Genomic DNA, 71750 nt, shown 5'->3' on the forward strand with positions numbered 1-71750 from the left:
GCATCCAATCAATATTGAGTGTTGTACAGACCAAACCTAATTCTCTATAGATCGAGGCCCAAAGTCTTTACCTATTAATAAAGCATCCAATGCTTCTGTCGTCCATCTAGAAAAATACCCTCAAAGTTGCTACAAATTACCAGCCATGCCACCCGTAACTCAAGCCAACGGTTCATTTTTCCAAAGTCGCGTCGTGCTAAGTTATTTTATACCGCAATACTAATGAAAACCAAAGATGTATGAGTAGTAGAGTGGCTAACGCCTAGCCCTTTCACCCTAGAGACCAGGGATTGAATCCCGGATGCTACTATTTTTCTTCCTTTTCTCCAGCACCCCCTACCCCACACACATATGCGTTAATGGGCCGGCCCATGTGCGGGGCTTAACTCCTCTATTTTTCATTTGATTTTTTTTCTTTCCTTTTCTCATTATGTTTTCTTTCCTTCTTTCAACCAATTCAGGATTTTAAATCTTAAAAAGTTGCGATTTTCAAAACCATGTTTAAGAACTCATAAAATGTATATGAATTCAAAAAATGTTAAGGAAAATCATAATTTTTTTGTGGATTATAAAAATGTTGGTAGTTTTGCAAAATTGTTCACCAGTTATAAAAAAATATTCAGGAAATAAAAGCATGTTCATGATTTTGAAAAATGATAGTGTATTGAAAATATATTAAGAATTCCGAAAACAAATGTCCATGAAATTTTAGAAAATGTTCACATAAATTAAAAAACACAAAATTTAACAAAAAATAAGTTTTTTTTGAAAAAAAAAGATCAATTCAAAAGAATTCAAAATTTTAAAACAGTGTTTGTCTATTAAAAAAAGCGTTCACCGATTAAAAAAATATGTCTAGGATTTGATTTTGAAAGTTTTATTTGTCTAGGAATTGGGAGTGATTCATGGTCGATGAGATTTTCTTGAACAATATAATGAAAAGTGCAGCGTCCAGTGGCAAGCCCATAGCCTTGGGATTTACCATGTCAAATGCACTATGATTACGTAGACATCACACCATCATCAACAAGGGTGAAAGGAAAAAAATAAGTGGCAACATGGTGAGCCACTTTGTAAAAATAGAAGATATTCATATGTCACGATATTGAGTTATACTTATTTGACTAGCGCATAGTTTATTTGTCTCCCGTTGCAACGCACGAGCATATTTTGCTAGTATATTCAAAGAAAAGAAGAAGAAAAAAACGCCCAAAGTTGGGCATAGAGTGTGCATGGCCGCGAGCTGAGCTGCAGGCACATAAGATCCGGCCAGCTTCGACACCAGTGCAACGTGGCGGAGCCGATGCACGGCCTACCGTTGGATCTGAACGGAAGGGACAGGATGCAGCCAAGGCCCAACACCGCATCCCCAGCCCGTCTCTCTCGCCACTTCTCCAGGCGGCGGCGGCGGCGGCGGCGGCGGCTCGTTTGTGCTTCCCTCCTTCCACGGCCGGTGGCCTCGCGCTCCTCGTTGGTCTCTGTTAGCATGGCGAGCAGCGCGGCGGTGCGGCGACGGAGCTGACGCGGAAGGGGGTCACGCTGCTGCTCCTCGACGTGCCCCAGCACACCGTCCTCGGCGTCGACACCCAGGTACGCCAGCCCTCTCCAAACCCCCCTACTGGCGTCTGGCGGCTACAACTTCCGTTCTGAGATTGGTTTTCCATGCTGCTTCAGGTGTTATCGGTCAGCCCCAGGTTCAGAGGGATCAAGCTGGTGCCCACAGGCCCGCATTTCCTCCACTACTGCTCCCCGAGAAGGTAGAAAACATGCTTGAGTAATACAGCTAATCCTCTTCTTTTTCGAGTGGCGATCTGATGCATAAATAAATAAATAGACGCTCCTAGTATCCGAGGAATTTTTAACTGGTGGGGAAGTATTTGTGATTTTTGGTGTGAGTGCGCTAGAATCTACTCCCTCCGTTCCTAAATATTTGTCTTTTTAGAAATTTCACTACGGTCTACATACGGATGTATATAGGCATAATTTAGAGTGTAATTTCACTCATTTTGCTCCGTATGTAGTCCGTAGTTGAATCTTTAAAAAGACAAATATCTAGGAACGGAGGGAGTAGGTAAGAAGCGAAACTACCCTGTTGACATATTTATGTGACAGTGGATCCAAACTTGCTTTATCTAGTAGTACCATATCACCAACATCATGCTGCCTTGCCATTTTCCTCTTCTGTTTGATTCCTTGTCCTGTTTCTGTGATACCGTGAAAACTGTTGTGACTCGGCTGAACTGTCAAATTTTCGTGCGCATGATTTGTTCATTTTTCTCACATTCCCAGAATTTTCTAACTCGATTAGCGTCTGATGCCGTTGTTTCATGTACTATGGTTTCCTGTACCGATCTTTTCTCCGCTATCTACAATCCTTCCAGGCACGGGAATGAGTTCGCATCGACAGTCAGATTCTTTCTTGCTACTCACCTGTCTGAGGACTCATCCCTGTTCCGAAGCAAGTTCGTCACATTTGAAGTGCTGAATCAGCGCATACAATTTTTTGAGTTCTTGACACTTCTTGTATTGGGACCTGTTCGGTAACAGGAAAATATTCAGATGAACTACTATATTAACCATTAAAATTATTATTAGATCAATGGCTCAGATAGATTTTTAACCTGGTTTGGGAAAACTAAATAGAATGCCAAAGCCATGTCAAGCCTCTACTTTCTAGAGCAGCCTGTAGATCTTTGTACTATATTTGTCCGCTTCTACCGTGCGTTTTGAGAGTTCTGTCCAGAACCGGTGCTATAACTTCTTAAACTACAGTTACATGTACATCTGAGTCTGAATCAGATAACTTACAGTGCTCATGCGTATTTATGTATCAATCTTCACATTGTCCTGCCCCTAGAATGGTGGGTGAAAAATAGTTAGGAAAACAATGCACTTGGAACATGTACTATACTTGGAAAAGAGAAGAACCAAACAAAGATAGAGTGGTTGGATATTTTAGCCGTCAGAATTCTAATAATTTACACAATTGCTTGCTTACAAGTACTCATCCCCTGCCTGTTCCAGGTGGTCGTTCGAAGGTAACATGTTTGATATTAGAATCTTTTTTATATTGTAGCCTACTTTGTTGCTTTATTTCCCATATCTTTATAATATATAGTTCTCTTGCCTTCTTACACATAGTAAATCACTTGAGACTGTACTGGTACTAGATGAGACATCAACTAGTGTCAAATGGCAATCCTGTGTTTGGATAAGTATATTTCATTTTGCAAAATAGCATGGCAGCTTCAGCTCCCTCAGTTGTTGTAAATCTTGTATCTGCGCCATGTACTGAACTGTAGAACTCTAGTTATCAATACTCAATATGCCTTGAGGTATTCAGGCATGGAACTTTACAAATAACTAATTCAGTGATAATAAATCAGAGGATGCATTGGTTCATTTGTATTACTATGTAATCTACTAGATCTGCACCAGATGATAATTTAATATGACAGACTACAAATGCACCTAAGTTATGTCTAACTTGTTTTCCTTGCAGCTGGTTTATAAATATGGTAATCATAACTGGTGAATGTCAGCTGGCAGGGCGATGGCAAACAAACGCTTTTTTTGTCTGGCAAATTTACCCGGTAAGAGGTGGCAAATCCTGCCTTTTTTTGCCGCAAAATTATCTTCTTCCCACTTCCCAGAAATTGCCATGCATTTCTGAAGAAAGTGACAACCCCATACAATTAAAATTGCCATCTAAAACATTCGCAAATGCCAACCCATCCTAGCGAACGTTCGTCAGCTATCGCGGTCATATTCCTATAAATAATTTTGAAATATGGACTACAAAATCTGTGTCTGTCCGGTGTCTCAGAATTGTAACATATTTGACATAATTAACTCAAGTTATTGACTATGTCATATAACATAATAAAACCGTAAACTAGGGATGCATGTGCTTGATTTTTCTTGGGCTAGAATACTAGAGTTTGTTTTCTGGTAGGAAACCAGATACTCTGAAGCAGTAAAAAGGTTTGATGATTAGCTTGGACCATACAATTTGGATTCTTTTGGAGACTGGAAACCACTTTCAAGCTAGTTGTCACGGAGTGTCATTGAATGCCTTGGTAAGCCTGATGCATTTTTTTCTCGTACCTTCAATAGATGCGGAGCAGCCCATATTTATGACGTTTTTGATAGAATAACCTAATGAACTAGTGATTATGTGTGTTTCATTTGTACAGAGCCAATTGGTGAGAAATTACAATGGCATTGGAGACATAAATGGATGGATAGGGCTCCCCAAGAAGATATGGAGACACGATTGGTGGAACAACTTAGAGAAGACAAATTTGCAAAGAAAGCTCCGGCACAGCCTGAGCGGAGAGGATGCTACTACACTACTATCCCTGCTTCGGTTAAGCACATGAACATTTTTGCAGATGAGCTGATTTTGCTAAATTTGGACAGAGTAATGTTCTTATTATGTTATTATATTCATGGCCAATATTATGAGTGTGTACCTGGTTCTTTATGTCTTCTTTTCCCACAATCAATTTCCTTGAGCAATAGTTTGTCTCATGTGTACACCTTCTTATTACAGTTTGAACACTGAAATGTTTGGATAGCGCTACATGTGGATACAACAATTTGAATTTAAATAGTACATGCTACAATTCTAGTTAGCACAGTGACAAGCAGCCTTGGGAAAACATTAGTTTGCTGCCTCTTGTCCATTTCAATTACAATGCCATCAATCATATAATCTACAAATAAGTATCATAGCTTGCTACTACTCTTTGCTCGAATTAATTCCTCTTATAGGTTCCCATGTTTAGAAATTCTTGTTTGTAGAAAACACTGAGTTGACAAGCTATACCAATGTCTGTTGATGAGTATGTTCTACTTCTCATCTCAGTCAAGCTTGCTGGAGACTGTCCTGACTAAAGAAGATCTACAATTCTCTTTCATAGTGTTTATGGTACTGCAGGCAAAACTAAACAATTGTTTTGAAGGCAGCCAGTGGGACAGTCACTGGAGGCGTTTATGTAGTGGAAAGCATTAGTTAGTCTTCTTTTGAGATGTAGTGTACTAATATTTGTTATCTCGTGTAGCATCGTTACTCTTGCTCCTTAAATATTGATGGTTAAATTACATATATCCACCCCCTCTGTATTATTATTATTCAGGGTTTGGAAAATCATATCGAACCAACTGGTTACTCAAATGACCCTGGCTCAGTTTTCAGAACCTTGGTTCATTTCAACCCCCAAATGACCCCTTGTTTTTCAAGGAATTTTAATACGAATTCCTTTGATCCAAAGAAGGTTGGAAGCCGATGAAAAAATTTCAAACTTGAGAAATTAAACCAAGTTTCTGGGTAAAATTGGAACTGACCAGGTTCTTGTATGCAGCCCCATAACATTCTGTGAAACTAATCTTACCTGAGTATATTCACAGTTGAACTGCTAAACACAATTGCAACCTTATTTTGTTGGGTCTAGATATGCTACGCACAATGCATCTCACGGCATATACTGATTAAGCTTCTTGTTGAGTATCTACATAGTTTGAACTACCATCTCAGGGCATATATGGATTAAGCTTCTTCTATATGTGATTCAACCAAATTTCTTGAATGTGTTGTGTTCTAAGTTATAATAGCACAATGCTAATAGTATAAAGTATAATGTACATGGCATTTTGATATAGAGAGTGAGGAAATGGAAGGAAAGATATCAAGAGATGCACTGCACTTGATATTTGTTGTGCTCATCTTGAAAATGTATTGCCCATCCGCACTATGTAATACATGCCATTATATTCTGTTTAGTACTATTTCTGTCCAAAAGCCTAATTCATTCTTTTGTCTCTTTCTCCTTAACAGCCACTTCATACAAGGACGCAAAAGTTTGTAAAGGTATTATGTGACCGTATTTGTTGTTTACTTTTCTACCTGAGGCATTCTTTGTTGAATTTATCAGGGCAATGCAGTTGAACCATGAGGTCCATAACGAGCTCTGTATGCCACTTTTTGTTGCGTGCAGTTTATTAGAGTTATTTACTCCAGTTCAGGCAGTGCTTTCAACGTACACATGATTCCAGAAGTAGTGAGGAACAAGGGCAACTCTTTGTTTTTGGATGAAGCGTGGTTTTCAAGAGACATAGTTCTTTGTTGTCCCTCCAAGGTAAATTGTTGTTGTCACGATATACTTAGAAATCCCATCTGAAACACCCCAAGGCAGGCCAAGTTGAAATGGGTTGGCATTCTCTAGATCGCAATAACGTGTTGTACATGCTAGTACAAAAATGATTATTTATCATCAAGGTAATGTTATTATTACTTCGAAATAGTATGATTCCATTTTTTGAGGTTATTATGAACAAGAAACAAATGACTCACAAAGGATGACATGTGTTGTCATTTGCATACTGCAAGATAAGAATAATACATGCGTTTGGCCTCAATTAGGAGCAATTGAGATTTAGCGCCACAATATACTAAAGAAACCCTATGCTTAATCATGTAGAGTTACTAGCATTCTCTAGATGGCAATAATATCGTGCTAAACATGTGGATATGAAGATGACCATTATCGACGGGGTACCCAGTAAGCTACTATTTGCACAATACTAAGTTATGATGTTATTATGGACAACTAGGAATGAACCACATGTATGGCTATTGGTAAGTAGTAATGGGATAAGAATGACACATAAGATGCATGCAAGCCTCGTACATATCCTCGGTATGGTTCACTGCCAAATGTGGCAACCAATAATTTGGAGTTATGAGTAGCTAAAATAATGCGTATATAACTCATCAAGGGAAAAACAATAAAATAATGAACATTTATTTGACGACAGATTAGGTTGAGTGGATATCGCCGTTAATTGTTTAGTATACTAGTAAAGAAACATGTGAAATTTGCAATGGTCAAGAAAGGTTATTGCGCCGCTTAATCGCATTTAAGCGCTGAGTGATGGCCTAAAGCCTTTCTTCGGCCATAATCGCATTTTTTAGTGCTGAGCGGAATTAAATGCACTTGAGCGGCCAATTTAGCACTAAGCGTTGGCTGAGCGTGCGCCGCGTGCTTAAGCGAGGGGAAAGCGCTGGGATTGGTTGGGCAGGAGGTGAAAACGAGTGGGTGGGAGGGGAAAGGAGTAGTATAAAGGGCCGGGCGAGAATTGGCCTGTTTCGCTAGGGTTAGGAGGGGACGGAAACTTAGAAAGGAGAGGGTGTTGCGGCGGCGGCGGCTGCTCCTCTCGGATTCCAGTGGCGACTCCTGGCCGCAAGGCTCCCGGGTCCTCCTCGACGCATATTTCAGTCAGTTCAAGTGAGTGATTGATTCCTTCTCTCCTCTCCCCCCTTTTGTTCTCCAGTTCTTCCTCTACTCCTCTTTTGTTCTAAAATGTTTAATCACGGTTAAGCTGCACTTAAGCACCCATTGCTGTAAGTTGTGGCCTTCCGCTTCGCTTACGCTTACCGCTTTTTGATCATTGAAAATTTGCTTGATGCGACTATTTAAATTCATTCGCTATTGCATTCACTCTTATAGAAATGTTCATGATTATTTTACTTTGTTTTTTGTTTGTCATACAGCTTCACACTCCCTTACTGAATTCAATGCCGAGTAGCGAGGTTCCTGCTTCGGATGACCCAATTCTTTTGGAGCGTCTTCTTCTTGATTTGCTAGATCCGGAGCTCAAGGGGCATGCTCTTTTGGAGCTGCGTAAGGTATTTTACACCATTTGTCCTCTCAACAGCCTATTACCTCATCTCCTATTTAATTTGAAGTATTATTTAAAGTGCAATTTGCTCTTAAGTCTTCAAACTTGAACTTATGACAACAATAATTTAGCTTGATACCATGTTTAAGCGAGGTTTATCATCTGTGACATTAAATAAATCATGATGCGGTGATACACCATTCTTGTGACTGAAAAGTTTGTGAGTTGCATGGTTTTAAGAATAATTGTCCTTATCCTTAATAAATTTACCTAGTACTAAGCACGTGGAAAAATAAGATGTAAATATACATGCATACTCCCTCTAGTTCTCTATAAGTTGTAATTTTACTGTTTGATATAAGGAAAGTCTTAACTTTTAGATCTTTTTATTGGATAAATATGGCTGTTGGTTGAAGGTTTAGTTTGTGGACCATGTAGATGTTCTAAGATGACAACTGTTATGGAACCGGAGGGAGTACATGCTTGAATGAATTACGAAAACAGATGCACAAGTTCTTCTCTTTCCGCGATGTTATCTTCTCACAATCATTAACATTGATTTATACACCAAGGATACATTATAACTATTTTATAAATGCCATTTTATTAGTAACATGCAAGCATCTTTCATTTCTATTTTATCTTAAAATTTTGAATTTTGTGGTAGTTCTTCCTAATATAAATTCATGATTTTTTCCTGAAATTGTTGGATTAGTTTAGATTGCTTATTATAGGAAAAGAGTTATGGTCCACAACTGCTTATGACCTATTTGTTGATAACAATGTAAATTCAATGTTATTCATTCTCATTATGTGCTTTGCATTATATTTATCACTAGCGTTTAGGGATAAACCTACCGGAGACCTGCTCTTCATTGTGTGTCCATTCAACATAGCATAAAAGAGGAAAGTAAAATTATTATAGCTATTCACCTCATGTCAACACACTCTGTATAATTTTGAGAAATCTTAGCACATATTAGCATCAAACAACAATGTAGACTATACATTGTTGCCTAAAATAACATATCTGAACCACTCTAAAATGGATGTACTTGCAAAAAATGGGGGGAAATGCACTTTGGTTCCTTGTTGTATATGCACCCTATATGGGGAATGTTTTTTAACAATTAAATAAAAAGTCAAAATAGTTCTGAAGTATTTTTAATTAAACTTGACTTTATTTTGCACTAGTATATAAATTTTCACGAAAAAAGCCAACATTGACTTGTGGGCAAAAAAGACAAAATTTATTTGCTATTATAGGTCACTATTCACACTATTTTTACCGAAAAATTGTCTTTTTTGAAAAGAAGTCAAAGTGTAATTTTCTTTTTGTGGATTTTTTTCTCACAAGTACAATGGAAGGTCAAGTTTATTTCGAAAATAGTTTTAGAATTTATTGACTTTTTGTTGAATTGCTTATTTTTTTACATCTAGGGTGTATATACACCCAGGTTCCAAAAGTTCCCATGGCCCCTATTTACTATAGTAAAGACAAGCTACCTAATTAAAGCACCACATCAACCAGGATGCCAAAACTTACTGAATACATGATGCCCCAAAGCAGAAGCAGAAGATAATCAGAAGACTACATTTACAAGGGCCTATGTTTTTGTTAAAGGGACATGATTGCATTCCATTATATGTCACACCTGGACAAATCTCCAGCTACAAGATCATTTACAAAATCTGGGAACTGGCCAACAGGCCAAGTCAAGTCTCACATGTGTCAGCTTCCTAGAACCATACGCTGCTAAATAGTGTGCAACTATATTGCAAGATCTGGGATATGATACAATAGAAACATCACGCAGCTGGAATTTGATGTCTTTGAAAATAGTTCCCAGAGTTGACATATCATATTCTTCAGTGCATACCACATTCTTCAGTTGCACAGTCAGTTTCCATCGTTGCTCAATTACAGCCCATTTGGATGTTTGTGTTTATGGCATAAAGCATAGCAAAAGCTTCTGAATGAAGCGTATCCGAGACTCGCTTCAGATTACCCGCATCTGAGACTTGCAAAATGTCACGGTCTCATTACATATATGTATCACCACCACCAACAACAAAGGCTTTAGTCCCAAACAAGTTAGGATAGGCTTGAGCTGAAACCCATAAGATCTCGCAACTAACTCATGGTTCTGGCACATGGATAGCAAGCTTCCACGCACCCGTGTCCATAGCTAGTTCCGATGATACTCCAATCATGAAGATCTCTCTTTACAGACTCCTTCCATGTCAAGTTTGGTCAACTCCGGCCTCTCTTGACATTATCAGCACACTTTAGTCATCTGCTATGCACTAGAGATTTTAGAGGCCTGTGTTGAATATGCCCAAACCATATCAGATGATGTTGGACAAGCTTCTCTTCAATCAGCGCTACCCCAACTCTATCTTGTATATCATTATTCTGGATCCAGTCCTTGTGTGGTCACACATCCATCTCAACATGTGCATCTCGTCACACCTAACTGTTGAACATGTTGTCATGTAGCTGGCCAACACTCGGCGCCATACAACATTGCTAGCGAAATCGCCGTCCTATAGAATCTGCCTTTTAACTTTTGTGGCACTCTTGTCAAAGAGAACGCTAGAAACATAGCGCCACTTTGTCCATCCGATTTTGATTCGATGGCTCACATCTTCATCGATATCCCCATCCTTATGCAACATTGACCCTAAATATTTAAAGATGTCCTTCTGAGGTACCACCTGCCCATCAAGGCTAACCTCCTCCTGGTGCCTAGTAGTACTGAAACTGCACCTCATGTATTCAGTTGCACTAAGTCTAAAACCTTCTGATTCCATGGTTTGTCTCCATAGCTCTAACTTCATATTAACCCCGTCCGACTATCATCGACTAACACCACATCATCCGAAAAGAGCATAAACCATGGGATATCTCCTTGTATATCCCTTTTGACCTCATCCATTACCAAAGCATAAAAGATAAGGGCTCAAACCTGACCCCTGATGTAGTCCTATTTTAACGGGAAAGTCATTAGTGTCGCCATCACTTGGTTGAACACTTGTCAACATTATTATCGTACATGTCCTTGATGAGGGTAATGTATTTGCTGGGACTTTATGTTTCTCCAAGACCCACCCCATGACATTCCACAGTATCCTATCGTAGGCCTTCTCTAAGTCAATGAACACCATATGCATGTCCTTTTGCTCCCTGTATCTCTCCATAAGTTGTCATACCAAGAAAATGGCTTCCATGGTCGACCTCCCAGGCATGAAACCAAACTGATTTTTGGTCACATTTGTCATTCTTCTTGAGCGATGCTCAATGATGCTCAATGACTCTCTCTCCCATAGCTTCATTGTATGGCTCATCAACTTAATTCCACGGTAGTCAGTACTCCCTCCATTCCCAAATATAAGTCTTTTTAGAGATTTCACTATGGACTATAGACGAACCAAAATAAGTGAATCTACACTCTAAAGTAGGACTATATACATATGTATGTAGTCCAATATGAAATCCCTAAGAAGACATATATTTAGGAATGGAGGGAGTACAACTCTGAACATCCCCCTTGTTCTTGAAGATTGGTACTAATATACTCCATCTCCATTCTTCTGGCATCTTGTTTGCCCGAAAAATGAGGTTAAAAAGTTTAGTTAGCCATACTATCGCTATGTCTTCGAGGCCTCTCCACAACTCAATGGGGTACAATTAGGGCCCATCGCCTTGCCTCCTTTCATCCTTTTTAAACCTCTTTGACCTTACACTCCTAGATTCGCCGCATAAAATGTCTGCTAGTATCATCAAAGGAGTCGTCCAGTTCAATGGTAGAGCTCTCATTCTCCCCATTGAACAACTTGTTGAAGTACTCCCGCCATCTATGCTTAATCTCCTCGTTCTTCACTAAGAGTTGCTCTGCTCCGTCCTTGATGCATTTGACTTGGTCGACATCCCGTGTCTTCCTCTCTCTAATCTTGGCCATCTTATAGATGTACATTTCGCCTTCCTTCGTGTCTAACCGTGGGTAGAGGTCCTCATGCGCCTGACCCCTTGCTTCACTCATAGCTTGCTTTGCGGCCTTCTTTGCCACCTTGTACTTCTCTATGTTGTTTATGTTAGGAAATATGCAACATGTATTCCCCGAAGGCCATAGGCTAGTATATAGACATGTAGCCTTTTGTATTTACCCCATTGTATAAGGGGTTTCTGCATATCCTACACATGTACATGTATACATACACAATGGGGTAAATATAAAAGACTACATGGCTATATACTGGTCTATGGCTATATAAATAGTACTCTTAACCCCCCCTTCAAACTCATGGTGGATTAACAACACTGAGTTTGGAGAGATAGAAGCCATGCCGCGCTCTAGTCTGTGCCTTCGTCGGGAAATCCACCAACTGTAACTCGGAAGGCACATACCGAAGTGCAATAACCTGATCTTGCACACCAGTGTGCACATAGAAAGCATCAACACCAATATGCTTGGTGAGCTCATGCTTCACAGTATCGCGCAAAATGCTAATACACTTGTACTGTCAGATAATAACAGAGTAGGTGTTGTGACGGAAAGACAGGGGTTTGACGGGAGTGATAGGTGTGTCAGGAAAAGTGAAGAAAGAGATATCCTCCACTGAAAAGGTCGAGGAAGATGGACGCGGGTAGAACGGATGAGACTCATCAAAAGTCACATCCCGAGAAATATGCAACCGAAGACCGACATGATCACACAAACAATAGCCCTTATGCTCATCACTATAGCCTAAGAAGACACACTCAACGGACTGAGCGGTCAGTTTGATGTATTCATGAGGTGCAAGAAGAACATAGCAAACACAACCAAACAAACGAAGCGTCGAATAATCAGGAGAACGATAAAAAAGATGCTCAAAAGGAACACCACCCTGTAGAGCAGCTGATGGCTGAAGATTGATAGATAGGTGGAGCTGAAGACAACATCAACCCAAAAATGAGGCAGAAGAGAGGCGACGATCATCAATGCACGAGTCGTCTTAAGGTGACGATGCTATCGCTCAACCACGCCATTCTGAGCATGAGCACCAGGACAAGAGAACTGAGAAAGAGTCCCCTGCTCAACAAGAACACCATGCAACATCTTGAAAATATACTCGCCAATAGAGTCGGTAAGAAACACACGAATGGGTGAAGGGAACTGAGTGTGAACCATGGCAGCAAAACGCTTATAGATAGACAAAACCCCACTGCGAGAAGTCATAAAATAAAGCCAAGTATGACGAGAGAAACCAAATTGTGCGTGCGACGATCTTATGTCAACTTTAAGGATGATGCGACAACCAGAATCATTAAGTTGACTAGCAGAAAACAGATTCATGGTAAGTCAAGGAACATGAGCAACATCAAGAACAGAATAAGGAGTGGTAAGATTGCCTTGACTAGCAACAAAAAGAGGAATACCATCAGCAGTGAGTACATGAACATGAAAATCAAGCAATCTAAGAGAGGACAAATTGGAAGAATGAGAAGACATATGAAAAGAAGCTCTGGAATCCAGAACCCATGGGGATGTGTCTGTTTGTGTAGAGGGTGGTTGCTCGGTGTGGGAAGCAGTACCCGTCGAAGAAGAATATGAAGCGGCAAGCATATGCCTAAGTCTCAAAATATCCTACTCAACCAAGGTGGTAGCTGAAGATGTCGAAGTAGAAGTAGAAGTCCTTGAAGATGATGTCCGCGCTCTACGCATGTGTCGCTTCTTCTGGAAGCACTGAGGCTCAACATGCCCTTCTTGGTTTCAATAGCCGCACTGAGGGCGAGAGTGGCCCTGGCCGCCAGTAGGAGTGGGCAAGAGCGACGAAGCACTTGAGCGGGAAGGAGTCGGTGCAGCATGTGGCATAGCAGGAGCTCGAGCAGCGAGCACAAAGGGAACCTCAAGTAAACCAGCACCACGTAAGCGGGTCTCCTTAGCACGAATCTCTGAAAGCGCCTCCATGAGAGAAATATGGCCACAAGCAAACAACTATGCACACCGGTGCTCAAACTCCTTACCCAGATGAGATAAGAACTCCAAATCAGCCTACACAGCCTGGCAACACTGACAACTACAACAACCAGCATTGCGGAGAGAATCAAGCTGACGGCAAATAGCAGAACTCTGTGCATAGAAATCATCAATAATGGAGTCACCCTGCTGAAGAGCATGCTCCTGGCGGACCACATACAGGTATAAGGCATCACCAGGGGATTGATAGCACTGATGAAGACGGGTCCACATCTCAAATACGATAGGCAGGCCCACGAAATTAGGCAAACTAAGGCAGAACACTAGCAATGAGAATAGCTGCAACACGACCATCATCATCAAGCCACTGAGTATTAGTAGATGTAGCCTCATGATACGTGTCAAGAGCCTCCTCATAAGTCAAAACTAGCTCATCATAAGCACGAACGACAACCTCATCAACAAACTTAGTTGCATCCTTTGCAGCCTGACTAGCATCCGCAACAAGAACCGTGGCGTCGGCAGAGTAGGGGCCATAAGAGGAACCGGACACGGCTGACAACAGACCTCGCTAGAAAGAACGCCCCATAGACAAATGCCACACATATGAATGCGCATGAAGCCAACAAAGTCGATGTAGTTAGTGCCATCAAAAATCACCGGACAACGCGAAACGACAACATAGCCTGATGATGTAGACATTTTTTTAGCAATCACCAGGCAGGTAGCAGTACAGACAGAAGGTCCTGACGGCAACTTCAGTTAGCGCTCCTGGTGACAGCAGATGGCAACAGAGAACGGGATGAGAGCCAGCAGCAGGGGCAGGATTCGGTGAGGGTGGCGGAGATCGGCAACTGGCGGCGAGGTCCGGTGAGGGGCACGAGATCCGACGAGGCAACGAAGATTACTAGCTGGCATTGAGGTCCAGCGAGGGGCAGTGGGCGACGGCTTTGATCCAGAGGAGGCCGACTTTAGCAAGTCTAGGACGTCGTCGAAGAGCACGACGTCTTCGATCCAGAGGTGGTCAACTTTGATCGAGCTCGATCCAGAGGGGCACGACTCGATCTAGAGAAGACAGACAGGCAACTCACCGCGATCGATTCAGAGGAGGCGGGCAGGCTGGGGGAGGAGAGGAGCGACCTTGGGTTGACCGGCAACAGAGTGGAGCGGACGTGGAGAACCGGTGGCAGCTTTGGGGAGAAAAGCATCGGCGACAGCCACAGAGGAGTAATAACATGAATTGTGGTGTGCGAAAAGTTGACCAGACTAATTGAAAAGGCTAGACAATCCACATATACACTTCAACACATGAATAGACTCAGAGGTATCGCTCAATAGGCCTATAGGTGTGGACAAAGAGGGGGGCATCAATATTTTTTTGGATAAATTGGGAAAGCCAGGACTTGAACTCAAGGCCTTAGCTCTGATACCATGTTAGGAAATATGCCACATGTATTCCTAGGAGGCCATAGGCCTGTATATATATATATGTACAAATGCAGGTTATGCAGAAAATCCCTTATACAATGAGGTAAATACAAAAGGCTACATAGCTATATAAATAGTACTCAACAGTTTGCACTCCTTTCCGGGTAAAGGCGTCTATAACAATCTTTCTTCTCCTTAATTGCCTTCTGGACATCATCGTTCCACCACCCTCTTTAGCTTCGCTTCTACTTCTCCTGGACACTCCAAACTCCTCTGAGGCCACCTTACGAATGCAAGTCTCCATCTTCATCCACATATTGTCTACATCATCTCCTTCCTCCCAAGGACCCTCCTTAATGACCCTCTCCTTGAATGCCTGAGCAAAATGCCCCTTGAGCTTCCACCAATTCATTCTAGCGACTTTGGCATGCTTATCCCGCCGAACACGAATCTGAAAGCGGAAGTCAGCCACCATAATCTTATGCTGAGGAACAACACTCTGCAGGTATCACCTTACAATCTAGGCAAGCACGCTTGTCTTCTCTTCTCGAGAAGATGAAATCAATCTGGCTAGAGCGTTGACCACTGCTAAAAGTCACTAGATGTGATTCTCTCTTTTTAAAGATGGTGTTAGCTACAATCATGTTGTAGGCTAGAGCAAAGCTTAAGACATCTTCGCCTTCTTGATTCCTGATGCCATAGTCAAAGGCCCCATGCACCCCTTCAAAACAGGTGTTAGATGTACCAACATGGCCATTGAGGTCTCCTCCTATGAAGAGCTTCTCACCAATAGGTACACTCCTAACCATGTCCTCCAGGCCTTCCCAGAACTCTCTGTTGGTGTTCTCATTATGGCCTACTTGCAGGACTTGCGTGCTGATAACATTGAGAGCTAAGTCCTCAACTACCATCTTGACCAGGATAATCCAGTCTCCATGCCTCTTGACGTCTACTACTCCATACTTGAGGCTCTTGTTGATCAAGATGGCTACTCCACTTCTATTTGCAGTCGTCCCTGTGTACCACAGCTTGAAGCCGGTATCCTCCACCTCCTTCGCCTTTTGTTCCCTTCATTTGGTTTCTTGGACACAAAGGATATCAACACCTCTCCTCACCAATGTATCAACTAGCTCCCGAAGCTTACCTGCCAGGGACCCTATGTTCCAGCTACCTAAGCGGATCCTCCTAGGCCTGACTAACTTCCTTACCCTTCCCACTCATTGAGTCAAATGCGAAGACCCTTGCTCATTTTCCACTACACCTGGGCGCCGATTTAGCGCGCCACTAAAGATGCGATGACCCAATCCTTGCTCACTTGCCACAGTATCTAGATCAAGACACAGTGCGCCACCAGGGGTGAGGGGCCGACCCTTGCCCATTTGACACAACACCCGGGTTTCGATATGGCAGAGGGTTACGCCCCAACTATTTTTTTGGGTTTGATCTCCATAAGAGTTGCTGAGTTTTGACGTTGGCTCGCCAAGCCTATCATAACCCTCCTTTACCCGGGCTTGGGAATAAGCAGAGTTGTAAAAAACATACACCTTCTGTGGTAAGAGACAAATTTCTTTCACAACATGACAATGATTGTTATACGAACGACAAAACCGTCATAAGCACCATTAAAATTAAGGAAAAGGTAGTGCCCAGCACCACACATTACACAAATAATTCCAAAAGCTAACGTAATTTATTACGTTACTAATAAGAAACTCTTTTCTTCTGTGACCTGTACTGGCTTTTATTGTTGTTCCTTTGTGCCATAGAAAAACATAGTGCTCCTCCATCTCCACATCCCTCCTCCTCCTCCTCCAGATCTATGTCCATGCCTTCATCTCCTTCTTTGGCGAGAGGCGGCAAAGTTGGCACCGAGGCGGTGCAAGCATCGAAGGACCAAGAGATGACATTGGTGGAGCATCTGGTGCTCAACCTTTGCGACCCTACACTACGCGAGAAATCCCTCGCCGAGCTCTCTAAGGTCCTTCTTGTGATCCTTTGATTTTCCCGATTAGCGCCCCTTTTGAAGAAAGAGTTCACCTTCCTAAATCCCTGATGTTTGTTGTGAATTCTGGCCCGGGATAGTGGAAAAATTGTGCCTTTAGGCCTTTGGATTGAATACAATTTTTTTGTTCTCTCTCATGTTTAGTTCAAAGTAAACTATCAAATATGGCCTTAGTGACGTTGTCTTAGTGACATTTTCTGGTCCAGTGGGGTTGTTTAGTTCATAGTAAACTCAATCCAAACATGGCCCGGAATGCATACCACTATACAAAATAGTTGTCAGGGATATGAATCCATTCCAATGTGGATGCTTTTTTGCTTGTAGACAATGCTGCTTTGATGAAGAGATACAACACAATAGTGACCGATCAATTCAGCAATGGTTCTGAACTGAACAATGGTCGATTCTATGTTCATTTATTAGTGTGCATAATCATCAAAGAAACCCTATTTTGTTGTATAATGTTGTTTCATCAAATTTTAGAAGAGGGAGATGTTTCCAGATCTGGCTCATTTGTTGTGGTACTCATTCGGCACAATTGCCGCGTTGGTCCAGGTATGTCATAATCATTTTATCCTTCTATATTTATGAATTTGGCATTATTAAAAAAAAGATTTGATATGGTAGTTAGTCTTTCTTGGTCATATTCAGTCTTCTTGTAGCAAGTGAGAGTACCGGTTATTGTTAAGGTTTGAATTTCCAATCTTAGTTTATCTCACTGGTCTATTTGGCTACTTGAAACATAAACAGGAGATTGTAAGAATCTACCCTGCACTTTCGCCTCCAACTTTAACGTTGGCTGCATCAACCCGAGTCTGCAATGTGCTTGCACTTTTTCAGGTATGCACATAGGAAAAAATAAAAGCACAATGGAAGAATATCTGATTTCTTGTTGCTGTCATAGCATGGTTTAATGTTCGACAGAGAAGTTTTTAATGCATATTTGTTCTTAATTACCTTGAACTTCACACAATAATTTTGTAACATATTTTTTTAACCTCTTCTATTTTTATTTGTTATTGCAGTGCATTGCATCACACCCTGAGACCAGAAGTCCTTTCATAAAAGGTAATGAGAACCACTTCACATATTAGATCTCAATGCACTGTTGGTGTGCTTTGTGAGTTATCATACGTTTTGGCTAAATATTTTTGCTAGCTACTATCTTAGTAGTTGATTTGTAATAATAGTTTTATATTGGCATAGTTCTTGAAATGATATAGAGCCACAAAAGGGTTTTCACTTCTATAAACCTTTAGTTTTTGGATCTTTTTGTCAATGATTTGTTTTTCAACCATTGGTATTTCAGCTCATATTCCATTGTACCTGTACCCATTCTTGCATACCGTCGACAAGGCCCAACCTTTCGAGTACTTGCGGCTTACCACTTTGGGTGTCATTGGTGCTCTAGTAAAGGTAACTCATACTTGGAAGGCTGGAAGTTGAAATTGCTTACATGGTCTTAAACTAGATAGGAAAGCCCAGCTTGTTTCACATAATATTCAATGCATTTGTCAATTAACTTATGTACCTCGGCATGAATTTCAAATGGATTTACCATCCTTGTTCTACATGGAATGTGGATATCTCAACCGACATGGAAGGAAAATATAGTTACATATTTTTTTATTTATAACTTGCAGAGAAGTTTTTGTTGTAATGATTCTTCTATGTTTTTGCTGAATAATTTGTTATGTTTTTAGCACAGCGCAGTGTACACATTATATCCCCTTCAAATTAGCAGATACCGATATAGATAATATGGCCAGTTTGTCACCACATAATGTAGTTCTCAGCTGTTGATAAATTTGAAATACTAACTCATCGTCATATGTTTTGGAATTTGGTTCTTAGTGAAATAAATTACATTAATAAGATTCCAAACGACATGGATTTAAAGGGTATGAGATTAGGGTCTATCATTTTTATGTGTATTGGGGAGGGGTAGCATTGATTGAGATGGGAGAGAATTAGACAAGATGAGATGTACCAAATAGAGAGGGTTTTTATTGTTTTGAATGATTAATTATGAGATATGTGGTCCATATATAATGGATGTCGGGTTCTTAGATGCCTTTTCAATTTAATGTGACGTCCAAACTCCTATAAACGTGTTGAACCTGTTGTTACCGTCCTTGTCCAACACGTCCGACTAACTCAGTGCTGCAGCTCGGGCATTTCTCCACAACATCATCACTACATTTACTCAATGTTCTCTTTTTAGTGCCTACAAAAAGGGCAAGTTAGTAATACTAATGTGTTGGTGCAGCTGGAATGCAAATTTACAGCACCATATGTTACCCAGAAGAGCTTGAAAGGATAAACTTGTTTTGTTGCATATTATCCTCAATATTCACCTTAATTTTGTTTAAATACATCATAATATTTCGAAGATCTATTTTTTGTTTTTGTTTTATCAATATGAGTTTTGCAAATGAGATTTAGTTGGTTTTCCTTGTGATATGTGCATGCAGAATGAGGATACTGAAGCTACTGTTTATTTGCTCGAATCTGAAACTATTTCTTTGTGCTTGAAGATCATGGAGATAGGCAATGAGCCTTCAAAAACCGTATGTAACTAGACACCTTTACTCTCATATAAAATATATGTTGCTTATGCTCAACACACAATTTATTAGGAAGACTTCTCCCCCGTTCTTGCCCCCACCAGGATTCCATCCCCATGGGATACAGTGGCAATCGAAAAGCAGGTTTAATATAATTTTAAAGTAATAGAACAAATTTTGTCCGATATAGCTTTGAAGCTTAAGCCCCCCTATTGTTTGGGCTACAGATTCCTGAGAATCAGTTGTGGTTTGGATCCCAGAGAATCAACTGTGGTTGCGGGTATTTTTTTTCTTCGAGAAAACGCAAAAGACTTTGCGTTTCATTGTATTGAAAAGAGGGGAAGACAACCTCCGAGGAGGCTAGTACAAAGGTGTTACAACCAGATCAGTGCACGTCCCAGGTGGGTGGCAGGGTGACCCTAAGCCCCTTGGCCCCTGCCTGCGCCCAATTCCTGGACTCGTCCTTGATCGCATCGGCGAGCTCTACTAGCGATGGGGTTACATGGTCGAATACACACGCGTTCCTATGCTTCCAGATCATCCACGGCACGAGAAGCGCAATCGAGGCCAGCGCTTTGCGGAGCGGGTGAGGCGTGGCATCGCGAGCGCGTAGCCACCAATCCTGCAGCGAGGCGTCCTGGTCGGGCACAGGTGCCGGTAGTCGCAGCCAGGACATGACCCCGTGCCAGGTTTGCTTCGCGAATGGGCAAGAGAGTAGCAGGTGCTGCATCGTCTCCGGTTCCTGGTCGCAAAGAAGGCACCGAGGGTGATGCGTTAGGTCATGCCGAGCAAGGCGCTCCGCAGTCCAACAACGGTCCTGATTGGCGAGCCAGTGGAAGAATTTGACCTTTGGAGGGGCCCAACCCTTCCAGATCAACTTCCAGGACCGGCAAGTGATCGAACCGTGGAAGGTGGCTAGATAGCCAGACCTGGCTGAGTAGCTGCCGCTTGCTGTCCACTTCCAGGAGAGCGTGTCCGGCTCTGCGGCGAGGGTGATGCGGGACACCAACTGCCAGATCTGGAGATACTGCCCAATCTCCTGGAGGCCAATGGTGCCGTGAATGTCCCTCGCCCAGGCATTGCCGGCTATGCCTGCTGCCACCGTCCTGGACTTTCTGCGATGCTTGGGGATGCACATGTATAGCGAGGGCGCGTGCTCACGTATGGAGAGGCCGAGGAGCCATCGGTCCTCCCAGAAGAGCGCAGTCGATCCGTCTCCAATCTGCATGGTGGTGGAGGCATAGAAGAGGCCATACTCCTCGGGGGTGAACTGCAGGTCCAGGCCGTGCCATGCTCGGCTAGTGTCCGTCCGTGAGAGCCATAGCCATCGGAGCCGAAGGGCCAGCCCCGTGCGCTCTAGGTCTCGGACATCCAGGCCGCCGTACTCCAGCGGCCGGCATACCCGTCGCCAGTTCACGTGGCAATGGCCACCGTGGGCCGCCTCGCGCCCGACCCAGAGAAACCCACGCTGAATTTTCTCAAGCTGCTTCAAAGTTTTCTTCGGGGGCGCTAGGGCGAGCATCTGGTGGACGGGGATGGCGCTGAGCACAGACTTGACGAGCGCCAACCGCCCGGCCTTGTTCATGAGCCATGCCTTCCAAGATGGTAGGCGGCCGGCCACCTTGTCGACTAGGGGCTGCATCTGAGCCGCGGTGGGGCGGCGCGTGGAGAGGGGGATACCCAGATACGTGATGGGCAGAGCCGCTGTCTGGCAGCCCAGAATCGCCAGTGATTCGGCGGTCGACTCATCTCCATGTAGTGCGGTGGCGGAGCTCTTGCCGTAGTTCACGTGCAGGCCGGAGGCGGAGCCGAAGATCCCTAAGATGCCCTTCACAGCGAGGACCTCGTCGGTCGAGGCGTGGCAGAACAACATCACATCATCGGCGTAAAGCGAGATAGCCGGGATGTTGCGTCGGGGGTGTAGTCTCCGGAGGATGCCGGCCTGGAGCGCCCGTTGCATGAGGCGGCTGAGCGTGTCGACGGCCAGCACGAAGAGCTGCGGGGATGTCGAGTCACCCTGCCTCAACCCGCGGCGATGCCAGATCGGGGGTCCCGGCATGCCATTGAGCAAGACGCGGGTGCTAGCCGAGGAGAGGAGGATGGCCAGCCACTCCCGGAACCTCGCTCCGAAGCCATATTGGTGCAGGGCCTCGAAGAGGAAGGGCCAAGATATGGAGTCGAAGGCCCGGGTGAGGTCGAGCTTGAGCATGATCCTCGGCGCGCCCAGTTGGTGCAGAAGCTTGAGGGATTGCCGGACTAGGACGAAGTTGTCGTGGAGTGTACGTCCGGCGATGAAGGCATTCTGATAGCGGCTCACTAGGCCGTCGAGCATCGGTGCCAAGCGTAGGGAAAGGACCTTCGCGAAGAGCTTAGCCACAGTATGTATCAGGCAGATCGGGCGGTAGTCGCCGAGCTTGTGAGCATCGGAGCGCTTTGGCAGCAAGGTAAGCAGTGCTTGGTTGAGCCTGTGGAATCCACGCCCTCTCAGCGCATAGAGCTGCTCAAAGACCTCAAGCACGTCCTGCTTAATGGTGCTCCAGCACGCTCGCAGGAACTCCGCGGTAAAGCCGTCCGGCCCCGGTGCCTTATGCGCCGGCATGCGCCGCACAGCCTCCCAAATCTCGTCGGGGCTGAACGGCGCCTCTAGGCCTGACAGATCAGCTGGCTGGATGAGGTGCTCAAAGTCCAGCGTGTGGGCGCGGTCGGCCGCTGTGCCCAGCAGCCCGTCGAAGTGGACAAAGGCCGCCTGGGCCATCTCGTCGTGGTCGCTGATCGTCTGCCCATCAACAAGCAAGCTGTACACTCTGTTTTTCTGCCGCCGATAAGTGCATTGCCTGTGGAAGAAGCTTGTGTTCGCGTCGCCGTCCGAGAGGGAGGAGATGCGAGCACGCTTTCGGGCAATAGTGCGCTCAAGCGAAGCCAAGCCCAGGTAGGAGAGCTTGGTCTGCTTGCGCAGCCAATCCTCCGGTGGGGAGAGCGTGCGGGTCTCCATGGCTTGGTCGAAGCGCATGATAAGCTCGCGAGAGATGGCAAGCTTGTCCCTTATGTTGCCCGTGGACTTGGCGCTCCAGCTCGTGAGGGCGCGGCCCGTAGCCTGCAGTCGCCGCACCAGCCGCCTGAAGGGGTCTGGGTCGGAGACCGAGCCCCAGGCCGCGACAACCGTGTCGTGGAAGCCGTCGAGGCGCATCCAGAACTCCTCGAAGTGGAAGCGCTTGTGAGCTGATGGCATGGGCGAGCAGTCTAGGAGCAGAGGGCAGTGATCGGAGACAACGGATGCCAGGCAGCGGAGGTGGCACTCGCCATGACTGTCCTCCCAGTCGGTGGTGCAGAGCACCCGGTCGAGGCGCACGAGCGTAGGAGGGGATTGCTCGTTGGACCACGTGAAACGACGCCCATTGAGGTAAACCTCCTTGAGGGCAAGGTTGTTGATGACGCGGCGGAATCTACCCATCATGCGGTGGTTCACGTTGCCCGAGCTTTTGTCCGAGGCACGACATATCAAGTTGAAGTCCCCACACAACATCCATGGGCCTGGGCTAGTATCGCGAATGTCGCGCAGCTCTTGCAGGAACAGCAATTTGTCCTGGTCGCTTTGGGGCCCATAGACCGTGGTGAGCCATCAGGGGTTGCCATTGGGCGCGCGCACCTTCGCAGTCACCGCGTGCTGCGTGAACTGAAGGTCAGAGAGCGTGGCAGCCCTAGTTTTCCAAGCCAGGAGAATGCCGCCGCGCGTGCCATCGGCCGGGAGGTAAGTGGACCCATCAAATTCAAACCCAAGCGTTTCCAGCACAACAGACGACGAGATCAAAGCCATCTTAGTTTCTTGCAGGCATACAGTGGATGCGCGGGTGGTAGAGAGTAACGATCGAATCGCGCAGCGCCTGGCGCGTGAGTTAAGGCCTCTAACATTCCATACAACAATCTGCAAGCCGTGATCCATGAACAAGGTGTCGACGCGTGGCGAGCGGCGCTGCTAACTCGCACAGGCTGCAGCGGTGCTGGGCACGGCCGTCAGACAGGCCGGGAGCTCCCTGTCGACGAGGGCCGCGATAGCCTGCATGACCGACATCTGCAGTGGCGTGGCAAATAGGTCGTCGTATACCTTCATCGCAGCAGCGGAGATGGGCTGATTGATGCCAACTATGCCAAGGGTGCGGAGGATCTGCACTTGGGCGCGCCTCTCGGCCTTTGGCGGCGTAGCCACTGCTGTGTGAGCCGAAGCCGACCGTCCCCGCCGCGGGCTGAAGTTCAGTGGTGGTCGCTGGCGTTTCCCAGGGGACAGTAGGGCAGCGTTGAGCTGCTTCGTGGCTGCAGACAAGAATTGCCCCAGCGTCCAGGAGGAAGTAACCGGGGTTAGCTGGCTGCGCGATCGACGCAGGGTGATCGGGGGCGAGGCAAACCGACGCGGCGCAGTCACGCGCGGTGCTACATCAGAGCCCTCCCGATCAGGGCGAGTGGGCCGCTGCAGGATGGTGATCGGGGCTGGGCCGGGTCGGCCTGGGGCTTCACCAGCCGCTGCAGGAGTGGGCTAGGGGGAGGGCGGCCCAGGCGGAGCTGGCTCGGGCGTGGCCTGCTCGGTGGTGGGCGTCCCTGCTGTGGGCCCAGGAGCCAGGACTGGGTGGATGGCGACAAGCGACAAGGCGCTTCCCGCGCTGGCGTGCGGCATCGGCTCCGAAGGGTTTCCCACGCGTGGTAAAGCGCTGCCCGCTCTGGCCCGCGGCGTCTGATCCGAGGCGTCAGGCGGGGCCCGCGCCACGGTGGGGATTGCGCAGCTTTGGCCCGACCGAGCGGCAGGCGAGACTGGCGCGGTCTGGGCTTCTGGCTGGGGATCCGTCGCATGGCTGGCGAGCGTGATCTCAGCCGAAGCATGTGTGGCCCCGATGGGATCTTCCAGTACGAGTGACCATCACGTGAAGTATGCAGTTAACATGTAACTAAAAGTTGTAATAACTACCTGCGCTATATTTTCATGGCAACTATCCAACTGCTTTTGTAGCAGATATACTTCCACCACGTCATCTCAACAATTATACGTAACATTGTTATTTTCCTTGCAACACCTCTTTGCTTCTAATAATCGACACAAGTTAAGTATCATGAGCTTGTCTCTTGTTGCAGGTGAAGTTAAAGTAGAAGCAAATCCTAGAAATAAGACCCATAACGAATGGACACTCATTTTGCTAATTTCTATGACCATTGCCCATTCATTTTGCAGGTGTCCACTTTCATTCTCCTAAAGCTTCTGCTAAACGATGTTGGTTTGCACCACTGTTGTAACACTCACGGTCCTTTCTATGAGATTGCTTTTGCTTTACAAGAAATGGTTTCCTCACGAGATGCCCGACCTTCGGCAAGGCTGCTGAAGTGCATTGTCCGTTGTTACCTTAGGCTATTTGACCATCCTAGGTTTGTACCTGCTGTCATTCCCATGGTTGTGATATCTTTTCACGCCTATCCTTATCAAGTAGTACCAATGTTGTTTTTGTCTTCTCTCTGATGCAGGGGTCGTGCGGTGTTTAAAACAAGGCTTCCCATCGTGCTACAAAATGGGACATTCAATGACTATCTGGTGAGTCTTGATACTTGTGCTATAATAGTACTGCTCCCAAGATTCATTTTGGTCCAGTGAAGTAGATGTCGCAAGATTGCAATGTGAAACTGACTATATTTTCTTGCTGGAAACACAGGATGATCCTTCAGTACAAGAGTGTCTGCAGCAACTGCTGGCCAAGCTGGAGGTTGGGAGTCCCAATCAGTTCGTTCCATTTCTCCGCCGCAATGACAACTCTATCGTACCATGAATCGCACAATATCATTGCGATCTCCATTTGTGACAACAAAAACAAATGAAAAAGTCTGTTGTGTTCATATGCCTTTGGCTTTCCTCTAAATAAAAGATAATAAGCCTTGGGCATTCTGTGTTTCGAACATGTAGAAACTGTAATAAATAGTAGGGGACGGAAGAAGCCCCTATACATTATCGTTCTCTTTTGGTGTATTTGCGTGTTAATTAAATAGCTTCGTTATGGTTCCGTGCGGACCATGTTGGGGCGGTTGTTATGTTACCGTTGGAATTATATATGGAACGGCAATTGAATTGAGCTGTCATGGAGACTCTTGTTTTGTTGATAGTATCCTGTGTAGTGATCTTGAACCAGATTTTACCGAGTTTCTCCCTTCATTTCGTGAACATTGGCATTCCTAGAGAATGATATATATCATTATCTTCTTGTCTGTGATTGGCGAGTCGAGTACGGCATTTTTGCGCCCAGGGGCACCGTGATTTAAAAATAAATAGCAAAAAAGAAAAAGTCTGAGTTAGAGATGCTTGAATTTTTATAGGTGCATGAGAAAAACGGAGCTCGGAAAACTCGAGCAACTTTGGATTGTTTGAAGCTTCGTGGTAGGTCGTTGAAGGCTTCTCCTGTATGTTGACACTGAAATTCCCCCCTTGGTTTGGAGGGGGGTGGCTGGCAAAATATCCAACCAAGGCTTACTAGAATGGGGCAATTTTTCTGTTTTGGCCTATAAGGCTAAAAATAATAATCCAGAATTGACCTTCCTTTAAAAAAAATCTCAATTTAACTTTTTTCATGACACCAATATCCTTGGCATCTGGTTTGCATGGAAAACGCCAAGGTCCCTGGCGTCTGGTACGGGTTGGCTTGACCGATTGCCCCGCTGAGTCTCTGACGTAGCATGGTACCATTACCAGGGACCCTGGCGTCTGGTACCAAACATCGATGGCCTTGGCGTCTCGATGACGTGGCACATATTATAAAAAAGAATTGAGTGATCTTCTAGACCAGACGTCAGGGTCCATGGCGTCTGGCCCTTTGCCACATCAGAGACTCGGCGGGTCAGCCGGTCATGCAGGCCCGTACCAGACACCAGGGACCTTGGCATCTCCATTGCAAACCAGACGTCAGGGATGTTGGCATCATGAAAGGAGGTTAGATTGGATTTTTTTTATAAAAATGAGGTCAATTCTGGATTTTCTTAGCCTCATAGGTCAAAAGAAAAAGGGAAATTCTAATCAGCAGCGTGTGCACGGCTGCCTTGGCATGCGGCGGGACACGAAGACAACCTTTATGCATGCAAACTAGTACACAAACACATTAGCAAAGATTCTTTTAATGTTGAATTTTCAAAAACTTTTATCTCTTAAACTATAAATCCAACTGACGATCCGTTTTCGCCGTTAGCTTTCTAGCAACGAGATCTTCAAAACTAGATCCCATGTCGACATGTTTCGACAACTTTTTTTTCGTCGATAGTTGCCAGATTACTATTATTTAATTGTTAGATTATGAGACACTTAATAGCCACATTTAATTAACTTTGTTGTCAACTTGACAACCGTGTGTATAGATTTTTTGCAACTACGCTTGCTTAGTACTTCCTCCGTCCCAAAATAAGTGACTCAAAAAGTAGTGTAAAATTGAGTCATTTCTAAGTCACTTATTTTGAGACGGAGGAATTACTTACTAATATGACAAGTAAGTGCAGCAAATGTGATAAGTACGAGCAAAAAAAATAAGTATGACCACGTGAGATCAACAATCTTTGCACGAAACGACATCAAAAAATATGGCAATTAAGTTATTTTTATTGGGCAAGTAAGTGGTTAATAATATCGCAACTGAGTGAAACAATGTGGCAATTACGAAAGGAAAAAAAAAGTTTGTCGAAACATGTCAACATGGAATCTAGTTTCGAAGATCTTGTCGTGACAAAGCCAACGATGAAAACAGATCATCGATTGAATTAGCGGTTTTAAAGATAAAACCTTTTGAATTTCAAAAGTTAGAGAGAATCTTTCGGTGATGCATGTGCATGCGGGCCGCCGCATGGGAGCACGAGCATGCGGCACTGCTGCATAGTTGACTCCAAGAAAAAAATTGTCCTTAGAATGCACAGTAATCTCCCAGGGCCCACGAGGGATCCCCTCCACTAGGGATTATGTACATCCGAATTTCTATACCTACTAATAAAGCACCTATTGCTTTTGTGGTACGTCATTAAATTTATCCCTAAAGTTCGTCAAAATTAAACACCAATGCCACCCGTAAGTGACAAAAACTATTCGTTATTTGAACTTCGACTCGGCTCTTTCTAAAGCACGTGCTTTCCGTATTTTATCAGAAGTACAAGGTTAGTTGAACCGGTTGGGTGCGTGCTGTCCCACCCTCGAGACCCAGGTTCGATCCCTATCGCGGCAGAAAACCCTTTTTGTTCTTCTATTTCGCATTTTTCTACTTTTTTTCTCTTTTGCCTTTATTTCGATAAACTTTGCACAAATGTTAATCATAGGTTAAAGAAATGTCAAATTTATAGACAAAAAATTTCCATATATACAAAAAAATGTACAGTGCGTGTGGACAGTAAATAATATATTTTTCTTTTATTTTGAAAAATATTAATCATGTATTTAAAAAACTTTAAATGTGCATAGAAAAATGTTTCCGTTGTATAAGAAAACATATAAAAAATATATAATGTACATGGAACAAAGTAGACATAAAAAATAGAACTTTTCAAAAATGTTAATAGTGTATTTGAATAATGTAAAACATGTATAGAAAAAATGTTCATGATGCATACAAAATATGTAAAATGTGTATTAAAAAAATTAGACATCAAAACTCAATAATGTTTCTGACGTCACACGCAAAAGAATATTTCTAACGTATAAAAAATATACAATGTTGTTTATACAAGCTTTACGTAAAAAAATGGCTTAACTTTGATTATTCATATATAGAAACTATTTCTCTAATTATTTTTTTAAGAATATCGATATTCATACGCAACCTGGAACATTTGGTATGCATGTACTTACAAATTGATTGTTTTCGATGAAGCTATCTAATATGTTTGTAACCAAATTAAGACTTTACTTAGATCACAAATGCAAACACATATATCAGCAAAATAAAAATAATATTTTTATGCATATGCTATCATTAATTAACAAAACATACTTTGTCATTTTTATCATAATTCAAATAATGTTCATGCATTTCAAAAAGTGTCCTAAAATTTTAAGAACATAATGTGATTATCACAATTAGAGATTATGAATTTTTTTCTCCCGTTGCAACGCACGGGCCTTTTTCTAGTTAATCTACAAGTGTACATCCGGATTTAACCACATGACACATGAGCACGAATCAGTTTTTTTTTTTTTTTGAGGCGCGAATGTGCTGGAAGGCCTTGCAAGGGATTTGGGCCCATCGTCTCTCTTGTCCAGGCGGCGGCTCGCTTCCTGCCTCTCTCCCCTCCCACCGCCGCCGGTGAGCAGCGAGCGACGCCGAGAGCTGGCCGCCATGGCGGCGCGGAGGATGGACCCCGAGGCGGCCACGGAGCTAGCGCGGAAGGGGGTCACCATCCTGCTCCTCGACGTGCCCCAGCACACCGTCCTCGGCGTCGACACCCAGGTACGCCACGCCCCCCATGCTCCGCTACGCTTCGATTTGATGCATCGGGTTTGACATCCATCCATGCTCTGCTTCGATTCGATTCGATTCGATTCGATTTGATGCATCGGGTTTTCCTTTCCATGCTGCTTCCTCAAGGTCTTGTCGGTCGGCCCCAGGTTCAGAGGGATCAAGATGGTGCCCCCAGGCCCGCACTTCCTCCACTACTGCTCCCCCAGCAGGTACGTACCAAGTTACAAAACATGTCTAACCACCAACCCTTTTAGGCCTTGTTCGGTTTCTTCAGATTTCAAGGGGTTTGGAGGGGATTGAGAGGGATTAAATCCCCTATAAGTCAGATTCCACCTAAATCCCCTCCAATCCCCTTCTGGAAGGGATTAACCCAACAAGGCCTTAACGATTTGATTTCATGCAAAGAAAGAAATGTTTCTACCATCTATCAAATTCTTTAGCTGCTGCTGTACAAGTATCAGCGATTCTATTCTGGTGACAATGCACTAGAGTATAGATATATATATGATGCAATGCAAGCCTGCCGTATGCCTGTATCGACAACAAGTTTCATGCCACGCTACTAGATCCAAGCTCGCTTTATGGGCTAGTTCCCCTCTTCTGTTTGATGACCCCTTAACCCGTTTCCTGAAAACTGCTGTCCACTCTTACATTTGTCAAGCAGTTTGTTCATTTTACTCACATGCTCTCATGATTGACCTTGTTCGGTTACGGATGATGCCGTTATGCCGTGGAAAGCGATATCCCCACGTACTGATCATTCATCCACTATCTTCAACCCTTTCAGGCATGGGAATGAGTTTGCACCTACTGTTGGATTCTTCCTCACCACTCACCCGTCTCAGGTACTCCTTTTATTGCACCCGTTTCAGGCAGATAGTCTCGTATTACATCTCTCTAGTTTATATGTTCCCCTTTTATTGTCTACTCCAGTTTGACAGTTTGTGGCATAACTGATGTTGTAACTTCTTAAAACTACAATTACATGTATATCTCAGTCTGAATCACATAACTCAGAGTGCCTCATGTCTATTTATGTATCAAGCTTCACATTTCCTGTCCATAGAGTGGTGGGTGAAAAATAGTTAGGAAACCAATGCACTTGGAAGGTGTACTATACTTGCGAAAGACAAGAACCAAACAAAATTTCTCATTCTGTGTTGTAATTTTTTAGCGGTTGGATATTTTAGCTGTCAGAACTCTCTAATAGTTACACATAATTGCTTGTTTACTTGCACTCATCTCTGGCCTGATTTTTCCAGGTGGTCGTTCGAAAATGGCATGCGCAAGAGGAGAGATTAGTGAAATTATCAGAAGAGGAGGTGATATCTTTGATCATATTGGAATATTTGATATATTGCAGGCCACCTTATTGCTTTATCTTCTCATATGTTTGTAACATCCATATAGTTCCCTTAGCTTCTTACACACAGTACATCACTTGAGACTATACTGGTACTGGATGGGACGGTAACCAGTGTTAAAAGGCAATAACCTTACAAATAATTAATTCAGTTGATGATAAAAACAGAGGTTGTATTGCCCCAATAGGATTAGTACTAAACCTAAATGCCTAATCTACTGGATCTGCACCATATAAAAAATGCCCCTAAATTATGTTCAACTTGTCTTCCTTGCAGCTGTTGTATAATCAGTATATGAAATATGGAATGCATAAAGTGTATCTGTCCGGTGTGTCAAAATTGCAGCATATTCGACGTAGATGACCTTGCTGTTATTGACTGGCACAACATAGCACAACTCAAACTAGAGATGCATTTGATTTATCTTCGGGCAATGATACTAAAGTTTGTTTTCTGGTAGGAAATCAGATACTCTGAAGCAGTAAAACGTTTCGAGTTTGATGATCAGCTTGGACCATACAATTTGGACTCTTTTGGTGACTGGAAACAACTTTCAAGCTACTTATCACAAAGTGTTATCGAACGCCTTGGTAAGCTCTATTTTCTCTCGTACCCTTAGTAGTTATAGCCTTATGGGGCAGCCCTTAGTTATGACATTTTTTATAGAATCGATGAAGGAATTAGTGATTATGTGTCTTGATTTGTACAGAGCCAATTGGTGGGGAAATTACAATTGCATTGGAGACATCATGGATGGATAGAGCTCCCCAAACAGAGATGGAGAGACGATTAATGGAACAACTTAGAGAGGACAAATTTGCAAAGAAAGCCCCCACACAGCCTGAGCGGAGAGGATGCTACTACACAACTATCCCTGCTTCGGTTAAACACAGGAACATTTCTGCAGATGAGCTGACTTTGCTGAATTTGGACAGAGTAATGCTCTTATTATATTGTTTGGTACAGCTAATCTTATCAGCATGTACCTGGTTTTTTATATCTTCCTTTTCCCACAATATATTTCCTGCAGCAATACCTTGTCTGATGTGAACACGTCTCTATTACAATTTGAAAATGTTTGGCGCTACATGTGAACGCAACAACCTGAATTTGAATAGTACAGGCCAGTTAGCACAGCAACTAAAAGCAATGGGAAAACATTAGTTTGCTGCCTTTTGTCCATTCAATCACAATTCCATCAATTATACTAGAATCTGCAAATAGGCATCATAGCTTGCCGCTACTGGTGTTTTGCTCAAATTAATTCCTCTTATAGGTTCCCATGCGTAGAAAACACTGAGTTAACAAGCTGTACCTATATTTGTTGACGAGTCTGTTCTACTTCTCATCTCAGACAAGCTTGCTGGAGACTGTCCTGGCCAAAAATTATCAAGGCCAAGAAGATTTACTCTTGGGGGAGCTGCAGTTCTCGTTCATAGCGTTTATGGTACTGCAAGCAAAACTAAACAATTGTTAATACGTCTTATTTATTATGTGGCTCTGTTCTCTAATGTATTTGAGTTGTGTAGATGGGACAGTCGCTGGAGGCGTTTATGCAGTGGAAAGCATTAGTCAGTCTTCTTTTGAGCTGCAGTGAAGCTGTAAGTACTAATATTTTCTATCTCATGTAGCATCATTATTCTTGCTCCTTCAGTATTGATGGTTAAAACGTATACATCCATCTCCTCTGTAGTATTTACTATTCTGGGTTTGGAAAATCATATGGAACTAGCTGGTTACCCAAATGACCCTGGCTCGCTTTTCAGAACTCTGACCCATTTCAGCCCTCAAATAACCCCTTTTGGCTCAATATTATTTATTCCTTTTGATCCCAAAGAAGGTTGGATGCTGGTGAACAAATTGCAAACCTGAGAGATTAAACCAAGTTTCAGGGTGAGAAACTGAAACTGACCAGGTTCTGGTATACAGTACAGCCCCATAACAGTTTGTGAAAATCTGGTGGTAGTCTGGTCAAGAAGCAATCTTACCTAAATATATTCACAGTTGAACTGCTAAATACCGTGACATCATTATTTGTTGGGCCTATACCAAATTTTCTTTTGGTCCCCGCCTTGGTTTGACATTTTACTATCAGTGCTTTGCTTGCAACCATGCCTTTTTTCTTCGTTCCATTTTAAAGCGAGATATGTTACGCAAGCAAATCATAGTTTGAACTCCATCTCAGAGCGTATATCGATTAAGCTGCTTCTATATGTGATTCAGTCAAATTCCTTGAATATACTGTGTTCTAAGTTTTAACAGCCCATTGTTAGTGTAGTATAAAGTAGTGTATACTTGATATGGAAAGTGTGGGGAAATGAAAAAAAAAGAGATATCGAGATGTGATCCTTTTGAAAATATATTGCACATCTGCACTATGTAGTATATGCCATTATATTCTCTCTTTTCTGATCCAAAGTGATTATATTCTTAATTAATTCTTTGTCTCTTTCTCCCTGGCAGCCACTTCATACAAGGACACAAATGTTTGTAAAGGTATCATGTGACCGTATTTGTTGTTCACTTTTTGACCCGAGGCATTTTTTCGTTGAATTCAGCAGGCAATGCAGTTGAACCTTGAGGACTAAAAGGAGTTCCGTATGTCTCGTTTTGTTGTGTGCAGTTTATAAGGGTTATTTACTATCAATTCAAGCATGGCTTTCAACGTACACATGATTCCAGAAGTAGTGACGACAAGGGCAACTCTTTGTTTCTGGATGAAGCATGGTTTTCAAGAGACATATTTCTTTACCGGCTTTCGAAGGTAATTTGTTATAATCTTCATGGACAGTGCTGTTAGTAGCGATATCTAGTTGTACACACCTCTGAAGACAGATATCCAATGTCACTTTACCGTAAGATTAGTTTCCCTGATACATCTGATTATCAGTTCCATGACTTTGTTTTCTTGTCCACTATTGATACTGTTGTGAAGGGAAAGTAATTGCTCAGTAAAGTTCCTGTCCAGTTTTTTTATTCTTATTCTATTCATATGGCAACACCTTTCGGCCCTGGCATATGTAATTATGTAAACAACAAGAACTGTTGAACTGCTGGAACTCTGGAAAGTAAACAGTAAGTTAACTTTGCTCAGATAAATGTAGCTGGGTGAACTCTTTTTTCAGCTATATCACTTTCATGGTCTACTTTGGAATGGTTGTAGTATTTCATCATATGCCATTTGTTATCCTTTTGCTCTAGCTTCTGATTGTATTTGTTCCTGTTTAATGCTTAAAACGGCTCATATACCGAGACGTATCATACACATAATAAACAAGCCAGCAGTGTTAATTTTGTTCCCCGTAGCTTGTGAAATTGTGACTCTGGAAAATCAGAGTTACTTACATATACTTCCAAAATATGTTTGATATCTTGTATTTGAATTTTCTTGTCTGCAAAATAATTTATTTCTCTCAACTGTCCTTGTCAGGATTTCTTGACAGTAATATTTGAAGCTCAAGTCGTGGATGGAGACCTTCTGTCATGGGTTAGCATTCTCGAATCCTCTCTCTCTCTCTCTCTTAACTGTTTACATGTACCCTGGCAGCATAAGCGAGGCCGTGCCCTTCCTGTTTTTCTGCTATCTCACCAGCCCATGCATGAATTGCGATTTGGTTATTTATAAGGCACTGGATTATGATGCATAAATAACGAAATATTGGATCAGTAAGTTGAAACCAATAGCAGTATAGCATGCACCAATTGAGCAGCACTAACTGTCGCCGCTGAAAAAATGTTGAGGATATATGTCATATATTACTGCTGTGCACTTTGTGGAAAAATTCTAAGAAGGTGGATATTTGTAACATCTCCCCTTTCATATCCAGGCTAGGAAACTTAAGATGCTCCTGGAGACCACGTTCGGATGGGATCTCGAGAACAATGCTGCGAACCTTATCGATGAGGACGACGAGGTAAGTCGGATCATGAACAAGCAACAATTCAAAAAAAAAAAGAACAGAAAAAAAAGAGGACAATAAGACAACGCTAGTCTCTGCTACATTTGATTTGCTTGATATTCTTCTTCTTTTCCGAATGCAGTTTGCTCCCGTGGTCGTGGAGATGGATGGCTCCTAGGGTGCGCACATTCCACCGAATCTCATGATGACGGTACGTGGCAAACTACATGGATGCTTGAGAAGCATTGTGCGGCGGCCCATTTTGCTTCTGGCACCTTGAGGATGTTGGCTAAGGTTTGTTGGCCGCTGTTTGTGCAGGGCGCGCCGTTTTAGCGAGTCACAGAGGGACATGGTGAGCTCTGAGCTGGTTGGCCGGCTACTCTTGTGAAGATGGAGATTAGTAGCAGTAGCGCATCCGTTTAAATTGAAGCGCCAAAACGTCTTGTTACATTAGGAAGGCACAGAGGATGCCTGCTTCTACTTTCAGAAAAGAAGGATGGACACTTGCTTTGCACCAGCGTTGGAGTAGCTCCTTCCCCATACGTTGGGCTGTAGATATACTAGTGAGGATCTCCAGCTTCTTCCTGGTTGCATCGGTAGGACAGTACTGAGTTTCGTGGGCTTATGAGCTTGCTCTCCAACATGGCATGGAAACGAAAAAGTTTTTCTGGATAACGCGAGACATTTCTCACACCATATTCGGTATAATCCCTGGGCATAATCGCTTGGATAATCTAATTTCGAAACGCAAAAACAAACTGGTGAGAAATAAATAAATTTAAAGTGCATTGCGAGTCAATTTGCACACATTTTTCTTTTCTTGAACCGTGTCAGTGCCATCAAAGCTACAGAGTGCATTGAGCTTCAGCGGCCGGCCGGTGTGGAGCAACAAAAATGACCCACTTGTCTGTATGAATCTTCCCTGTGCCTAAAAGCATCTTCAGTAGATGGTTCAAAATTTGACGGTCCAAAACCGATGATGTAAAATTTGGACCGTCAAAAAATGCGTTTTAGAGCTCGAAAAAAGCACAACTCCAACAGATGGTCCAAAAGAGCAACTTCAATAGTAGATGGTCCGAAATGAAGATTAAAATTTCTTAAAACGACAAACTACTAGTCCATTCAACATAGTTCAAACATCAAATTCAACATAGTTTCATACATGAACTTCAACTACTACTTGAAAGTACTAGATAAACTACTCATCGTCGGAGCTGCGGAACTGCTCCCAGAACTCCTCCTTCTTTGGGTCGTCGCACCCCTCCTCCTCCTCCTCTGAGAAGTCTGCCCAGTCCTCCTCGAAAGAGGACTCGATGGGGATCACCGTCGAGGGACCGGCCTCGTCCTCCTTCTTCTTCTGCTCCGCCTCACGCTTCCAGTAGTGCTCCAGCTCGGCCTGGACGTACTCCGGATGCTCCCGAGCAAACCTCGCCATCGCCTCCTCGTCGGTCTCGTCGGCATTGACGACAATCGACGACTTCTTCTTCGTTGTGATCTCCTTCATCTTGATGCCCGGCGGCACAAGCATCTCCGCTTCCACCCGACTCTCGACATCTGGGAAGTTGAGGTGCTCCCGAGGCCTTTCGGCACGCCACACCGCCACGTCTTAGGCACGCGTGGCCTCGTGGGCGGAGGGGTACGTGCCGATCCACCAACGCCTCCCGGCATCGGAGAACTCCACTCCCCAGTTACCGGAGGGGTACGTGTCGATCCACCAACGCCTCCCGGCATCGGAGAACTCCACTCCCCAGTTACCGGAGGGGTACGTGTCGATCCACCAACGCCTCCCGGCATCGGAGAACTCCACTCCCCAGTTACCGGAGGGGTACGTGCCGATCCACCAACGCCTCCCGGCATCGAAGAACTCCACTCCCCAGTTACCGGAGGGGTACGTGCCGATCCACCAACGCCTCCCGGCATCGGAGAACTCCACTCCCCAGTTACCGGAGGGGTACGTGCCGATCCACCAACGCCTCCCGGCATCGAAGAACTCCACTCCCCAGTTACCGGAGGGGTACGTGCCGATCCACCAACGCCTCCCGGCATCGGAGAACTCCACTCCCCAGTTACCGGAGGGGTACGTGCCGATCCACCAACGCCTCCCGGCATCGGAGAACTCCACTCCCCAGTTACCGGAGGGGTACGTGCCGATCCACCAACGCCTCCCGGCATCGGAGAACTCCACTCCCCAGTTACCGGAGGGGTACGTGCCGATCCACCAACGCCTCCCGGCATCGGAGAACTCCACTCCCCAGTTACCGGAGGGGTACGTGCCGATCCACCAACGCCTCCCGGCATCGGAGAACTCCACTCCCCAGTTACCGGAGGGGTACGTGCCGATCCACCAACGCCTCCCGGCATCGGAGAACTCCACTCCCCAGTTACCGGAGGGGTACGTGCCGATCCACCAACGCCTCTCGGCATCGAAGAACTCCACTCCCCAGTTACCGGAGGGGTACGTGCCGATCCACCAACGCCTCCCGGCATCGGAGAACTCCACTCCCCAGTTACCGGAGGGGTACGTGTCGATCCACCAACGCCTCCCGGCATCGGAGAACTCCACTCCCCAGTTACCGGAGGGGTACGTGCCGATCCACCAACGCCTCCCGGCATCGGAGAACTCCACTCCCCAGTTACCGGAGGGGTACGTGCCGATCCACCAACGCCTCCCGGCATCGGAGAACTCCACTCCCCAGTTACCGGAGGGTTACGTGCCGATCCACCAACGCCTCCCGGCATCGAAGAACTCCACTCCCCAGTTACCGGAGGGGTACGTGCCGATCCACCAACGCCTCCCGGCATCGGAGAACTCCACTCCCCAGTTACCGGAGGGGTACGTGCCGATCCACCAACGCCTCCCGGCATCGGAGAACTCCACTCCCCAGTTACCGGAGGGGTACGTGTCGATCCACCAACGCCTCCCGGCATCGGAGAACTCCACTCCCCAGTTACCGGAGGGGTACGTGCCGATCCACCAACGCCTCTCGGCATCGAAGAACTCCACTCCCCAGTTACCGGAGGGGTACGTGCCGATCCACCAACGCCTCCCGGCATCGGAGAACTCCACTCCCCAGTTACCGGAGGGTTACGTGCCGATCCACCAACGCCTCCCGGCATCGAAGAACTCCACTCCCCAGTTACCGGAGGGGTACGTGCCGATCCACCAACGCCTCCCGGCATCGGAGAACTCCACTCCCCAGTTACCGGAGGGGTACGTGCCGATCCACCAACGCCTCCCGGCATCGGAGAACTCCACTCCCCAGTTACCGGAGGGCTTCTGCCTCACGTCGAAGAAGCCCGACTTGCCCTTCGGCGTCTTCTTCGGCGCCATCGGAGAGCGGTGGAGCGGCGGAGGCGTGCGGCCGGAGCGATGGCGGACGGAGCCGGGCGGGGCGAATGGGGCGGCGACGCACGGGGCGGGTCAGAGCTACGGCGGGAGGGCCGGGGCCGGGCGGAGTTGCGGCGTACGGACGGGGCGGGGCGGACGGGGGGGGGGCGGCGTGCGCTGCGGCCGCGGCCGGATCCGCGGCGGGCGGGCGACGGGGCGGCGTGGAAACAGCGGCGGGGGGCGGGGCGGGCCCGGATCTGATGCGGGTGGTGTGCGGCGGTGGACGGGCGGGAGGTCGCAAGCGGGCGGGAAAGGAAATGAAGTGGCGATTGGGCGTTCGCGGGCAACGGATGGTTTTGGACCAGATGCATCTCGTGACGTAAATTTACACCGCAGGTGTTGCATTTTACATCACGAGGAGGCCGCGGTCTAATTTTTTTTACATATAAACCGTCTGTTGAATCTGCGTTTTTTTTTACCTCAGACGATCTAAAAATTAGTTACTTTTATATTTAGACCCTAAGCAGCGAGCAGGCCTGGTTAGCTTATTTACCTTATTACTTATTCAGTGGTAAGGGAATCTACCGCCGTCACGTGGCTGCCGCCCTCATTAACCTCGGTATGGCCGTAGTACGTAATTAATTAATGTGGAGACGTGGCCACGCACGTGATTACCAGTTTACCACCATAGTAGCACCTTTTTACCTTTACCCGACAATTTTTACTGCGGCTGGTACGAGTAGCTCTCGTGTCACATGGCCGCCTGCATCTGCACCAGTAGTAATTACCATGGCTTGCATCTGCAGCTGATGCTGGCTCTCGTGTCGTCTCACGTGATTACCACCATATTCTATTTTTGTTTTTTACCTTTACCCAACATTATTTCTCAGTGCAGCTGATCCTAGTCACGAATACTGCTGGATCTTTCTACTTCCTCAATCACATTTTGTAAGGCATGTGTGTTTAGTTCGTCAATTTAATTTATATAAAATATATTGTTTAACTAAAAACTATATCATTAGAAAATAAAACATTTAAAGTTTCTAATGATACATTCTTTGTAATGTATGCCTCTTGTTAAGTTGATCAAATTGACGACCTAAATAAACGTGTCGGACTTATAAACTGAAATGGAGGAAGTAGTTTTTATCGCTCGGCCCCAAATGTAAATTTAACCTGCGCTGGTACGGCGGTAAAAAAAAAACACACCGGAGCAAGTGGCGCTTGGATGATCCACCGAGGCGACGATATTCGCGGCCACTGCGCTGCGTTGGGATCTACAGTACCTCTGTGGATCTCCGGCGGTAATTTACCTGCTGCCAGTCGTACCATGTTTTTTTTAACAGTTTCCGGTCAGAGGAATTTTTACAGCTCGATGCGATGCGATGGGCGGCGTAGTGGTGTGTGTGTGTCGTGCATCATCCACATGCGGCCGCGTGATCCCATGAGTTTCCTTCCTTGGGGTTTTCACAGTTTGCTCTAGAGATGGAGCATGTCTTGGCATCGATTCCGTCTCCTCTTACCCTTGTTACTTACATCTGCTTGTGTAACCATAATATTCCATCAAAATATCCCATCTAGACCAGTCCCCCCCTCCCCCCGCGTCGCCTCCTCCTCTGGCGACTCGGGGGTGAACCCACTCGCACCGTCGCCGGCACCTCTCCGACCTCCTCCCCGCTATAATTATAATAATATAATTATTATTATAATTCCTATATCAAGATAATCATTTATTATCCATGCTATAATTGTGTTGAATCAAGACTTAGATACATGTGTGGATACATAGACAAAACACTGTCCCTAGCAAGCCTCTAGTTGGCTAGCCAGTTGATCAAGGATAGTCAGGGTCGTCTGACTATGTACAAGGTGTTGTTGCTTGATAACTGGATCACATCATTGGGTGAATCATGTGATGGACTAGACCCAAACTAATGGACGTAGCATGTTGATCGTGTCATTTTGTTGCTACTGTTTTCTACGTGTCAAGTATTTATTATTATGACCATAAGATCATATAACTCACTGGCACCAGAGGAATGCTTTGTGTGTATCAAACGTCACAACGTAACTGGGTGACTATAAAGATGCTCTACAGGCATCTCCGAAGGTGTCCGTTGAGTTAGTATGGATCAAGACTGGGATTTGTCACTCTGTGTAACGGAGAGGTATCTCGGGGCCCACTCGGTAATACAACATCACACACAACCCTTGCAAGCAATATGACTTAGTGTAAGTCACGGGATCTTATATTACGGAACGAGTAAAGAGAGTTGCCGGTAAACGAGATTGAAATAGGTATGCGGATACTGACGATCGAATCTCGGGCAAGTAACATACCGAAGGACAAAGGGAATGACATACGGGATTATATGAATCCTTGACACTGAGGTTCAAACGATAAGATCTTCGTAGAATATGTAGGATCTAATATGGGCATCCAGGTCCCGCTATTGGATATTGACCGAGTCCATCGGATCATGTCTACATAGTTTTCGAACCTGCAGGGTCTGCACACTTAAGGTTCGACATTGTTTTATGCGTATTTGAGTTATATGGTTGATTATCGAATGTTGTTCGGAGTCCCGCGTGAGATCACAGAGCAACAAAAATGACCCAAGATGTGTGCATGAATCTCCGGCGGTAATTTACCTGCTGCCAGTAGTACCATGTTTTTTTTTACAGTTTCCGGTCAGAGGAATTTTTACAGCTCGATGCGATGCGATGGGCGGCGTAGTGGTGTGTGTGTGTGTCGTGCATCATCCACATGCGGCCGCGTGATCCCATCAGTTTGCTTCTCCACAGTGGGGTTTGGTTTTCACAGTTTGCTCTAGAGATGGAGATGGAGCATGTCTTGTCTTTCCGTCTCCTCTTACCCATCCTTGTTTACTTGGTACTTCACCCGTCTCAGAATTTTTGTTGTCTAGAAAAAGATATCTCTAAATACTAAAAAATGTTTAGATATATGCAAGACAAGATTTTTGAGACGGAGGAAGTACCAGTTAACATAACGTATCATGATTCTACCACCTCTGCTTGTGTGGTGTGGTGTGGTGTGGTGTTGCGGCTTAATCAGCTCAGTCGTTGGGTTGATCATACAACCGTCCATATTATTCACAACACTGCTTCATAGGTATGATTCAAGAGGACAAATAAATAAATCCGTTACCTAAACTAAAATGTTTAGGCCCCCTTGGGAACGTACGGAAAATATACTACTAGGAATTTTCAAGGATATGGTTCCTACATACTAGTCAAAAATTCTTTGCTGTCGTTTGGAATGAAGGTACCGTTATCCGATACTCCTTGAAAAATTCCCATGCATGGAATTGGTCGTTTCGTAGGAATTGTTTTAGGAGTAAACCAAACATGAACGTGGTCCTACCCTACCTCATGAATGGTCTTAAGCTTTCACGTGGTTTTGGTTCATGTGGGAATCCATAGCACGTTGCATCTCACGCTCCCGCTTTCTCCCTACTCCTATATTTTGATTTCCTGTTCTTCCAAACGAGGCCTTACTAATCTCTAGAGAAAATACAAAGATTTTATGTCTATTCACATTAATGCATCGATATAACAAGAACTTGCTAGGATAAGTGCCTCGATGCGAGCTACCCCTGCTGCACCTTGTAGAGAAGGGTGGTGATGGACCACATGTTGTCAAAGATGTCGATGTTCCATTGCTTCGAAATCCATCACTCTGTCATTGAAGAGGTGCCTTTGTTCGAGAGGTGGACCGGATGGAGTGGATGGTCTCTAGTGCCACCTATCCGTGAAACCTTTTCTGCCAACCAGAGACCTAGCACGTCGATTAGAATCCCCCTCTCCCCATGTTTAGATGATATGCTTATGGCTACATAGCTCTCATGATCAAGTCTGGGATCAAGCTGACTTCAAGTTTAGTTAAACGTTGAAGGTTTATCTCTAGAAACGGTTATGGCCTATGACACATCTCTCTACCCATAAAATCCTAATATATATATCTGTTTTAAACAAAATTCAACATGCCTTTGACATGGATAAGGACTTGTCCCGTGAAGGTGAATTGGCTTGCCTCCCCTTCAAAATTCAAATAGGACATTTATAAAAAAAAACAAAAAAAATGTTAAAATGCAATGGGCTTTTGAAAATGGGAGATGGGAGGGTCAAATTTGAAAAGCATAAAAAAGATAAATCATAGGATTTACTAACTTGCAATTTTTTTCACAATTCGACAACACTCAGAAATTTCTTCAATAAAACAATCCTCTACCTCTCCCATCTTTTTTTTGGCAAACCCCGAGTCCAAGATGTCAACGACGTGGAGCAGCAGATCCAAATGAGTGAAGGTGAGACGAACAATTAGGGTTTAGAGTTGGTGGTTTTACCTGATATTGTGACGGAACTAAAGAAAAAGCAAATAGACGTGATATGGATGGTAATTCTAGATTTCTTTTTGAGGTTTTCTTTACAAAAATATTCATAATCTAGCAGCGCGGAAAAATATTCTAGCATGATTGCTTTGCCATCAATATTTGGCAAGCCAAATGTTGGCAATGCTAAGACTTACCAAAAAATGTCAACTTTATGCGAGACTGGAAAGATAAGTATATAACCAACCGACCAACCAGTTAGTTGTCAATATTTAGTGCAATGTCAAATATTGGCATTGCCAATTTTTGGCAACAAACCAGTTATGTTCTATCTCTCTTTGTTGGACACGAGACGTGAACAAAAATAATATGGTTTCCCAAGTTTTCCCTTTGATGTTTCTGGTCATTTCTATGAATTACATGATATTTCCATGTCTATTTTTCTCTTAATTTTTTATGATGACCCTTTGTTTTTCGAAACTACTTTCTGGAATTTTTCAGCATTTTTATGAAATGAACCGGGGTTCAGGCATATGCCAGCCATCTTTTGTGCTGTTCATTAGGGAAAAGTGCAGGTTTAGATAATTTTCAGATTTATAAGGAATCCCTGCCCCACCCACCCACTTTGCCCACCTCCCATGCAATATTGTAAAATAGGAGAACAAGATTCATCCCTAATTTTAAGTGTAGAAGGTGTTTGCCTTTCTTAATTTTTTATGGAGCAGCATGAGATGCGGTGGTGTTTGACTCCTCCAGCCCAATGGTGGTGTCTTGAATGCAACCATGCATGCATGGACGGACGATCGGATTGACCTCACACGATGTCTTGTCGCTGTCCCAGGAGGAACATCTGGCCGTCCAATGGGGCCCCCATCCCTATGCTTTTTCTGTCTACATGCCCTTTAATTTCCCAAAACCTGGAACTCTAGCATGACATGACCCAACCAATATCGATTGACACCCCCAACAAACTCAAACTTTTTTGACCAAAAGTTGGTCAGCTGGCCCCAAACTCCACTGTTCATAATTACATATACTATTACTTGTATTTTTATTTTTATCAACAAGAATAAGTTGCGCAACAGTTACAATGAAGAATTGACTCCATTGCAAGTAATCCATGAAAAATTCTACTCCCTCCGTTCATAAATATAAGTTTTTTTAGAGGTTCCACTAATGGACTACATACACATGTATATAGACATACTTTACAATATATATTCGCTCATTTTGCTTCTTATGTAGATCCTTAATGAAATCTCTTAAAAGACTTATATTTAAAAATGAAGGAAGTATCTCTTTCATAATGCGTATGGGTCGTCGCGCCCCTCTATTTGTCGGAACAATGAAGGATTAACCCAATCACAAGCCATGCATCTTTGGCGCCTATCGGTTCCTTATGCTCCACACCATGCCTCAAAAGAAACCCAGACATTTCAAATTATATAGTAGTAACACTTTTGAGATTCGATGCTTTTCTTGGCTCACAATTTTTGACCAGCACCCCAGGCCTAACGTGGCTCCGATTTAAGTAGGCGCCCACACGGCTCAAACCCCCAGATTGGGAGCAGTATTCAACTGGTGTAGGGTCAGTCGACAAACAGAGTTAGAGTAAGTAGCCAGTGTAATAAACACTGTCAATGCAGCTAGGATTAGACAGGAATGGTTAATTAATTTGGAGGAGCAAGATAATTAAGTACCATCAGCAGCTAACGTGGTGAAAAGCTGCTGCTGAATTATGTTAACTATTATCCACACACAATCACACCCCATCTTCATTGTAAGCTGTAACATTTGGTTTTAGCTTTGTGCATTGTTTGCTCCATGCATATTTGCGAAAGCACCCCTGCTTACCAATTTTTTTTTACTATAAGTACATGATGTAGCACGAGACCACACAACACAAATGATTTGGAGCACGAAAACTCTATACGCATTTTCTCACGCTACAACTTAATTTGTTGAAGTCAGACCACACAACACAATGATTTGGAGCGCGAAAACTCTATATACATAGCAGGTGTAACTTTGTTGAAATCACGCTTACAGCAGAAAATCAACAACCATTCTCTCACGCAAAAGAGCGCGTCGCGATGAGGAAACAGAATATGAAAGAAAATTGGGTACCAAGATGCAAATGTGACTTGACCTGATGTTAGCTAGAGAGTGATCTCTTTTACCTCTTTGTTTGACCTATCTAATTAACCCATTGGTCTCACACTTTAATTGTGCGTTTGATGCTCCATGTCGAGGGGCCTCATGTTCATCATCCATCCATGCATCCTAGCCGTACATTCTTTCCACAACCACAAGATTTTTCATTTACTGAAAAGGATGGACAGTAACATGCATAGCAGTAAAAGTTGTTGATTAATTTCTCTCATAACCGAGTGGCATCACTCGTTGGCGCCACTACCGGTTTCAGTTTCAGTACTACATACTCGATTAAACAACTAACTGATCTTGTTTAGGCTGCCGCGCGCGCTGCGTGATCCAATGAATAACCCATGCCGGCATACTGACATGTCCATGGCTTACCTGCCGGTAGTGCTGTTTCTATCTTATCTTAATCTAGGCTGGGAATCTACCGTACGTGTCAAGTTGACAAGCAGGCTGAGTTGACACCATGCATTCTCTATTCCTAAATAGCTATAACTCACTGTTTAATTTTTTTAGTCATGCATGACACATAAGCAAGTATGCATGCAATCTATAAATAACATGTTTTACATTACTCTACGCATGCAATGATGCCCACATTCATAAGTAGTTTTTTTACACTAGAGTTCATACTTCATATTTTGTTAGATATTACATTTTAACTATAATTTTCATTCTCTCTTTATATATACGCTTTGTATTTTATTGTTTTTCAGCTTACATATGTTTTTCATTAGTTTTAATATTTTTTATAACAATTATTTATTCATTTTTAGTAATGTTTCCGCAGCAACGTGCGGGACATCATCTAGTTTTAGAGAAAAGACGCAGCCAACGAGTAGGGTGCTAGCCTAATCTGATTTTGAATTAACAAAGCAATCAACCAGACATGATACAACTGCAACATACAACAAAGATCAAGAACACTAAGCGGCAAGATACATAGGCGGTGGAAGTAACTTACAAAGCCTCAAACACTTCACGTGGGAAGGATCTTACAACGGACAACAAAGTTGAAGAACTCGAGGTCCTCCTACGCGACTAAACATGGACAAAAGCAAAGCCGACTCTCTAAAGGGAGTGAAGATGCACCAACAAAACATGCCATCACCAAACAGTAAGGACGTTGGCAAGGCACAACCATCCATCTCCGTCTTTCAAGGAGGCCACAACCTCCTCGCCTGGATCGCAAGGCGTCGCACCGTTGAAGGCCGGAAAGTTTCCATGAACATGGACGGAGGCCCCCGTAACGAAGGGGCAGGATCATAACACACCAAATGTGTCAACGAGGTTCTACCATAGGAAGGCACACTAAACAACCCATGGCTAGAACATGACGAAGGAAAAGCAAAGGCTTAAACGAGGTAGGGCATGCCACCGGTAGCTCTCAATGAGCGCACATAGTGCCCATGACCACTCAACCCTCAAGGCGACGCCTTCAAGAAGGTCACAGCGTCAAGGACGACGCCGCCGCCCACCAAAGTTAGGGTTTTCACCCAAGAGGCTGAGAGGAGGGGAGTGAGGGAGCAAACCTTGACCAACGTCTCCAAGAAGAATAGCGGCACCATTGGGCATCGTTGTTGGTGTGGACGGATGGAGCCGACCTAGGGGTTTCCCCCAATCCGGATTTTCCTCTACCAGCTTCGCCCGTAGCCAGGGACCCAACAAGCCACACCGACGTCACCAGGAACCATCATGAGAGAAGCACACCGAGCTGGGGCAGAGGACAACTGCCATATATGGCATCGCCGGCCGCCGGAGTAGCCACGTGAGACCCTGGTCCACCGACGACCCATCGGTCGCCCGACCAGATCGCCGGAACCATACCAACCCCACTGCTTGCCGCATAAAAAAGGAGCCTCGTTAGAGAGGCTGCCGCCCAGATTTAGTGCTCCCCGATGCAAACCAGAGCCGCAAAGGGCCCGTCGCTGCAGTCCCCGGCTGCGCCACGGGCTTGCCCGATGCCAACCTCATGCGGCGGTGAGGGGGGAGGGGGAACGGGGGGGGGGGGATGTGTTATGGATGATGATTTAGGATCAGTTGTTGACACCATGCATGGAGAAAAAATGGGCATTATTCACAATGGCAGATTATCTTGTTTCTTAGAGAATTGCAATTATATTTGATCCCATGATGAAAACTATGGAATTTAGTTTGTATGTGCTGTGTACTTTAGTACTTGAGATATGGTTAAATGACAGAAATATAGTACTACCTCCGTAAGTTTTTATAAGACATTCTTAGAGTCTATGCCATTGTAAAAAAAAAGTCTTATATGAAGTTATAGAGGAAGTACCAACTAATTAACCGAGCCATTTTAGTTCGAGTCTCGCCTTTTCAATTTTTGACTCGTTGGCCTCTCGATGTCACTCAGATGCATCTAAGTGTTCGCACATTGATGTAAATAGCGTAGAAACTCTGCTCGTCGGTATAGCCGTGTTCACTACGCAGCGTGGCCCCGATGATTTAAGAAGAGGTTACATGTGATGTGCTCTACACAATGGAAGAATGAGCCACGTTAATTTTTACCAGAGGCCGCCATTGCTGGTTTTCCTCACGAATAGACAAAAGCTTTGCGGATCATTGTATAAAAAGTGAAAGAGTTTGCCATGTCATACGGGAACTTATCTCTTATGCATTTTCTAGGATTTAATCACACTTTCCGTCCACTAAAAGTGCATCATTAGCTAAATTTACAGCACAAGACATGCGTGTACTACTAATGTAAAATCTTTTCATGCATATTTTGTTTTGCGGTAGAGCCAGGTTATGTGCGATGATGTGCTATACATGATGAAGTGAGGAGCCATGTAAAGTTTGTCCTGGAGGCCACAATAGGGGATCATCACATTGAAAGGAAAAAAGAGTTGTCGCATGACTGCTGAAAGAAGACTATTTTCATCGCATTTACTAGGATTTAATTATACATTTGCGGGTACATTATTGTTGGCCATAGCTAAATTTAGAGTACACCTCAGTAGGTTGAATGCACACATTCTATGAACACATAGATATAATGTTAACGTAAACTCTTTTGGTGCACATTTTCTGGGATTTTAGTGCTACTTTTGCCTTCATTTGAGCAGGGGCTTTTAGTTGGTAAGGAACGATCTCTTCCCCCACAAACCGCTGAAAAGCCAGTCACTATTATATATCATAATATCAGTCGTCTGCTTGAGCTTCACTCAGCAACAAGTCAAAAAACCATCAACCAACAGCAACACCTTACACCAGCTGCGGCACATATCACTAGTACCACTCTTCAACAAAGATTCGTGCTTAAACCCCAGCTCCTCTGCCTTGGCGTACACTTGAGAGCTGAGGGAGTAGGTTTAGCACTAGTAGCCAGCCAGCCATAATCAAATCAAATTGAAGAAAAAGGCCAGCAAGCTGAGCTTAATTAAGCTCCCATTGTCAGTGGTAGCACCGCATTTGAGTTTCTTAATCCCTCTCTTTCCCTCCCTCCAATGCACACCCACACTCTATGTTTCTCTCTCTATGCTTTGAAATTAGGCACACTCACACTCTATGTTTCTCTCTCTATGCTTTGAAATTAAGCACACTCACACTCTATGTTTCTCTCTCTATGCTTTGAAATTAGGCACACTCACACTCTATGTTTCTCTCTCTATGCTTTGAAATTAGGCACACTCACACTCTATGTTTCTCTCTCTATGCTTTGAAATTAGACACACTCACACTCTATGTTTCTCTCTCTACACTTTGAAATTAGGCACACTCACACTCTATGTTTCTCTCTCTACACTTTGAAATTAGGCACACTTACACTCTATGTTTCTCTCTCTACACTTTGAAATTAGAGAGAGAGAGAGAGACCGACAAACAAACAAACAAAGAAAGAGCTTGGATGTTGAGAAGCCCAATGCATCGATGCAAGAACCCTACCCTATTCTTTCTTTCATTCTTTCATTCATGGAGGAGAGGACACAAGCAAGCAAACACCTTTGAGAGTTTTGAGGAAGAGATAGAGAGAGAATCCTAGAGAGAGAGAGAGAGTGTGTGAGAGAGAATCCTAGAGAGAGAGAGAGAGAGAGATTGCCATCTCTCTCCGTCCATAGGCAGGGCTGGCATAGAGATGGTGGTCATAGTGTGTCGTGCACGCAGTCGCAGTCGCAGTGCCCCAGCCCAGTTTTTGATGCCGCTGCTGCCGGCGACGACGGCAACCCCCCCGATGCGCCACCTCCTCCTCCCACTCTTACTCAACCTCCTCGTCCTCCTCACCTCCACCACCGCCGCCACTCCCTCCTCCCCCAACACAAACACAGAGGTCGCATTCCTCTCCTCATGGTTGGCCGCGTCCCCCTCGCGCCCGCCGGACTGGGCCCCGGCCGCCTCGTCCCCGTGCAAGTGGTCGCACGTCGCCTGCGACGCCGCCGGGAAGGCAGTTGTTTCAGTCGCCTTCCAGTCCGTGCACCTCGCCGTGCCGGCGCCCTCCGGCCTCTGCGCCGCGCTGCCCGGGCTCGTCAGCTTTGTCGTGTCGGACGCGAACCTGACGGGCGGCGTGCCTGAGGACCTCGCGCTGTGCCGCCGCCTCGCCACGCTTGACCTCAGCGGCAACTCCCTCACCGGCCCCGTCCCGGCGTCGCTCGGCAACTTGACGGCGCTCGAGTCGCTCGTGCTCAACACCAACCTGCTCTCCGGCCCTATCCCGGCCGAGCTCGGCGGCCTCGCGGGGTCGCTCAAGGGCCTGCTGCTCTTCGACAACCGCCTCTCCGGCGAGCTCCCCGCGGAGCTCGGCGCGCTGCGGCGGCTCGAGTCCCTCCGCGCCGGTGGGAATCATGACCTCTCCGGCCCGATACCCGAATCCTTCTCCAAGCTGTCCAACCTCGCCGTGCTCGGCCTCGCGGATACAAAGATCTCCGGCCAGCTGCCGTCGTCGATCGGCAACCTCAAGAGCCTCCAGACGCTGTCGATATACACCACCATGCTGTCCGGCTCCATCCCGCCGGAGCTGGCCCTCTGCGGGAACCTCACCGACGTGTACCTCTACGAGAACGCGCTCTCCGGCGCGCTCCCGCCCGAGCTCGGCGCTCTCCAGAGCCTCCAGAAGCTGCTCCTGTGGCAGAACGCGCTCACGGGACCCATCCCGGACAGCTTCGGCAACCTCACCTCGCTCGTCTCGCTCGACCTCTCCATCAACTCCATCTCCGGCGCCATCCCGCCGTCGCTCGGCCGGCTGCCGGCGCTGCAGGACCTGATGCTCAGCGACAACAACATTACCGGCACCATCCCCGTGCTGCTCGCCAATGCGACGTCGCTCGTGCAGCTGCAGCTTGACACCAACGACATCTCTGGCCTCATCCCGCCGGAGCTCGGCCGGAGCTTGACCAACCTGCAGGTGCTGTTCGCGTGGCAGAACCGCCTCGAGGGCGCCATCCCGGTCACGGTCGCGTCCATGTCGAGCCTCCAGGCGCTCGACCTCTCGCACAACCGCCTTACCGGCGCCGTGCCGCCGGGGCTCTTCCTGCTGCGCAACCTCACCAAGCTGCTAATCTTGTCCAACGACCTCTCCGGCGTGATACCCCCGGAGATTGGGAAGGCGGCTAGCCTAGTGCGGCTCAGGCTCGGCGGCAACCGCATCGCCGGGGAGATCCCCGCGGCCGTGGGCGGGATGAAGAGCATCGTCTTCCTTGACCTCGGCAGCAACCGCCTCACCGGCGCCGTGCCCTCCGAGGTCGGCGACTGCTCGCAGCTCCAGATGCTCGACCTCAGCAACAACACGCTCAACGGAGCCCTGCCGGAGTCGCTCGCCGGCGTGCGCGGCCTGCAGGAGCTCGACGTCTCGCACAACCAGCTCACCGGCCCCGTGCCTGAATCATTCGGAAGGCTGGCGGTGCTGAGCCGTCTCGTCCTCGCCGGCAACGCGCTGTCAGGCACGATACCGGCGGCGCTCGGGCGGTGCCGCGCGCTCGAGCTGCTCGACCTCAGCGACAACCGTCTCTCGGGCACCATCCCGAACGAGCTCTGCAGCCTCGCCGGCCTCGACATCGCCCTCAACCTCAGCCGCAACAGCCTAACGGGCAGGATCCCGGCGAGGATATCGGAGCTGAGCAAGCTGTCCGTGCTCGACCTGTCCTACAACGCGTTCTCCGGCAGCCTCACGGCGCTCGCCGGGCTTGACAACCTCGTCACGCTCAATGTGTCGCAGAACAACTTGTCCGGGTACCTCCCGGACACGAAGCTCTTCCGGCAGCTCTCGGCGTCCAGCCTCGCCGGGAACTCGGGGCTGTGCACCAAAGGCGGCGACGTGTGCTTCGTTGGCGTGGACGCCGACGGGCGGCCGATGTCGGTGACCGCCAGCGACGATGCGCAGCGCGCGCACCGGCTGAAGCTCGCCATCGCGCTGTTGGTGACCGCGACGGTGGCGATGGTGCTCGGGATGATGGGCATACTGAGAGCGCGCGGAGGCAGGGGCGGGGGCGGGGGCGGGAGCAGCGACTCGGAGGCCGGCGGCGGGGAGCTCGGGTGGCCGTGGCAGTTCACGCCGTTCCAGAAGGTGAGCTTCTCGGTGGAGCAGGTGGTGCGGAGCCTGGTCGACGCCAACATCATCGGCAAGGGCGTGTCCGGCGTGGTGTACCGGGTGAGCCTGGACTCGGGAGAGACCATCGCCGTGAAGAAGCTGTGGCCGGCCGCGTTCAAGGACGCCGGGGCCGGGCGGGACTCGTTCTCGGCGGAGGTGCGCACGCTGGGCTCCATCCGGCACAAGAACATCGTGAGGTTCCTCGGTTGCTGCTGGAACAAGAGCACGCGGCTGCTCATGTACGACTACATGGCAAACGGCAGCCTCGGCGCCGTGCTCCACGAGCGCGGCGGCGCGCAGCTGGAGTGGGACGTCCGGTACCGGATCGTGCTGGGGTCGGCGCAGGGCCTGGCCTACCTGCACCATGGCTGCTCGCCGCCGATCGTGCACCGGGACATCAAGGCCAACAACATCCTCATCGGCCTCGACTTGGAGGCCTACATCGCCGACTTCGGCCTCGCCAAGCTCGTCGACGAGGGCGCCGATTTGGGCCGCTCCTCCAACACCGTCGCCGGCTCCTACGGCTACATCGCCCCCGGTATGTCAACTCATGTACATGTACAGTAGTAGTATATTGTATTTAATTATGTCAACTCATGTATATAGTACATCTTACCTTATTTTACTACTAATATAGCAAATATTGCTTCTTGCCGCCGTACGTCATTTAAATTGCCCCTAAAATTGATTAAAATTACCCACCAATGGCACCTATAAGTCATAAAAAACGTTTCAAACAGAAAAATCTCCGGACTGTGCCGGCCCATGTAGGCACCTTCTATATTACGCTCTAGCCGTTGAAAAAAGATGCATCACACCTATTTGGATCGGCCCATGCGTGGGTGCCTGTTTTTTTGGTTTAGTTCTTTTATTTTTCTTTTTAGTTCCATTTTGTTTTTGTACTTTAAATAATTTAGAACTTTAAATAACTTTTCTAAATTTTAAGAAACTGAGAATTTCGAAATAAAATATTAAAGAAAACATATTTTTTTGAGAATTCAAAAACTACTGAGGAGTTTTGAAAAATATTTGCATATACAAAAAATGTTTAAATTTTAAGAAAATGTCCATAAAATATAAAATTCAATGATTTTAAACAAAAGTCTGTGTAAAAATCTTAAAAAAAAATTGTGCCTCTGTTTTTAGTCTCATTTTTTATTTTAATTTTTCCGTTCCATTTTTTAATTTAAATAATTTAGAACTTTGAAATTTTTTGCAATTTATAAAACTGAGAATTTTGAAATAAAAGTTTGAAGAAAACATAAAATGTTTGTGAATTCAAAAAATGCTCGTGGTTTTTGTAAAAATATTCACATATTCAGAAAAAAGTTCACAATTTTAAGAAAAATGTTGGTGAAAACAATAAAAGTCCATGATTTTAAAAAAAGTTGTGTATTATTTTTTGAATGCAGTTGAAAAAAAATGTTTGCTAATTCAAAAAATGTTCATGCATTTCAAGAAATGTCCTAAAATTTTAAAGACGTAATATGATCAGCATCATTGAAGATTTATTTATTTTTCTCCCGTTGCAAGCTCTTTTGCTAGTAGTATTTAATTATGTCAACTCATGTAATGTACCCTCCATATATATATATATATATATTTAATTCGGATGTCAACTCATGATTGATGAACACTAGCTCATGATTGATGAACACTAGCTTGAGGATGATGTAGGACTCTGACTGATGGATGCATGCATACATTGCAGAGTATGGATACATGCTCAAGATCACGGAGAAGAGCGACGTGTACAGCTACGGGGTGGTGGTGCTGGAGGTGCTCACCGGGAAGCAGCCCATCGACCCGACGATCCCGGACGGGCAGCACCTGGTGGACTGGGTGCGGCGGCACAAGGGCGGCGCCGGCGTGCTGGACCCGGCGCTGCAGGGGCGGTCGGACACGGAGGTGGAGGAGATGCTGCAGGTCATGGGCGTGGCCCTGCTGTGCGTCAGCCCCGTCCCCGACGAGCGGCCGGCCATGAAGGACGTCGCCGCCATGCTCAAGGAGATCCGCGAGGAGTACGCCAAGGTCGTCGACGTCCCCCTCAAGGCCACCCCGACGACAATGACCACGTCGACGTCCAACACGCCGCCCTGCCCTGCCCTGGGACTGGGAGTAATAGCAGCAGCAGCAGCTTCTCCGCCATCTACTCTTCATCCAAGGCCAAATCGCCATTCGATTGACTGATCCTAGGCAGGCAGGCGCCAAATTTCATTTTCGTCATGCTGGTTTACTTGGCTCGGCTGTACGTGTAAATGGTTTTGGTTGGTTGCAATGGTGACACCACTTCATCTTCATCTTCATCTTCATTACTGTAAGTTCACGACTTAGGAAGAATTACTTTGAGGCTTTTTCTTTTCTTCTTCTTCTTCTTCTTCTTCTTCTTCTTCTTTTATATTTGATTTGATGTGTTGAGGAGCTAGCGTTGAATAAAGATCCCAAAGAATCATGCCATGCCATGCCATGCCATGTCATCTATGTGTGCAAGTTTCTTCAAATTTATACAAGGACTACTTTGTTTGGTACAAGATCAATGGTGCAGCTAGATCTACTTGTATAAATTTCAGGGACGGGCTATAGAGAAATTGGTGATTTGAAGCAAATATGTAAAATGCTTTCCAGACTAGTGCCGGCCCCTATGAGCTCATCAAGCCGGCCCGGAACATACATATTTCTTGGCCCAGGCCAGTTCCTTGCTAGGGTCGTTGTTACTCCACATTACATATACTCCATCTAGAAATGCATGGGAAGCACTACTGCAGAATCTTATGTTACGATCCATCTTCCTCTCTGCATCACTTTTCATGTAACCATCATCGTTGTAACTAGGCTCGATCCATCTTCCTCTCTGCATCACTTCTCATGGAACCATCATCCTTTGTAGCTAGGCTCGATCCATCTTCCTCTCTGCATCACTTCTCATGGAACCATCATCGTTTGTAGCTAGGCTCGATCCATCTTCCTCTCTGCATCACTTTTCATGGAATCATCATCGTTTGTAGCTAGGCTCGATCGATCTTCCTCTCTGCATCACTTCTCATGGAATCATCATCGTTGTAGCTAGGCTCGATCCATCTTCCTCTCTGCATCACTTCTCATGGAATCATCATCGTTGTAGCTAGGCTCGATCCATCTTCCTCTGCATCACTTCTCATGGAATCATCATCGTTGTAGCTAGGCTCGATCCATCTTCCTCTGCATCACTTCTCATGGAATCATCATCGTTGTAGCCAGGCTCGATCCATCTTCCTCTCTGCATCACTTCTCATGGAACCATCATCGTTTGTAGCTAGGCTCGATCCATCTTCCTCTCTGCATCACTTTTCAGGGAATCATCATCGTTTGTAGCTAGGCTCAATCGATCTTCCTCTCTGCATCACTTCTCACGGAATCATCATCGTTGTAGCTAGGCTCGATCCATCTTCCTCTCTGCATCACTTCTCATGGAATCATCATCGTTGTAGCTAGGCTCGATCCATCTTCCTCTGCATCACTTCTCATGGAATCATCATCGTTGTAGCTAGGCTCGATCCATCTTCCTCTGCATCACTTCTCATGGAATCATCATCGTTGTAGCTAGGCTCGATCCATCTTCCTCTCTGCATCACTTCTCATGGAACCATCATCGTTTGTAGCTAGGCTCGATCCATCTTCCTCTCTGCATCACTTTTCATGGAATCATCATCGTTTGTAGCTAGGCTCGATCGATCTTCCTCTCTGCATCACTTCTCATGGAATCATCATCGTTGTAGCTAGGCTCGATCCATCTTCCTCTCTGCATCACTTCTCATGGAATCATCATCGTTGTATCTAGGCTCGATCCATCTTCCTCTGCATCACTTCTCATGGAATCATCATCGTTGTAGCTAGGCTCGATCCATCTTCCTCTCTGCATCACTTCTCATGGAACCATCATCATTTGTAGCTAGGCTCGACCCATCTTCCTCTCTGCATCACTTCACATGGAATCATCATTGTTGTAGCTAGGCTCGATCGATCTTCCTCTCTGCATCACTTCTCATGGAATCATCATCGTTGTAGCTAGGCTCGATCGATCTTCCTCTCTGCATCACTTCTCATGGAATCATCATCGTTGTAGCTAGGCTCGATCCATCTTCCTCTGCATCACTTCTCATGGAATCATCATCGTTGTAGCTAGGCTCGATCGATCTTCCTCTCTGCATCACTTCTCATGGAATCATCATCGTTGTAGCTAGGCTCGATCCATCTTCCTCTCTGCATCACTTCTCATGGAAGCATCATCGTTGTAGCTAGGCTCGATCGATCTTCCTCTCTGCATCACTTCTCATGGAATTATCATCGTTGTAGCTAGGCTCGATCGATCTTCCTCTCTGCATCACTTCTCATGGAATCATCATCGTTGTAGCTAGGCTCGATCGATCTTCCTCTCTGCATCACTTCTCATGGAATCATCATTGTTGTAGCTAGGCTCGATCGATCTTCCTCTCCGCATCACTTCTCATGGAATCATCATCGTTGTAGCTAGGCTCGATCGATCTTCCTCTCTGCATCACTTCTCATGGAATCATCATCGTTGTAGCTAGGCTCGATCGATCTTCCTCTCTGCATCACTTCTCATGGAATCATCATCGTTGTAGCTAGGCTCGATCGATCTTCCTCTCTGCATCACTTCTCATGGAATCATCATCGTTGTAGCTAGGCTCGATCGATCTTCCTCTCTGCATCACTTCTCATGGAATCATCATCGTTGTAGCTAGGCTCGATCGATCTTCCTCTCTGCATCACTTCTCATGGAATCATCATCGTTGTAGCTAGGCTCGATCGATCTTCCTCTCTGCATCACTTCTCATGGAATCATCATCGTTGTAGCTAGGCTCGATCGATCTTCCTCTCTGCATCACTTCTCATGGAATCATCATCGTTGTAGCTAGGCTCGACCGATCTTCCTCTCTGCATCACTTCTCATGGAATCATCATCGTTGTAGCTAGGCTTGATCGATCTTCCTCTCTGCATCACTTCTCATGGAATCATCATCCTTGTAGCTAGGCTCGACCGATCTTCCTCTCTGCATCACTTCTCATGGAATCATCATCGTTGTAGCTAGGCTCGATCGATCTTCCTCTCTGCATCACTTCTCATGGAATCATCATCGTTGTAGCTAGGCTCGATCGATCTTCCTCTCTGCATCACTTCTCATGGAATCATCATCGTTGTAGCTAGGCTCGATCGATCTTCCTCTCTGCATCACTTCTCATGGAATCATCATCGTTGTAGCTAGGCTCGATCGATCTTCCTCTCTGCATCACTTCTCATGGAATCATCATCGTTGTAGCTAGGCTCGATCGATCTTCCTCTCTGCATCACTTCTCATGGAATCATCATCGTTGTAGCTAGGCTCGATCGATCTTCCTCTCTGCATCACTTCTCATGGAATCATCATCGTTGTAGCTAGGCTCGATCGATCTTCCTCTCTGCATCACTTCTCATGGAATCATCATCGTTTGTAGCTAGGCTCGATCGATCTTCCTCTGTGCACACTTCTCATGGAATCATCATCGTTTGTAGCTAGGCTCGATCGATCTTCCTCTCTGCATCACTTCTCATGGAATCATCATCGTTGTAGCTAGGCTCGATCGATCTTCCTCTCTGCATCACTTCTCATGGAATCATCATCGTTGTAGCTAGGCTCGATCGATCTTCCTCTCTGCATCACTTCTCATGGAATCATCATCGTTGTAGCTAGGCTCGATCGATCTTCCTCTCTGCATCACTTCTCATGGAATCATCATCGTTTGTAGCTAGGCTCGATCGATCTTCCTCTCTGCACACTTCTCATGGAATCATCATCGTTTGTAGCTAGGCTCGATCGATCTTCCTCTCTGCATCACTTCTCATGGAATCATCATCGTTGTAGCTAGGCTCGATCGATCTTCCTCTCTGCATCACTTCTCATGGAATCATCATCGTTGTAGCTAGGCTCGATCGATCTTCCTCTCTGCATCACTTCTCATGGAATCATCATCGTTGTAGCTAGGCTCGATCGATCTTCCTCTCTGGATCACTTCTCATGGAATCATCATCGTTTGTAGCTAGGCTCGATTGATCTTCCTCTCTGGATCACTTCTCATGGAATCATCATCGTTTGTAGCTAGGCTCGATCGATCTTCCTCTCTGCATCACTTCTCATGGAATCATCATCGTTGTAGTTAGGCTCGATCGATCTTCCTCTCTGCATCACTTCTCATGGAATCATCATCGTTGTAGCTAGGCTCGATCGATCTTCCTCTCTGCATCACTTCTCATGGAATCATCATCGTTGTAGCTAGGGTCGATCGATCTTCCTCTCTGCATCACTTCTCATGTAATCATCATCGTTGTAGCTAGGCTCGATCGATCTTCCTCTCTGCATCACTTCTCATGGAATCATCATCGTTGTAGCTAGGCTCGATCGATCTTCCTCTCTGCATCACTTCTCATGGAATCATCATCGTTGTAGCTAGGCTCGACCGATCTTCCTCTCTGCATCACTTCTCATGGAATTTTCATCGTTGTAGCTAGGCTCGACCTCCCAGTGATTATGGAAAGTCGATGACGAGATATGATGTTTATAAGCCTAGCCCAACCGCGAGCCCTACAATCACAACAAATGGATATGGACGCCCTTCTCCATCGTAAGTCATAATGCATATGAAGGTGGACGTGAAACCCTACTCGTCTTGTACATGTTGTTCATCGCAAGGTGGTGTGCCTAGTTTGATGACAGGTCTGGTTAACATGAAAATGACAAAAAATCTCCTGTCTTACAGTCTTAATAACCAAACTCGAGCATATAATCATTTCAATTACGGTATGATGTTTCGATATTGGTAAATATTCCTTTTATTTATTTTATTTTGGCAAATATTTTAAGTTGATGGTAACCCCAATAAAGCCTTTTAGCTTTATGTGAAGTTTATTCGGAACATCTTAGTATAATGCTATAGCATGCATCAACAAAATAAAGGGAGTATAACTATTCCATTTACAAAAAACGTAATAAATAAAAAAGACGGTCGAAATTTGCACATTGTGGAAAGATCCCCCTTCTCCCCTGCCGCACACGCCACGGGGGTGGGGGTGGGGGTGGGACCCTTCGGTCCCGAGCCCCTCTCCTCCTCTCGCCGATGCCGACAGGCGCTGACTGGCTAAGCCCACTTGGAACGACGACGGTTGGGGCCTTCCTCCTCTTCTGCTCGTGGGAGGTCGAAGCGGGGCGGTGCCCTCGTGTGGCGGACCTGGCGGGTGCGGGCCCAGTGGCGCGGCGACAGGTGCGTGGTGTGGCGGTGCGGTCGGCTGATGGCGGCGCACCAGGGTCCTGCACCCTGCAAGCGGTGCAACGACTTCTTAGCTCCCATCCCGGGAGGTGGCGCACGAATCAACGCCCAATCCGGCTGGATCTGGCATTAGGGGTCGGTCGGTGGTGCAGATTTGGTGGTCTCCAGCGGTGGTGTGCCTCCTTGATGCTAGCTCTTGCGGGGGCTGGTGTGGGGGGCAACATGGGTGTCCTAGGCAGATCAACCGATCCTCCAGGGGGCCTTCGATGGCGAGCGTGGGCCGGGTTTGGTGGCACACACGATATTCGGCGGTTGGCAGCTCAGGGAGTGTCTTCGGTACGATACCGCGGGCGTGGTGGTGCACGATGTCTGGTGGTTCTCAACTATGAGGGGTTGAGTTTGTTCGTGTTGGATGTCTTCACGTTTTGCCCTTCTTGCTTGGTGCTTGCCGTGGCATCGGTCCGAGGGTTGCTCTACGGGCGTTGTTGTGTCCTTGTACGGACCGACACCAATGACTATGGACATGACTGCATTCGAGCATGCTCGACGATGGTCGTTGGTAGTCATCGAGTTGTGTCTCCCCCGGTCCAATGGGACCGGCTGGGGACACAAGTGTGGGTGCTTCCTACCGTCGTGGTGTCGACCCAAACCCGGTGGCTGATGCCGGGCTGATGATGAAATTCCATAATCTGACCTTCTAGGCGGCGGTCGGTGTTGTTGCACCTCCTCGAGCCGAGGGAACTTTCCATTGTCGTCCGATTCCACATCACTATGCTCTTGTGACAGTGGATGAAATAATGGAAGGATTTGAGGGGCTGGAGCTGGAATTCCCTACAGGTGAAGGGGAAAATCTTCTGGAAAAAGCTTTGAGGAGTACCTGTCTATGGAGAAAGGAGTACATCAAGCTTTCAAACTGGACGCCTCAGCAGACTCAACCTTCTCCGTCGCGTCAGGACACTCCGCCTCCTCCTCCTCTAGCGCGTGAGGCACTCCGCCTCCTCCTCCTCCTCCTCCAGCGCGTCAGGGCACTACGCCTCCTCCTCCTCCTCCAGCGCGTCAGGGCACTACGCCTCCTCCTCCTCCTCCGATGTGTTAGTGCACTCCGCCTCCTCCTCCTCCTCCAGCGCATCAGGGCACTCCTCCTCCTTCTCCTCCAGCTCTGACGCATCACATCACCGTGCCTTCTCAGCAACGTCGGAAGAGATCCGCCACCGCTTCGATGGCTAGCAGTACAATAGGCGGGAAGAAATACGAATTTGGTCCAAGAAGCCTCAAGCCTCTTCCAAAGTTACCATATGAGATGACTGCGGAGGAAATTGAAGAAATCTTGAAAGCCCAAGTGCACGCCCATTTTGCACGAAAACGTTCACCTCCGAAGGAAACGGTAGATCCGGTGAAAGCGAAGCGCGCTCTGGATGCCCTGAAGCGACTACCACCGCCTCAGCTGCCATCCAACTATGACCGCTGTATTGCAAAGACATATAATGAAGCGCGATGGCCGGGAAGTACTTCGAGTGCTGCAAGAGACAAAAAATGAAGACGTGGGAAAACAATTCCCCAGCTCGGCGAACAGGAGAAGCAATCATGCCCCCCGCTCAAGGTGTCTAGCGATATCGCTCATCATCCGGTGCTACTACCGGGTACCACTCTTGGTGATTACGTGGACGATGATTTACAGTTTGAAATGGCTGAGCTAGTAGAGATCTTTAGAAACGAGGACATGAAGCCTCTCGTCAAACCTGATCATCCTCCCCTAACAAGGATGATGCGAAAATTGCACGAGTGGTACATGGAATCCTGCAAGATGTCTGAGACCGACGGTTTATTGCTCGGAATTAAAAAAGGGCTTGATTTCATTGGACTCGACATGCTGCCTATTGAATTTGAGGAGTTATTTCAGTTATTCAATCAGGAGGCCTTCGACAAACAACTCCTGACTTGCTACTGTCTGTAAGTATTACTTCTATAGTTAAATCTCTAGCTCAGCTCGTTCATTGCATGTATATATAATTATCCTCACTATATTATGCAGATTGAAGATCATCGAATGAAAAAAACTACAAATCTATGACATTGGGTTCATTAGCTCAAATACTATAAATGAATGGTCGATACAAAACAGAGCCAAAGATACTAGGAAGAACTTGCTAGAAGCATTCCTTAGACATCAAAACAAAAGGGAAATACTCTTTTCTTATAACTTCAAGTGAGTGTTACGGTCTTGTGCATATTCGATTTCGCTTACTCGAGGTTAAGTAATGTTATTGATGAGTTATGCGTATGCAATTTGCATTTTATTCTGCTATGCGTTAAGCTTGACGGGATAGTAGTAACTGTCTTAGACTTGAGACGTAAAGATCCTAAGGATTATACGGACATGACTCCAATGCTCCAGAAGTAAGTTCAATCAATAGAGGGACCATATCGGCAACTTACGTTCATTTCCTGAAATCAAATAATATTTTTCTTTGCCTGGTAGTGTTTATAAACAATTCACCAGAATGGTTTCCGGTGTGAAGGAGCTGAGATTTACACACCCCAAAGTAAGTAGTACCATTATCAGTGATTCTAGTTTCATCACTATATACCATTATCATGCTTGCTTATTACTTTGATTGAACTCTATTCTCGTAAAGTGCTTGTACTAGGCACCCGGGAATAATTTATGTGGATACTACGTATGCGAGTTCATTAGCTACTCGACCTCTGAGTGGGGCTTTTGTGACAAACAATTAGAAGTACGTAAACAATATTCACAATTTTATTTTATATATTACCATCAATTGCGTTGAGTTTTTATTCATATATATGTATTGACCCCTTCTTTAAATTAGATCTGGCAGATGCGAGATGAACTCCTACCACATGATCGCATAGAAGCAATTCAAGAGGAATTGGCGGGATTCTTTCTTGACCACGTCATACCTAAAGACGGAGAATACCATGTGGAATTGCAAATGGATCATAGGTAGATGATGTTAGGGATTGTAAGATATGTATATTGTATATATGTAGTAGCGCCGGATAGATATATGAAAACTTGTTGTTCAACCAAGCACGGAGAAAAAGATGTCACTTCTCTTTATATATGTTCATAATGACGACCCTGTGTAATTAATGGTTTCCTTCATTCGCTTACTAGCTAACGTCGAGTTCTCTCTGTATGTATAGTAGCTAGCGTCGACCAAGCACGAAGAAAGAGATGTCACTTCTCTGTGTTAGCTAGCTAACACAATATAAAACTCCTAAATTAACCCTCCAAAACCCCTATCCCCCCTCCAAAAAAACACCAGCGCTTGCGAGTTGCTGACGCGTGGATGCCTTTTGATCCCAACCGGGACTAAAGGTCCTCCTGCCTGGGCGTCCCGCAACGGCCACATGGAACCCCTTTGGTCCCCGTTCGTAATCAAACCGGGACTAGTACCCTGTTTTCTACTCGTGGTTTGGGTTGTTCCTCCATGGATGGATGGTTTGTCGATGGATGGATGTATGGCTATGTGTTTCCCCAGCTGTGCCTGGACGTGTGTGCCCGTTCCCTCTGGCCGGGCGTCTGTGCCAAGGTGTATTTATAGGCACGAAGATGGTAGAGCGCCAGCTGTCGCGTCGTTAATTTTTCTCGCCGGGATATACAGTAGTAGAAAACTGGTCTTATGTTCGGCCCTTTAGTCCCGGTTTGGTTTTGGCCCGGAACTAATGTCACCATTAGTCCCGGTTCGGGAAGCTAATATTTTGTCCCGGTTCTTTAAGGGCCTTTAGTCCCAGGTTGATCCATGAACCGGGACTAAATGTTTTGTGGAAACCGTTCGCCTGATGCGAGACCCTTTAGTCCCGGTTAGTGTCTCAAACCGGGACTTAAGGGGTCGTGGTGACCGTTCGCCTGCTGGTGCGAGCCCCTTTAGTCCCGGTTTGTGGCATAACCCGAGACTAAAGCTCCAAACCATTCACATCCCGCGTCGTTTCACGCGAAGAGAAACAGAACCGTACCGTGAGGCAGAGTATTCTTTCTTCTCTATTCTTCTCCTCTCTTGCTCTCTGTTCGTCTCCTCTCTCGCTCTCTCTTCTTCCACTATCTTCTTCCACCATGGATGATCCAATTAGTCGCTACAGAGAGGTGCTCACACATGGCACGACTAAACTCAATGTCGTCTACATAGACGACATCGCCATGGTGCCGCGTTTTATTTCCTATTTCGAGGAACGACTTGAAGAGGCGGAGGAGAAAGACAAGTTCATGGGGATTGATCTCGAGTACACGGCTGCTATCCCACAGACAACAACGCGAGAAAATTGACACGTTGACAGAGGCTGGGCTAGCGTTGGTTCTTCCCTTGAAGAGGAAAGGGTGATGCAGCACAGGAGCAGTAAGTATTTCCCTCAGTTTGAGAACCAAGGTATCGATCCAGAAGGAGGGTCTCGTCAAGTCGAGAGTACCTGCGCAAACACAAACAAGCTTGCACCCAACGCTTCAAAGGGGTTGTCAATCCCTTCAAGATTGTTTGCAAAGTGAGATCTGAAGGCGGAAAGTGCAACGAAGTAAAAAGTGTAAGGCTGAAAATATGGTGTGGAGTAGACCCTGGGGGCCATAGTGTTCACTAGAGGCTTCTCTCAAAATAGCAAGTGTTACAGTGGGTGAACAAATTACTGTCGAGCAATTGATAGAACCGCACAAAGTCATGACGATATCTAAGGCAATGATCATGCATATAGGCATCACGTCCGAGACAAGTAGACCGATACTTTCAGCATGCATCTAGTGTATTGAGTTCATGACGAACAGAGTAATGCTTTAAGCAAGATGACATGATGTAGAGGGATAATCTCAAACCAATGATGAAAACCCCATCTTTTTACCCTTGATGGCAACAACATGATGTGTGCTTTGCTACCCCTTCTGTCACTGGGTGAGGTCACCGCTCGGTATGAACCCAAAACCAAGCACTTCTCCCATTGCAAGAATCATAAATCTAGTTGGCCAGACAAAACCCACAACTCAAAGAGAATTACAAGGATATGAAATCATGCATAAGAGAGATCAGAAGAAACTCAAATAAGATTCATAGATAATCTGATCATAAATCCACAATTCATCGGATCTCGACAAACACACCGCAAAAGAAGATTACATTGGATAGATCTCCATGAAGATCATGGAGAACTTTGTATTGAAGATCCAAGAGAGAGAAGAAGCCATCTAGTTACTGGCTATGGACCATTAGGTCTATGGTGAACTACTCACGCATCATCAGAGAGGTCATGGTGTTGATGAAGAAGCCCTCCGTGTCCGAATCCCCCCTCCGGCAGGGCACCAGGACGTGCCCCAGATGGGATCTTGTGGAGACAGAAGCTTGCGGCAGCGGAAAAGTGATTGCGATGATCTCCTGATTTTTTCTGGAATTTATGGGAATATATAGGCGAAAGTCCTAGGGAAAAGGGCGTCTAGGGGGCCCACAAGCCTGGGTGGCGCGCCCCCTGGCTGCAGGGTGGGGGCTTGTGGGGTCCTTGGGGCTTCCTTGCCTTGGCTCCCAAGCTCTCCGATCTTCTTCCGTTCCAAAAAAATTCTTTTCGGGGATTTTCTTCCGTTTGGACTCCGTTTCAAAATCTCCTCTGAAAGGGGTCAAAAACATGGAAAAAACAGGAACTGGCACTTGGCACTGAGTTAATAAGTTAGTCCCCAAAAATATATAAAAGGCATACAAAACATCCAAAGTTTGACAAGATAATAGCATGAAACCATAAAAAATTATAGATACGTTGGACACGTATCAAGCATCCCCAAGCTTAACTCCTGCTCGTCCTCGAGTAGGAAAGTGATAAAGAATGATTTTTTGATGTGGAATGCTACCTAGCATAGTTGTGCTTTGCAACTTCTTTCACGTGACATGAATGTTCAGATCTGTAAGATTCAAAACAATAGTTTGCTATTGACATGAAAACAATAATACTTCAAGCAAACTAGCAAAGTAATCATGAACTTTCAAAATAACAAGGCCAAAGAAAGTTATCCCTACAAAATCATATAGTCTGGCTATGCTCCATCATCCTCACACAACTAATGTAAATCATGCACAAGCCCGGAATTGGCCAAGTAATTGTTTTCGCACTCTTACTTTCTCAAACCTTTTATAACTATCACGCAATACATGAGCGCGAGCCATGGATATAGCACTATAGGTGGAATATAGTGTGGTGGTGGTTGTGAGACAAAAAGGAGGAGATGGTCACACTAACTCGGCGTATCAATAGGCTATGGAGATGCCCATTAATAGATATCAATGTGAATGAGTAGGGATTGCCATACAAGAGATGCACTAGAGCTATAAGTATGTGAAAGCTCAAAAAGGAAAACTAGTGGATGTGCATCCAACTTGCTTGCTCACGAATACCTAGGGCAATTTTGAGAAGCCCATCATTGGAATATACAAGCCAAGTTATATAATGAAGATTCCCACTAGCATATGGTAATGACAAAGCAAGAAGCTCTCAATCATGAAGAACATGGTGCTAACATGAAGCACAAGTGTGGAAAAAGATAGTAGCATTGTCCCTTCTCTCTTTTTTGTTTTTCATTTGGGATCTTAGGCCTCTTTTTTCCCCTTTTTTTGGGATCTTTGGACTTTTTTTATTTCCTCACATGGGATAATGCTCTAATAATGATGATCATCACACTTTTATTTACTCACAGCTCAAAGATCACAATGATGATGACTCCATAGGAAATGCCTCCGGCAGTGTACCGGGATGTGCAACAATCTAGCATGGCGTATGACGTTGAAACATCTCGCTAGCTATCTTACGATCATGCAATGGCAATATGAGAGTGACGACACAAGTCATGAGACGGAACGGTGGGAGCTGCATGTCAATATATCTCGGAATGGCTATGAAAATGCCATAGTAGGTAGATATGGTGGCTGTTTTGAGGAAGGAATTTGGTGGGTTTGTGCACCGGCGAGAAATGCGCGGCACTAGAGAGGCTAGCAATGGTGGAAGGTGAAAGTGCATCTATACCATGGACTCACATTAGTCATGAAGAACTCACATACTTGTTGCGAAAGTTTTTATTAGTAATCGAAACAAAGTGCTAAACGCATACTCCGAGGGGAAGGGTTGGTAGGTGTAAACCATCGCGCGATCCCGACCTCAACACAAAGGATGACAATCAATAGATCAATTATGCTCCGACTTCCTAACATAGCGGTTCACCATACGTACATGCTACGGGAATCACTAACTCCAACACAAGTATCTCTAGATTCACAACATCCTACTAACATAACTCTCAATATTATCGAATCCATGTCTCAAAACTAATTGAGAGGAATCGAAACTTCTCTTTCTACTCAACGCACATGAAGATGGAGGTTTTTGCATCCTCTTTGGGTACCTAACACATTTGGGACTACTTTCATAGCATAAGCCAACTACCAAATCACGCACTACCGTGCTCTAAAAGATATAAGTGAAGCACAAGAGCAAAAGTATCTAGCTCAAAATATATAAGTTTTTTGCCATCTGCCTAGTCTTTGCCGTCTGCTAGCTGATGGCAAAGAGTGTCTTTGCCGTCAGCTTCAACAAAGCGGACGACAAAGCACTGGCTGATGGCATAGAGTGTTTTTGCCATCAGGGACACCTTTGCCGTCAGCTAGCAGACGACAAAGAGTCTCACAACGGACGACAAAGATGTAGATGGGCCCACCTGACCACGGGGGGGGGGGGGGGGAGGGTTAGGTCAAACTGGAGTCCCTTCTTTGCCGTCTGCTAGCGGACGACAAAGAGTCTAGACTCTTTGCCGTCTGCCGACAGACGGCAAAGAGCTAACTCCGTTAACGGCTCCTCCCCCCACCCCGCCCCTCTCTCTGTAATGGCTCACCCTGCGCGCCCCTCTCTCTCTCCCAATCCCCGACGCCCACCTGCCGCCGCCACCACCGTCGCGCCGCCGCCCCCGTCGCCCCCACCGCCGCCCCTGTCGCTCCCGCCGCCACCGTCGCGCCACCACCACCGTCCCGCCACCGCCCCACCTCGGCCCCGCTGCTGCTGCCCCACCACCGTCGCGCCGCCGCCCCTGGCGCCGCCGACGCCGCCCCGCCACCCCCAACAGCCCCGGCCCCGCCACAGCCGCCCCTCCCGATGAGCCCCCACACCCCACACCCCGCACCCACATTATTTTTGTTAATTAGTAGGTAGTTTAGTGGTACATTTTGTTTTGTTAATTAGTGATAGCTTGTTAAATTAGTTAGGTTAGTTAGCTAGCTTGGTTAGTTAGGTGGAGGAGGAGGAGAAGAGGAGAAGAGGAGGAGGAGGAGGAGGACGAGAAGAGGAGAAGAAGAAGAGGAGTAGGAGGAGGAGGAGGAGGAGAAGAAAAAGAAGAAGAAGAAGAAGATGATGATGAGAAGAAAAAAATAAGAAGGGGAAGAAGAAGAAGAAGAAGAGAAGAAAAAAATAAGAAGGAGAAGAAGTAAAGAAGAAGAGAAGAAGAGAATAAGAAAAAAATAAGAAGGAGAAGAAGAGAAAAAAGAAGAAGAAGAAGTTGATTTTTTATTGTTTGGTATTTAGTGGTAGCTAGATTATTTTTTAGTTACTTAGTGGTAGATTCTGTTTTTGTTATTTTTTTGCTGTTTAGTGCTATCTATGTTTAGCAATAGGTTTAGTTAGCTTGGTTAGTTAGGTTAGTTAGTTAGTTAGCTTAATAGAAAGAATAGGAAGAAGAAGAAGAGGAAGAGGAGGAGAAGAGGAGAAGAGGAGGAGGAGAAGAAGAAGAAGAAGAAGAAGAAGAAGAAGAAGAGGAGGAGGAGGAGGAGGAGGAGAAGACAAAAATAAGAAGGAGAAGAAGAAAAGAAGAAGAAAAGAAGAAGAGAAGAATACCTTCTCCTCCTCCTTCTCCTCCGTCTTCTTCCTCTCTTCCTTCTCCTTCTTCTTGATTTCTTCTTATTCTCCTCCTCCTCCTCTTTCTTCTCCTCTATCTTATTCTCCTTACCTTATTTTCCCCAACAATGAGATAATTAGCCCATTTAGCTACAAAATGGCATAAAAACCTTGGTTAGCTCATGAATATTATATTTTTAATTTGTTTTCCTCTAAAATGACATAATTAGAATATTTGTGTTGATCGGGTGGATTTACATGTGATAGTTGTCTCGTCGCTGTGAGGTCTACTGTGTGAAGACCTCCCCGTGCGTTGTACGAGCTCCGCCCCTGCATTCGTGGGTCAGTACAAATTTCATCTCCTCCCCGCCCCTGCATTTACTATGGCTCGGTTTCTGGATGAAACTTTCTAGATTTAGGTAATTAAATTAATTTATCAGTATGCGTGACCAGTATGCGTCTCCCGTTCGAAAGGGCGACATCTATAAATATGCATGTCTTTCCATATTTATAATCGCCATCCTTTTGAATTGTCCAACATTATCCATGGACAGCCCGAGTATGTGTAGATTGGGTTCGTTTTCCCGTATGCTGTGCTCTGGATCCGATGTGGAATTTCATCAGTGCCTCCCTGTTGTTCTCCGATGCACATCCTCTCTGTTTATTGCGGAGACGTGTATCAGGAGAACAGCGGGGAGGTGCTGCCGAAATTTTGCGTTGGATCCGGAGCAGATCATGGGAAAACGAACCCAATCTACACATACTCAGGTGGGATTAGGACCTATCTTTACCTATTAGCGTGTATGTTGCGTGGACGTAATAAAAATGACGAACCTGGTTAACCGATGAATATAAATGCTAAATTATATATAAATATATTTCTTTTGTCTTTAGTAGGCAGGCAAGATGAGTGATCGTGCGTGGATGTATACCGGTCACCCTAGTCAGAAAGAGATGACGAAAGAATGGTTTGTAAAAACAAAGGAATTTGTGAAAGCCGCATTCGCAAATGGCGAGGAAAGAAACTATTGCCCCTGTCCTGGATGCGACAACTATAAAAAGATGACACAGGCTGTAATGATTAAACACCTGCAGAGGAGGGGTTTTAAGCCTAATTATACGGCATGGACATTTCATGGTGAGTCTATACAACGCACAAGAGCTGAGGTGGTCCGTCGTCGCACGGACAAGCATGGTACCGGGATCAAAGACATGGTGCAAGACTTTGATGATGCTCGGGATTCGGAAGATGAGATGGAGGAATCTGCAAAGGCCTTTTATGAAATGTTGGAGTCTTCAAAACGTCGTCTCCATGAGCACACTGAGCTCTGTCAGCTGGATGCAATTGCACAAGTAATGGCTTTGAAGGATCAGTTCAACTTGGGAAGAGAATGCTATGACGCGATGATGACACTATTTGGACGCTTCCTACCCAAAGGCCATGTCATGCCTGCAAACCTGTACCAGTCAGACAAAATACTTCGTGTACTTAAGATGCCCTATGAGAAGATAGATGCATGTGAGAAAGGATGTGTCTTATTTAGGAAGGAGTATGCACACTTGGACTATTGTCCCAATTGCGAGTCTTGTAGGTATCTTGTGGTAGACAACGGTATGGGTGAGAAGAGGCAGACCAAAATCGCAGTTAGTGTTCTTCGGTATATGCCAATCGTACCAAGACTTCAACGTCTTTTCATGGTCGAAGAGACAGCCAGACAGATGACATGGCACAAATTGGGCAAAAGAACCGAACTAGATGCGGATGGGAATAAGATGGTGGTACACACATCGGATGGGGAAGCATGGAAACATTTCGATGGATTGCATTAGGATAAAGCGGCAGATCCAAGGAATCCTCGAGTCTGCATCGCCACGGATGGTTTTAATCCCTTCGGCATGACGGCAACCAAATATAGTTGTTGGCCTGTATTTTTCATTCTACTCAATCTCCCCTGGTCAGATTATGCAAAGAAAGAACATATTTCCAACGTTGATAATTCCAGGGCCCAATTATCCGGGGAAGAATATGAATGTGTACCTGCAGCCGCTTAAGGATGAATTGGAAGACGCTTGGGATAATGGGGTCAAGACATACGATGCCGCTAGAAAACAAAACTTCAAAATGCATGTTGGTACATGTACTCTATGCATGACTTGCCGGTGTATGCACTATTCTCTGGATGGTGTGTGCATGGAAGGTTCCCGTGCCCCCAATGCAAGGCAGCTCTTCAGTTTCATTGGTGGCAGGAGGGTCGGAAGTATTCTTGCTTTGACTTGCATAGACAATTCCTGGATCCTGACCATGAGTTTAGAAAAGACAAGAAGAACTTTACCAAAGGTAAAGTTGTCAAAAACTTGGCACCACCTGCGTTGACAGGCCAACAGATCTTGGATCAGTTAAACGCCCTCGAGCCTGATCTAGAGCGTCCAGGGTATTTCAAGGGGTATAATTCAAAACACGCCTGGACTCACAAGCCATGCTTCTGGGATCTGCCTTACTTCAAAGACCTCCTTCTTCCACACAATATCGACATGATGCACACTGAAAAGAATATCGGTGAGGCTATTTTTGGTACATTGTTCGACATAGATGGGAAGACAAAGGATAATACTAAGGCTAGAGTCGATCAAGAGACACTATATCATAGACCGTTACAAAACATGCGAGAAGGCAAAGGAAAGCAGAAGTGGTCGAAGCCAAAGGCCTAGTTCAATCTTGGAAGGCCAGCTACGAGGGAAATTATCTTGTGGGTCAAAATGCACTTGATGTTCCCCGATGGGTATGCAGCAAATCTAAAGAGGGGAGCGAGTCTTGAAAAATTAAAAATCTTTGGTCTCAAGAGTCATGATTGGCACATATGGCTAGAGCGGGTAATGCCGGTGATGTTACGTGGCTTTATTCCTGAGGATGAATGGCTAGTACTGGCGGAGCTGAGCTATTTCTTCCGTGTTCTTTGTGCGAAAGAATTGTCGCCTGGCGTGGTAGAATACATGGAGGAGTTTGCACCGGAGTTGTTGTGCAAGTTAGAGAAGATCATTCCATCGGGCTTCTTTAATCCAATGCAGCATTTGATTTTACATCTACCGACCGAGGCAAGATTGGGTGGGCCCGTGCAAGATCGTTGGTGCTATGCAACTGAGAGGATGCAGAAGACCCTTCGAGCTAAATGTAAAAATAAGCATATAATTGAAGCATCGATGGCTAAGACATTCATTACTGAGGAGGTGGCAAACTTTGTGACAGCACACTACTAAGCCAAAAGTCATCATTTGCATAATCCGAACCCTCGGCACAATGATGCAGACCCTAAAAAAGGTGGGTCCAACCTCAGCCTATTCAAAGGGAAGCTCGCACCAGCCGGTGCTTCGAAACCAATAACATTGGATGTCGAATAATTGCGAAACATTTCATTGTATATCTTCAACAACCTAACAGAAGTGCGGCCGTACATCGAGTGAGTTCTCGGCACATTTTCCCGTAACTTCTAATTCATTTGAACTGCTCTTATTCCCGGATATTTCAAACAGCCGTTACGTCGCCAAATTCTCGGATGGAGCGGTGATCGAAAATGATTCCGTCGAAGAGTATGAGCTTTTGTCAAAGACAAGAGGCGGCTATCCCAGTTTCATCTCTTGGTTCAAACAAACGGTAATTATCAATAATGGACCATTTCATTTCTTGGTCTAACCTGCGGCTAATGCAACAATCATTTCGTATTAAACTTATAGGCTAATTCAGAGTCTATGGACGCCGAATTGAGACAAGTCGCTAATGGTTTTGACTATAAGGTCCGTTCATTTGAGAAATACAACATCAACGGGTATCTCTTTCGTACCTTTGGCAAAGAGCTATCTATGCCCGACTAGAAATTTACAAATTGTGGTGTCTCTGCTATCGGCGAAGGTGTTATCGAGTATTATGGAAGAGTTGAAGCAATTTATGAACTTCAATTCTATGGTGAAAACCCACCGAATGTCGTAGTCTTCAAATGTTATTGGTTCCAGCCGAAGGAGACTAGAAGGACTCATGAACATATAGGACTAGTCGAAATCAATCCACACACCCATTTAGATGTTCCCGATGTCTATATTACAGCTCAATAGGCGACCCAAGTTTTCTATCTACCGTGGGCATGCCAAACGGATAAGAATCTGGAAGGTATGTTGTTTATGAAATGCCGCCACATGTCACACCACCTCTCCCAAATGAACAGGATTATGAACCTCACATTAACCCAGACACATATGATGGAGAATTCTTCCAAGAAACACGTCTTTCCAAGAAACGTTTCAAGAACTGCCGTGCTTCACCCAAGAACATGGAAGTAGACAGCGACAATGAATCCGACTCCAACCCTGAGCCGGAACCAGAAGACCTGGAAGTCGTAGAGGTTACTGATGTGGATGACCTGTCAATGCTTCAACGATTAAAGAAAGTTCTTTCACAACTTCACGCCACTGAACCCGACGAGCACGTCATTCATGAAGACATGCGTGATAGTGATGATGATGATGCATTTATTGATGATGATTATTAGTTTGTAAGATTCACAACTTAAATTGTATATATTTTAATCTTTATTATTCATGTACATATTATTTATTCATGTCAGTTATTCAATTTTTTTATGTTGTACTAATTTCTTTTAATCTTTATCATGGCAGGTCACCAGGTGTTGAAAGATGGTGGGCGCTGGTCCAGATCGCTCAACGGGTTCTTCCCAAGCGCCCCGCACGAGGGGTGGTACTTCCCTTCCACCCCTATCTCTCGGTAGAGCCTTGGTGGACAGTCTGTCGACACCACCCGTGGGTTCTTCTTCGTCGGCAGCATTGCCCACTGGGAGAGGTGC

The 71750-nt window shown here is 45.6% G+C and overlaps 3 protein-coding genes and 1 pseudogene across 6 annotated transcripts; 3 read left to right on the forward strand and 1 right to left on the reverse strand.

The window, feature by feature from the left end:
• Positions 1-1360: 1360 nt before the first annotated feature.
• Positions 1361-25751, forward strand: LOC123431497 (CCR4-NOT transcription complex subunit 9-like). 4 transcript variants are annotated; one of them, XM_045115314.1, is made up of 16 exons: positions 1361-1590; positions 1675-1757; positions 3503-3593; positions 3956-4079; positions 4197-4423; positions 5840-5872; positions 6000-6140; positions 7556-7690; positions 17560-17631; positions 17827-17916; positions 18102-18144; positions 18386-18492; positions 19551-19646; positions 24859-25049; positions 25146-25212; positions 25331-25751. In XM_045115314.1, exons 5-16 carry the CDS (start codon positions 4241-4243, stop codon positions 25442-25444), a joined length of 1272 nt encoding a protein of 423 aa, XP_044971249.1. In that variant the 5' UTR covers positions 1361-1590; positions 1675-1757; positions 3503-3593; positions 3956-4079; positions 4197-4240; the 3' UTR covers positions 25445-25751. The 4 variants fall into 4 exon arrangements, with proteins under 4 accessions (XP_044971249.1, XP_044971250.1, XP_044971251.1 ...); XM_045115315.1 differs by having other exon boundaries at positions 3964-4079; XM_045115316.1 differs by having other exon boundaries at positions 3998-4079.
• A 3140-nt stretch (positions 25752-28891) lies between these two features.
• LOC123431498 (protein AAR2 homolog) lies at positions 28892-35033 on the forward strand. The gene is made up of 14 exons (XM_045115318.1): positions 28892-29083; positions 29222-29304; positions 29883-29940; positions 30358-30417; positions 30920-31049; positions 31169-31395; positions 31814-31906; positions 31989-32060; positions 32923-32955; positions 33083-33223; positions 33890-33946; positions 34287-34373; positions 34501-34569; positions 34677-35033. Exons 1-13 carry the CDS (start codon positions 28973-28975, stop codon positions 34534-34536), a joined length of 1188 nt encoding a protein of 395 aa, XP_044971253.1. The 5' UTR covers positions 28892-28972; the 3' UTR covers positions 34537-34569; positions 34677-35033.
• A 523-nt stretch (positions 35034-35556) lies between these two features.
• LOC123431409 lies at positions 35557-37689 on the reverse strand (annotated as a pseudogene).
• A 9909-nt stretch (positions 37690-47598) lies between these two features.
• On the forward strand, positions 47599-53267 carry LOC123431499 (LRR receptor-like serine/threonine-protein kinase RGI1). The gene is given in 3 exon segments (XM_045115319.1): positions 47599-51277; positions 52451-52840; positions 52843-53267. Coding segments are annotated over 3 exon segments (3456 nt in total). The 5' UTR covers positions 47599-48294; the 3' UTR covers positions 52926-53267.
• Positions 53268-71750: the final 18483 nt, after the last annotated feature.

This window comes from Hordeum vulgare, chromosome 2H (genome assembly GCF_904849725.1).
Source record: "Hordeum vulgare subsp. vulgare chromosome 2H, MorexV3_pseudomolecules_assembly, whole genome shotgun sequence".
Classification (NCBI taxonomy): Eukaryota; Viridiplantae; Streptophyta; class Magnoliopsida; order Poales; family Poaceae; genus Hordeum; species Hordeum vulgare.

Bases quoted from the DNA above. Each gene is read 5' to 3' on its own strand.
- LOC123431498 (XM_045115318.1), top strand. From the start codon at position 28,973: ATGGCGGCGCGGAGGATGGACCCCGAGGCGGCCACGGAGCTAGCGCGG. The intron at 32,061-32,922 runs GTAAGTACTAAT...TCTCCCTGGCAG, and splicing joins TTTTGAGCTGCAGTGAAGCT to CCACTTCATACAAGGACACA. The intron at 32,956-33,082 runs GTATCATGTGAC...TGTTGTGTGCAG, and splicing joins GGACACAAATGTTTGTAAAG to TTTATAAGGGTTATTTACTA.
- LOC123431497 (XM_045115314.1), top strand. From the start codon at position 4,241: ATGGATAGGGCTCCCCAAGAAGATATGGAGACACGATTGGTGGAACAA. The intron at 6,141-7,555 runs GTAAATTGTTGT...TTTGTCATACAG, and splicing joins TTCTTTGTTGTCCCTCCAAG to CTTCACACTCCCTTACTGAA. The intron at 25,213-25,330 runs GTGAGTCTTGAT...CTGGAAACACAG, and splicing joins GGACATTCAATGACTATCTG to GATGATCCTTCAGTACAAGA.